Genomic DNA, 72,089 nt, shown 5'->3' on the forward strand with positions numbered 1-72,089 from the left:
GTCTCCGGACTCGCTTCAAGGTGCTAGTTATTACTTATAAAGCCCTGCATGGCATCGGACCTGAGTACCTGAGAGACTGCCTCCTGCCAATTACCTCCCAAAGACCGATTCAATCATATAGGCTCAGCCTTCTCCAGGTTCCATCTGCCAGCCAATGTCGGCTGGCGACCCCCCATGGAGAGCCTTCTCTGTTGCTGCCTCGGCCCTCTAGAACGAGCTCCCCGTGGAGATCGGACCCTTGCTATCCTCACGGCCTTCCGTAAAGCTACTAAGTCCTGGCTGTTCCGGCAGGCTGGGAGTTGTTGAAGTATCCAGCCCCGCTTCAATTGTGACTGTTGGGTATTTTAATATTGTTTGTACTGTCTTATTTATCCCCTCCCCTGTTTTATTGTGAGCTGCCCGGAGTCCTTCGGGAGTGGGCGGCATACAAAACCAATAAACGAAACTAAACGAAATGATCCTTGTTTACACAGAAGTTGATCTTGGGCCATTCAGACGCTATCAGCTCTATTCATCTCACAATGTTCTTGTTGGGGTGAGGGATAAAAGGAGGAAAGGAATATTAGATGTATTCATTGCTTTGAACTACTTATAAAACTAACAAAGATGGGATAAATAAATTTTAAAAAGCCTCTGGACTTTAAATGTATTTGTGGCATATTAGTTCACATAACTGTTTGAACTACTAGGCAATTGATGTGCATCTTCCATCCTATTTCTTGCTTCTGGTCAGCTCCTATCCCCAAACTATAAAAGTTAATTTGCATCCAACACACTCACAATTAATCTCTATATTCTGACCAGAACAAGCACATATGCTATTAAATTCAGTTATCATCAACAACAAAAAACTTCATGTTTCAGGGCATGTTTAAAAAGTGGACTATTTCATTTCATTTATTAAATTTATAGGCCGCCCAATCCCGGAGGACTCCGGGCGGCTTACAATGAAAGAAGAAAAAAAGAAAAGCAAAATAAGTTAAAAAAAAGTTTAAAATTCACAACACACATACATTCTAATCGGGGCTGGACCTTAACACTAAGGTCAACAGCCCCAGGCCTGCTGGAACAGCCAGGTTTTAACGGCTTTCCTGAAGGTCCGGACCTCTGGGGGTAGCTGATTCCACAGGGTCGGAGCAGCCACAGAGAAGGCTCTCCTCCGGGGGCCCACCAGCCGACACTGTCCGGCTGACGGTATCCGAAGGAGGCTCACCCTGTGGGATCTTATCAGCCATTGGGAAGTGTATGGCAGTAGGCGGTCTTTCAGGTAGGCTGGTCCTAAGCCATGTAGGGCTTTAAGAGGAGCCAAGGTGGCGCAGTGGTTAAATGCAGCACTGCAGGCTACTGCTAGATCAGCAGGTCAGCGGTTCAAATCTCACCGGCTCAGGGTTGACTCAGCCTTCCATCCTTCCGAGGTGGGTAAAATGAGGACCCAGATTGTTGGGGGCAATATGCTGACTCTCTGTAAACCGCTTAGAGAGGCCTGAAAGGCCTATGAAGCGGTATATAAGTCTAGTGCTATTGCTATATTGCTAAGTCTAGTGCTATTTAAAGGTAATAACCAACACCTTGAATTGCGTCTGGAAACCAATTGGCAGCCAGTGCAGCTTGCGGAGGACAGGTGTAATATGGGTGTATCTCGGTACACCCAATATCGCTCGCGCGGCTGCATTCTGGACTAGCTGTAGTCTCCGAACGCTTTTCAAGGGTAGCCCCATGTAGAGCGCATTGCAATAATCGAACCTTAAGGTGACAAGAGCCTGAGTGACTGTCTGGAGTGCCCCCCTGTCCAAGTAGGGCCGCAATTGGTGTACCAGGCGAACCTGGGCAAAGGCCCCCTTGGTCACAGCCGACAGATGGTGTTCAAGTGTCAGCTGCAGATCCAGGAGGACCCCCAAATTGTGAGCCCTCTCTGAGGGTTGTAAATTTTCACCCCCCAGGATCAAGTTGCCCTCGGGGGCAACATCCAAAGCCACTCGGTCTTGTTGGGATTGAGTACTAATTTGTTCATCCCCATCCAGATCCTGACAGCTTCCAGGCATCGGCACATCATGTCCGCTGCTACACTGAGCTGGCACGGGGCAGATAGATACAATTGAGTATCATCTGCATATTGATGGTACTTTATCCCGTGCCGTCATATGATCTCACCCAGTGGCTTCATGTAGATGTTGAATAGGAGGGAGGACAGGACCGAACCCTGCGGCACCCCATATTTGAGGGGCCTGGAGGTCGACCTCTGTCCCCCAACCAACACTGACTGCAACCTACCAGAGAGGTAAGAGGAGAACCACCATAGAACAGTGCCTCCCACTCCCACCTCCTCCAGACATCGCAGAAGGATACCATGGTCGATGATATCGAAAGCCGCTGAGAGGTCAAGAAGCACCTGGATAGTGGAATGCCCTCTATCTCTGGCCTGCCAGAGATCATCGATCAGTGCGACCAAAGCAATTTCAGTGCTGTACCCAGGCCTGAAACCAGACTGAAAGGAATCCAGATAATCCGCTTCATTCAAGGTCCGTCGGAGTTGAAGCGCTACCACCTTCTCAACAACCTTCCCCAGAAAAGGAAGGTGGAGACAGGACGATAGTTTTTCAGGAAGGTTGGATCCAGGGAAGGCTTCTTGAGGAGGGGTCTCACCCCCGCTTCCTTTAGTGGTTGCGGGAAATACCCCTCCTGCAAAGATGCATTGGTAATCACCTGGAGCCAGCCTCGTGTCACCTCCCTGCTGGTTGAGACCAGCCAGGAGGGGCAGGGGTCCAGTAAGCAGATGGAGGCACTCATCGCTCCCATGGCCTTGTCCATTTCCTCAGGGGTGATAAATTCGAACTCATCCCAGGAAGTCCGACTTAGACCTACCCTCGGCATCTCGGCTGGTATTGCCCAAGCAGAGTCAAGGTCTGTCCGAAACTGAGTGATTTTATCCGACAGAAACTGAACAAATTCCTCAGCTCTTCCCTGCAGGGGTTCCCCCACCCCCTCACCTTTCAGGAGGGAGCTGGTCACCCTGAACAGGGTGGCTGAGCATGATTCTGCGGATGCAATAAGAGCAGAAAAATGTGTGCAATTTGCCGCCCGTATCGCCACTAGGTAAGCCCTAATAAAGGCTCTTAGTAGTGTTCAATCAGATTCAGAGTTACTAGTCCTCCAACGTCGCTCTAGGCATCTCTTTTGATGCTTCATCTCCTGGAGTTTCTCGGTAAACCAAGGTGCCCTCCTGGATTCACTGCCGCGGAGAGGCCTCAAAGGCGCAATCCGGTCCAGTGCCTCAGTCGCCGCAACATTCCAGGCAGCGACTAAGGATTCAGTCGGATTGCGGGCAAGCCAGTCAGGTATCTGTCCAAACTCCCTCTGAAATCCCCTCGGGTCCATCAGGCGCCTGGAGCAGAACTACTTAATCGGCAAACATATGTACTTGCAATTGTAAATTTACTTACCCTGTGTTTTCATTTCTGTCTTCTTAGGATGTAATAAGCCATAAAAACGCATTATCTATGTGTGCTACTGAATGATATATCTCTGAATGTGAGGAGTTACAAAGCAGGAAGTATATAAGAGATAAATTACATATGCTGTACCATTCCCAACATGTATTTTGAAAATAATGTCATGTAAAATGAAAAATAAAATTAAGCTTTGTTTGTGTTGGCCAAGAGAAAACTGGAAAGGGAATCACTGGGACAATAAATAGGATTCAGCTGTTGCAGTAGAAAGAACAAGAATATTTTGATGGTTTTTTTTCCCATTATTTCTAGCTTTGGCATTGTTATCTAGAAGAATCATACAGAATAGCAACCATAATTGAATGAAAGATAAGGTTCTTAGTATTAACCACCATGCTAATAAAAATATTATATTTGAAGCTGATACAGCACATTTGGCTTTCAATCTGCCACATTGAGTTTGCAATGCCTGGGGAGAATGTATGTCCTGAGATCAGTGACACTAATTTAAGATGTCTCATCATGACTCTACATGCCAACATTTTCAGGAGTCACACAGAACAATGATGCACAAAATGCATCATTTTAACTAAAGCTTATTTTTTCCCTCTACTGAGGAAATATTGGTAAGGTATTTAGCATTTGGAATTATTGATAAAATAACTCAAGAAATTTATTAAGACTCCAGTTATTTAGAACATCTGAGCCTTGCAGGTTATTGTTGCTTTTATTAGAAATCTAAGATTCCTCAACCAGAATTGAGTGCAAGATTTAAAGTATTGCTTCAAAACCTAGGAAATTGTTTTGAGTATAGGAATTGAATTGGGCTTAAAGTTTATTACAGATGAAGGCAAATATACACTTTCCAGGATAATGTTGCAGGATCCAATTCTAGAACAGTTATTCAGAAGGTTTAGTCTTCCAACCTTTCAGACTCATTCTGGAGCCTCTCTCTAATGGAATATGTGCTTTGAGCTATTCTACGCCTAATATTTATGTGGTGCCTGGTTGGGTATGGTTTCTATTGATTGATTGGGTTTTTGATAGACAGCTATTAAGTTGTTGGCTGTTGGTTCCTTGTGCTGCCAAGTCTTCCACTGATAAGCTGGCGGTAAATCAACACTCCTGTTGACTCACAAAGGCCTCATTTTCCAGGTTCAAACACTTCACTGGCTATCTTTGTACCTTCTCAGCCAATAATCTTAGTAACTCCAAAATTGAATACCTATGTCTTTGTTCATTGCAATGTAAGCCTACCAATGAGATCAGTCTCCCTGTCTGACAGCTTGCTTGTGTTCTTGCAATCTGGTGGCTATCTTTCTCTCTCTCTTGTGTTAAAAGTATCCCCCACCTCCAAGCAATTTTTACAATTCATGATTTGTCCTTGTATGATAGTCTCTTGGGTGTGTGCGATGGCCACTTGCAGACTTCAGAAATTGCATTCTACTGCTTCTGAAATGTTTTTGCTGTATGTAAGAATGTGCTGCTCTTATACCTTCTTTCTTCCTTTCCTTGCATGTTGCATAGTCATCTTGTAATAAATGCTTGTGGGTATCCATTCTGCCTGAATTGTTCACTTAGGCACCTTCTCTATAGCTGTTTAGCTTGCCAAGTGCTATGGTGGAGTCTTACCTTGCCATATAGTGTTCATGACAATGGCTGCTTACTGTTGAGACTAAGAAAGTGTGGACTTTGTGATAAACCATGGTTTCTAGGCTACCATCTTTCTGTCTCTTGACAAGGACATCTAAAAATGGTTTAGTTTGTTTCACATCAGATTTCTGCTCCTCTCCACTCAAAATAGTATATTTCAGATAGCATATGAAACAATTGGCAGTTTGGGATACAAAGTCTTACATTTCAACAATGTAGCAATTTTCTATTAGATTTGATGTACATTATTCAGCTCATCCGTAACTATACATGCATCACCTTATGTCAGCAATTTACTGACTTCTGTTGTGTGCATGCACATATTTTTGGTTTTCATTTAATGTTAAATAAGCAATTCATTAAAGGTAAATGTAAAGGTTCCCTTCACACATATGTGCTAATTGTTCCTGACTCTAGGGGGCAGTGCTCATCTCCATTTCAAAGTCTAAGAGCCAATGTTATCAGAAGACTTCTCCATGGTCATGTGGCTGGCATGACTAAACACCAAAGGCGCACGGAACACTGTTACCTTCCCATTAAAGGTGGTTACTAATTTTCTACTTTCATTTTTACATGCTTTCGAAATGCTAGGTGGCAGAAACTGGGAAAAGTAATGGGAGCTCACTCCGTTACGCAGTGCTAGGGATTCGAACCGCCAAACTGCTGACCTTTCTGATTGACAAGCTCAGCCTCTTAGACACTGAGCCACCATGTCCCAATTAAATTCCTTGTATTCATTGTATGCCCCCAAATCCTACAGTACAAAACCATCTGTTCCTCTTTGTCTTATAAATACAACCTTATTGATACTCAAGGAGAGCCTGCTATAATTTCAGTACAGGACATTTAGTAACTGCTACGTCATCAAGGACTTATTCACCTACTTGTAAGAAACTAAGTGGAAGAAAATGAAGTGCGGACTTCTAATATGCTCCCATTTCTGTAAAAAAAAAATCAATTTTAACAAGCCCAGTCTATAAGTGAAAAATGAATGCCTGACCTTGAAGAACACTTTTTGCAAACTCCTAATAGAATTTTAGAAAACAGAGTACTTTATGCAAACAGAAACATCATCTCTAATGCAGGAACTTATTGAACAAAAACATGATGTTCTTCTGGATGATTTACTGAAAACTGAAATTTCCACTGATAATTTGCTATCTGAAAAAATAGATGCAGAAGACCAAGTAAAACTCTACAGAAAGGTTATTTTAAAAGCTTGTTTATATTTTTCTTCTGCTTTCTATGAAAGTGAATGATATTGTACAGAACTATAACTCACTTCCTGAGGTTTGGTTTAATTCACTGATGAAATAATAGTAGATAAACAAATGCAAAAGCTATTAACTTGTCTCTGAATACTTGGCGCTCTCACTAGAAACACACAGATCATAATACAGTTTTCTCAAATGTCACTTCCAGCTCCACAATATATAATTATTTAACAAGTTCTATAGCCACCATCCATTGATAAATTCCAGGGAATATTCTGCAAAATAGTCTTTTTGCATATCACTATGTGAAGTAAGAGTATTTCCTAGAGTTTTATAGCAGAACCTGGATGCAATTGTATAAAGCGAGAGGATCAGAGATGGTATTCAGCAGGTTCTGACCAGTTCTGGAGAACAGGTAGTGGAAATTTTGATTAGTTCAGAGAACCAGTAAATACCACCTCTGACTGGCCCCGCCCCCATCTATTCTCTGCTTCCCGAGTCCCAGCTGATCGGGAGGAAATGGGAATTTTGCAGTATCCTTCCCCTGGAATGGGGAGGAAATGGAAATTTTACAGTATCCTTCCCCTGCTACACCCACCAAGCATGCCCACTAAGCCATGCCATGTCTACCAAGCCATGGCCACAGAATCGGTAGTAAAACAATTTGAATTCCACCACTGGAGAGGATGAAATCAGAGGCGCCTTGAGAAATCCACTAATTGCAGAATTTTAATAGGGGGCTAACTCGAAAGCAATGTTTGTGACTTCGTAGCAGTGACATGCAGTCAGGTGAGGTAAGTGAGGCACAGCCTCACCTCTCATCATGAAAAGAAAAAAATGTGAAAGGAAAAAATAAATTAAATGCTTGTATTTATTTACTGATCTGTACTATAAAGTTATTTTCCATTTAACTTCACCAGTTTTACATTATTTGGTATTAAAATTGCAGAATTTTCACATTTACCATTCAACTAGTCAGGCGAGAGCTGAGGTGAGGCTGAGCTAGTTGCTGCCTCACCATGGATGACTCTGCTTAACTGTTTTACATGATCTGTAATGAGACTGTATTGCTGTCTCTCTGTATGTCGCTTTTAATAGTTTAGCTAAATATATAATATAAAATATATAAAATATATGTGTTTTTTTGTCACCAACTATGTGTGGAACGTGTTTCTTGTGCTGAGCGATCATCAAACATCTAAAAAGTCAGACTATGTGAGGCATGCAGTTCTCCTGCCTCATAGTAGAGGGCACTCGTTCTTCCTGTGACTCAGCGGCAGAAGAGTAAGTGACAGCCACAGAGCATGACAATATCAAGGATGACTTTCTTCCCTGGCATCAAGACAGAGAGACTTTTAAAGCTAAAAGAAGACAATGAAAAATTCTACCAACAAGTTATAGATACTTTTGTTCAGAAGGAACGGCGGATGGACTTCATTTATAAGTAAAGATAAGACACTTAATAACTTCAATTTTTTTTCAATTAAATGTGCTTTTTTGTGTGCTACAGTATGTGTAAAGAATGCTGATATGAGACTTTAAACATAACTCATTAACTGCTGCCAATCAAATATTGGATAAGATAATTTGTAGGATTTTAATGTTTGTAAATCTGATTGTGATGACAGCATGCCTCACCAGCCATAAACCTCACCGCACATCACTGATTCATATATATGCATGTATACATTTATTGGTGATAGTATACAAAATAAAGCTAAATTTTATTCATGAAAAAATGTTGAAGATGCCACTGAATAGCGATAATCCTAGAAGTGACTGCATGTCTTGCTCTTCTCAGTATTTACTCTTCTAATTATTTTTCGGGAGGGTGAATTCACATTTATTGAGTTCAGAAGAACTTTGAAGAAACAGGATAAAAATAGTATTTATGCTTTGAATTTTGGTGTTGGAGATGACTTTTGAGATTGCCATGATCACCTAAGAAAACAAACAAATATATCATTAATAGTTTTCACTTGAGGCCCAAATGACCAGGCTCAAATTATTTTATTTTGAATACATGATGTGAAGATCCAGCTCTCTGGAAGAAGCTCAAACATTGGGAAAGGTGGAAGGAATGAAAAGAAAGAGGATGATGGGCATGAAGGTGGCTGAGCTAGTGGTAGTGAAAATCAATGTACTGTTGGAAAACCTGAAAGACAAAGTTAGAGAAAGATCATCATGGAGAAAATTTATCTACATGTTTGTTAAGATTTGAAAATAACTTGATGGCACATAATCAATATTTTAGCTCAGGATTGTGCATATCTTTCAAGAGCAAGGATTAGATGCAACAGATTGTGGTCCTTTAACCACTTGCTAAAATACTTTCTTTTCATGCTAAATCACTATTCTGGTTTTATCCACTAGTTCTTTCTTGGAATATAGTAATTGAAAAATTCTCATTCTCTGATACATATGGTTTAGTTTGGTGGAAAAAACAAATATAGTAAACAAAATAGAGGGTCTATCTACCCTTTTTCTCTCTTTTGAACATGATCAAATCAAAATCTTATCTTTGCCTAATCCTCAAATTGACCTTCCCTGTCCCAGACAAAGCCTCCTACATTATCAAGGCCACCTAAATTGAAGAATCACCAGATCATAGTCAACACTACCAAGAGAATTGAGCAGCACAACATTCCACTTGCAACCAGAGACAAATTATTACTAAATTTTCCACCTCCTTAACAAGGAACCTCTCAACATTCCTGCATTCTAATAAACCAGTTACATGAACAAGGAGATGCCTAGTTTTCCCTAAAGATGTCAGCCAATCATATCCTTAGGGCAAGGCTGTCAAACTCCCAGCTCATGGGCCAAATGTGTCACACACTGGCCACCCCATGCCCAGTTTAGCAAAGGGGGGAAACTTCCTGTTACGTCACATGACACCACCATGAAGATGTGAGTTTGACACCCCTGCTCTAGGGTATCCTGCCTTATAGCCCTTAACTTTAAAAAAATGCCTTTGTTTTCCCATTGTTCAGATTAATATTTCCTTCTAAAACAGATACCCAATGTTGTAAATAAATATGGTTCCTCTCCACTGTATTATTTTTGAATCTTCTATGAAGAAGATTCTATTTCTTGCCTTTTCAGAAAAAAAAAAAGAAGACAGCAGGGTACTATAAATACCATATAAAACCCTCAAAATAGTAAACATTGTAAGCTTGGCGTTCTCTCATCTGTCAGTTATTTTCAGAATAATTTACATAAACTATCACTTAAATCAGTAAATATTAAAATGATTTTTCAAACATATTTTTGTATGTATAAAAATAAGTAGGATGGAATTGACATGGCAAACTTATTGAAAAAAAGTTCAGCTTTGCAACTTTTTGAAACATCAGCATCATTTTGGCTTGGTGCAGCAAATGTTATATTTAGAGCTTTTTGGCTCCTTTTGCAACTTACTGTTTTTCTGGCTGATCTAAATTACTATTCATATCAGCCTTGCTTGATGTCATATATTTTATAATCATATATTTCAAATAATCAGATGGGTTGGTAGATGTTTTGGCAGAAGGCATGGGCTATCAATTTATTTATTAACGCATGCTCTGGGTCTCAAACTTCAGTATTAGGTTTTTTTAAGAGCTATCTATAATCTTTTAGAAGACAGTTGAAAAATGTGAAAGTGTGAAAGATACCTAGATGTACAAGAACTGTGAAATTCACACTCTTGTGTAATAGTGTTCCTGCTGGTTTCCAATGGCTGAAGAGATATGGCACTGCACCTTAAAAGGAACTTTGCTACACTAAAAGACATTCTCTGACCTTATGCCCTGGAGATAATTTTTCACGTCTATTATGTGAGACATTTTAGGAAGGTGTTAGATTAAGAAATTTGCAGTTTCAATTCCCAAAGCACCCCAAAAAGATTTTTTTTAAAGCTAAACCAAGTCTGGAGTTGGCATATTGCATGGATTTCAGCAAGCAAAACTTGATGTTTTCTTCTAAAAAATTGAATGCAGTACTGGTGCTCCTTCAGTGATTGCCACCAAATTGTAGGTGTTAATGTAAAAGAAGGAAAAATAATATATATTGGGATTATCGTCTTATTATCCATGTTTAACTTAATGTAATTGTAGTTAAAAGTAAAATGTTCTTTGTCACTCGCTTCAATCTATCCAGCCAACCTTTTGAATGCAGTATGCATTCCCAAAAGATCTTTGTTATGTCAATATGACATTTGTGTTCCTGCAGCTGTGACTAGGAAGAAATTTAAAGAAAAGAAAAAGCTGTTTCTGCTACATAAACTAAAAGAGCTTAAGCAACTATAAATGTTAGCTTCTTTGTCAGAAAACCCCATAGTTAGGCGTGCTAATTCTAAAATGCATTGAAATCTGCAGACTGATTCTCAGTAACTATCTATTCCTCTAGCATTTTCACAATTTGTTTTAAGAGATGCTATCATTGTGGTCTACTTTGCCAAGAAATGGTGAATTATTATTCTGAAGTATAGCTTTTTCAAGGCTTCTTCCCAAAAGAAATACTCCTGTCATGTATTTCTTTTAAACTTTTTAATTTATTTTGTGCCTTTTGTACAAGGGAATGTGCTGGAAGATGTAGGAACATAACTCCCATTCTAAAAAGCCTGTGAATGTTTGAGAATTCAACTCATGGATCATAAGTATGGTTACCAACAGAACAGAAATCCTGCTTTCAGAGCAAGAGCAACTGAAGATGTTAGCTTTCCCTTAGTAGTGGTGTCATGTAATCAAAGCAAACTGGTTATGTGTTATCTTCGCCCAGCGTAACTTTTTTGGATTGGTCCTACTCATGAAAAACTCTCTTCAGATTTTTAAAAAGTCACTACATCTTGGGGAAGGAAGTCATATTGAGTGTTTATTTTTTTTTTTGAGTGTTTATTATAATTTATAGGCCGCCCTTTTCCCTGAGGGGACTCAGGGCGGCTTACAAAACACGGGGAGGGGGGTACAAAGACAAAAGACATAAGACAATACATAATATTAAAAATAAAGCACAACATTCATTCATCATTCGGGAGGGGACAAACTAAGATTTTTATCCCCAGGCCTGACGGGATAGCCAGATCTTAAGGGCCGTGTGGAAGGCCTGGGCGGTGGTGAGGGTGCGGATCTCCACGGGGAGATTGTTCCATAGCGTCGGAGCTGCGACTGAGAAGGCTCTCCTCCGCGTAGTCACCAGTCAGCACTGACTGGCGGATGGAATTCGGAGGAGGCCTACCCTGTGCGATCTGATGGGACGCAGGGAGGTAATTGGCAGAAGGCGGTCTCTCAAATAGCCAGATCCACTACCATGGAGCGCTTTGTGAGTGGTAAGTAGGACCTTGAAGTGCACCCGGAGATCAACAGGTAGCCAGCGCAGCTCACGGAGGATCGGTGTTATGTGGGCGAACCGTGGTGCGCCCACGATCACTCGCGCGGCCGCATTCTGGACTGGCTGAAGTCGCCGGATGCTCTTCAAGGGCAGCCCCATGTAGAACACATTGCAGTATTCCAGCCTAGAGATCACAAGGGCTCGAGTGACTGTTGTGAGGGCCTCCCGGTTCAGGTAGGGCCGCAACTGGCACATCAGGCGAACCTGAGCAAATGCCCCCCTGGTCACAGCTGACAAATGATGGTCAAAACTCAGCTGTGGGTCCAGGAGGACTCCCAAGTTGCGGACCCTGTCTGAGGGGTATAAATTTTGTCCCCCCAGCCTGATTGATGGAACATTAGCCAAATTATTGGGAGGAAAACACAACAGCCACTCGGTCTTTTCCGGGTTGAGCACCAGTTTGTTAGCTCTCATCCAGTCTTATACTCCTGGATTGGAAAAAGCTGCAATACTACTGTACAAAAATTTAACTAGTTTGCTGATTATACAAATAAATTATACAAATAATTTAAACACGATTGAAGTAATATAAATTTCCATTAAAGCTAGGCCTTGTCTATGCACTGGATTATGGATGTAGTTCATAATTCAAACATTTTGAACTTTTCTTTCAAGGACTAGAAAAATTTCTCTTCTGTTGTGAGATCCAACTATAGTTGGAATAACCAGTGAGGAAACTTACACCAAATACCAAGTGATTCCTAGGAAGCTCCCAATTGTGTGCCATTTGGATAGAATCTGGAACAATATCAGGACTCTTGAATTGTATATGGAACGAAGTCACATGATACAGATGCCCTTGGTTTTAAAGAAAAAATAGAAGAAAAAGTGACAGAAGAAATGCCTAGTGCATCACTGATGGAAAATTAGAAATAAACTCAACTGGACAAGGTCATAGTTTTTCTTAGAGCTTTTCTTTCTACCATTCTGGTAATAAGTGTGGTTTAAAAAACCCTACTTCTCCATATTTATTATGTCTCTCCCAGTGCTGGCCAGCATCCCATTAAGAGAAATCCAGTTCTTCTACATAAGGACGGACTAATGAAGCATTTACAGAATTTCTGTAAAGCTAGTCTTAATATTTGGTGGATAAAATCACTCAGATTTTTTATTATTTTAATTCCATTTGGGCAGGTCTTGTGCAGATTACAGAAGCCCACTCTTGTGATTTTATCTGAATTTGAGCCCATTAATCCCAAGAAAGTGGACAGGGCCCTTGGAAACTGCAAGTAAGGGCACTTAGATCTTTGATTCAAAAAGGGTTGCAGTGGCTGAATGGTTAAGATACTAAGCTTGTCGATCAAAAAGGTAGGCAGTTTGGTGGTTTGAATCCCTAGTGCCGCTTAATGGAGTGACTCCCGTTACTTGTCCCAGCTTCTGCCAACCTAGCAGTTTGAAAGCACATAAAAATGCAAGTAGAAAAATAGGTACCCACTTTGGTGGGAAGGTAAGTGTTACATGCACCTTTGGCATTTAGTCATATAGGCCACATGACCGCAGAAATGTCTTCGGACTCTTGGGCTTTGAAATGGAGATGAGCACTGCCCCCTAGAGTCGGGAACAACTAGCACACGTAGTGCAAGGGGAACATTTACTTTTATGCTTGATTCATGCCCCTCTTGGTTGGTTAAGGTATCCAGAGGGAAGGTATGTAAGTGGATCCATGTGGTGGTAAATATCTTTAATTTTTCCACTTCTGAAAGCTCATCCTTGTATCCAATCTCCTTTTTGTGGGGTGTCTTGGGGCTCTACCTACTCTCTCCTTTTTATTATTTATATAAAGCCATTGGGTGACATAACCTGTGGTTATGAGGAGAATATTATCAATATGCTGTTGATTCCAAATGATACATCTTTGCCTTTGGCCATACAAATGAAACTATTGAATTTCTGTCCCAGTATCTGGACACCCTGAAGGTCTTGATTGAGAAGAACAAGTTGCATTGCTATTTCACCAAAACTGAGTGGCTATGAATTCTAGGTCCTCAGATTTAAATTGTTACCACCTGGTTCTGGGCAGGGTGATGCTGTCCTGTTAGACCTGGTGTGTAATTTCAATAATATCTGCCTGATTCACATATCCCCATAGGGAAAGCATGCTCTAGGTTTTCTCCATACACTGCCATCTAAGGGAATGTGGGAAACTTGTCTTTTCAGTGGCTGCCCCTGTTCTCTAGAATTATTTTACCCTCATCCACCACCAGATATTAAAAAATGCCCCAACTCTGCTTCTGGAAGCTTCAATCGGTGCAGAATATGGCAGCATGGATAGTAAATGACACTGGTTAGTTCACGCATGTAACACCACTATCTTGTGAAATGCATTTCTTGCCAGTGAACTTCTAGGGTGCAATTCAAGGTGTACCCTAGCTTTTATAATCTCTCTTCTCTTTTTTACCATTCCAATCCTGTCTAGCAGGATGAAGCTCTGAGGTTAGTCAGTTAAGGAACCCCGGTTGGCAGGACCCAAAAGATAAGCTCTTATTGCTCTAGTGTGCCTATCATATGGAACATTTGCTGCCTAGAATCATTTGTTGAAGTGGCTGGTCATACCAATAAAATTATCATTTTAATCTGGGCTGTTTATTAATGTTCAGCTGTTTTTATGTTTTCTCTAATTTGTATGGTGTTCAGAGTCCAGTGGATTTAGATGGCTAATAAATGTAAATAAATTATATTCATAATAAATAATAAATAAATTGTTCCTCCATTGATCAAGTTGGTCCTGACCTTGCTTACCTTTTGTCTTGACTCATTGCCCAGGCTTAGGGCCAAAGTGTATGAAGAAACCATCCAATGTATTAATGATTAGTATATTTTTTTTTGCAGCAGCTATATTTTAATTTTTGTATTTGTTATTGTAATTTTAATATTATTTGATGCAGAGAGTTACATGTTAATTAAAACTGATTAAATAAAATGTCATGTTTGAGTTGAACAGCCTCATAAATCCATTTAATAGATAAATGTTATATATATGTTATCATTAATTATATTAATAAACCAAGAGATCTTTGAAAGTACATGAAAGAAAGGATGTATTGTACATATGCCATACAAAGATAGCTGCCACTTATTTTTCTGCTCCCCTCCTATTCTTCTTTGAAGATCTACTTTCAGGGGAGAAAGCTCCTATCTTTAATAACTTTTTAAAAATTAAAATCAAAATATAAAGATCTAACCAAACCCATTCTCATTACAATTTAATAGCTGGTAATAAAACTGAGAACATTAGCTTCAACAAAGAACAGCAAGAGAGACTTAGTTCATTAGTTCTGAAATGGTTCCAAGCATTGTTGTGAGTCATTGTCTCAAATGTGTTTGGGACACATGAATACAAGTGGACACATGCAGGGTTTAACTTATGCAATGTGAGTTGTTTTCTATTCAATAAAGTCAAAAGCTCCAAATGAATAAGTAAAAGTTATTGGGATAATCTCAAAGATATACAGGCATTCCTTTTGAAGTGTCTGCATTCTTCAAATTAGAGTATTTGCTATTTACTCAAAATATAGACTCCAGGAAACAAAAAGTGAAACTCCAATACACATCTCAATATACATCTCAATTTAACATAAATTGTTATAAATTGAGTAAACCTACCTATTACATTAATGTAATCATATATGCGTGCTCCAAAATACATTAGGTGCATTTAATTCCTGATATTATTTACAGATTCTAAGCCCTATAACCAACTTGGTTACAAAGACTGAAACAAAATTGATGCCTTAACCATCATAGCTTTAGTTTAAATAGGGATGGTTTAAAAAACTAAATAGGAAAACAATTAGTGAAATAAGTTCCTTTATATTTCTCCACGTAATTACTACCATTCACTATATCCTTTTTTAAAGTGAAAACCATCAGGAAATAACTTCACATTTTGAATGCTCAACCAGATACTGATGGTTATTTCCACTTCTTCATCCAAGTCAAAGAGATGCCTACTAAAGTATTCCTTCAATTTTTAGGAAAAGATTAAAATAGTTTAGTGCCAACATTGAATGGCAAATGGATAAACAATTACATCCAACTTACAATTGCCTTTAGGGTGGCTTGTTACTTGTGAGATGTAAAGCCTAGCATTGTTCTGTTGCATTAAAATTCCTTTCTTGTGCTTCCAAATTCTCTTTCATCATTATTTTAAAGTTTTCAATATAGTGATGAATTGATATCAATACCAGGGGACAAGAAAATTCACATGAATAATACCACCTGTACCATCCCAACCTATAGCAATCAGATTTTTTTTGTGGAAGCCTGGATTTTGATTTTTTCCTGCATATAAAATGTTTGTAATAATATTCCATTAATAAATTCTTCATTTCTGGATGAAGTTAGTTATCACAATGATAACTAAAGTTTTGTCATCAATCACACTGCTGTGGAGAAATTCTTAATCTTTATCTTTATTTCCCAATAAATTTGTGGCCAAATTTCAACTGTTGAAACTTCATTTCTGCTAATAGCATGCAAGGAACCCATCTTTCACAAATTTTTCACTATTGAAGAACATCACTAATGTGATTACACATTCCTGTAAAATGCCAAGCTTTCCCCTTTGTTCTAATTGTTGATTGTTCTTAATTGTCCATTTTTGTGTAAAATTTAAATAGAATAGCGCTGGAATAGAGCTTGGAAGTCTTCTAATCCAACCTTCTGTTCAAGCAGAAAACCCTATACAGAGAAGTCATTGTCCAGTGTCTTCTTAAAAACCTCCAGTGGTGAGGCACCTACAACTTCTGAGGGCCAGCTCTTTCACTGGTTAATTGTTCTCACTGTTAGGAAACGTCTCCGTTTCTGGTTGCTTCTTAGTTGCTTCTCTCCTTGATTAGTTCACATCCATTTTATCTTGTGCTGCCTACAAGTGCTTCGTAAATAAGTCGACCCCCTCCTCTTTGTGGCAACCTCTCAAATACTGGAATACTGCTACCTTGTTACCCCTTGACCTTTTTTCTCTAGACTTGAGAAGCCGAAATTCTGCAACCATTCTTCATATGTTTTAGTCTTCAGGTCTAAGATAAATATATTAGTTGCTTTTTTTGTACATTTTTCAGTATCTTTTTTGTAATGTGGTGACCCAAACTGGATGCAGTATTCCAGACGTGGCCTTACTAAAGCTTTATAAAGTGATACTAATACTTCACACGATTTTTTTTATTCTGTGCCTCTGTTATACAAGCAAGGATTGTATTAGCTTTTTGGGTTGCTGCCACACTGCTGCTAGCTTATATTTAAATGCTTGTCTACTAGGACTCCAGGTCTCCAACCTCTCATATTGTTCAAGTCTGTCAATACTTTTTTGGATCCTGAGCTTGACTTCAGGGATGTTGGCTATTCTTACCAGCTTAGTGTCATCTGCAAATTTGATGAGTTCCCCTTCTATTTCATCATATGAAGATGTTGGAAGAGTACTGGGCCCAAGATGGAACTCTGTGGTACCCCACTGCTTAATTCTCTTCATGTAGATCTAATACCATTAAGAACAACTCTTTCGGTATGGCTTGTCAGCCAATTACAAATCCATCTGGGGATGATGCTGTCTATCCCCATTTATTGTTACATCTCACAGATTGTTTACTTGAATTTGTAAGCCTACCACAGATTGTCTACTTCTTTGTTGATGAAACAAACGAACCCAATTTGTCAAGTTCACATTTTTTGTGCAGTGATACACAATATTCAAATCAACAAAGTCATTATCATAAACAACAGGAATTTGGTGGTGAATCTCAGTTGCAGGGACTCCTCTGGTAGTCAAAAATTCAATCACAGCATGTTACTTAAAGTTTACTGATGAGTATTCATTGCAAGCTTCCATTTTAAAACAATAGTACCACAACCTGTTCTCACAGTAATTTTATGTCAACATGAAACATGTCATGTCAGAACAAAAAAAAAACCAAATATTAAACACCAGACCTTCAATATATCAGTACTGCCATCTGTTGGTAATATAACATTGAAGCATCACTTTTCATTCAATCCTTATATAAGGCAGTCTCCTCCTGTATAATTTTCTCCAGAAGTTAAGGTGATGAGGAAACCATTATGGAGATATTCTTCTACTTGAAACTATCTTAACTTTCATGGTCTTTGGATGAACTTTGGAAGAGAGCATTCCTCTCTTCTTTTATTTCATTTTAGCTTTAAAGAATAAGCCAAGGAACTTAAAACCTTTTCGCTTCAGATTCAGATTAAATGCTCATAATTTGTATCAGACAAACACAATATTAGTAATGCGGTCAATTGAATTTAATAGATTAAATATAACTTTGTCAGTCAATTAAATTTTGGATGACAATTTATTTTAAAATGCATAAAAAGACTAACTGCTAATACTAGTATGGCAAATGATGACTGTTCTGCCAAGATCATATGACACACTGAATCATAACATTGCCAACCACATTTTAGCAGTAAGTATTTTGAGAGTCCATTTAATTTATGGTTCACTTTACTGTGCAAGCAAAGAAAATTATGTAATCACAGTGCAATTAAGTACCATGAGTTAGCATGTTGTGTAAACACAGTATTTATGAAAAGAACAATAGACTCCCATTTTGAATGAGTTGCCAGGTCATCAGTTTGGGCTTTGTGATATCTAAAGAGCCCACACAATTTTCCAGGAATACATTATATAAGCTGTTGCTCTAGCTAGTGAAACCAATTTAAGAAGTAAATAAATGAATAGCCAAGACAAATTGACCAGGGATTATTACTGTTTTTCATACTAACCATACATACTTTTCAGACCTAGCTTTTCTATTATGCCATCTGTGGGTAGCAGTGTGAAGTAGATACCAAATTCTGTGGACCACCACATATTTTACATTGATACAAAGGTTTGTTGAAAACAGGAGAAATTGGGTCAAATGACCCTGATAAGCTGTAATAGAAAATAAAAATGATGGCTGACTGTAGTAGTGTTTTATGTGCTCCAAATATAACCATAAGCAGGGTGTTGGGGAAGCTTTTATAAGAGCAGGAGGGCTCATGTAGGTGCCAAGTATTGTTTTCTACTTAACTAGTTTGGAGTTTGGAGTTTATTCAATTTGTAGGCTGCCCTATTCCCCAAAGGGACTCAGGGCGGCTGAACAAAGCCAAGGGAGGGGAAATTACAAAAAGTAAGACAAAGACTATCAGACAATACGAACAATTTAAAAGCACAACAGACACAACAAATTTGAGTAGGGGGGGGGGGACTCAACCCCAGGCTTGCTGCGACAGCCAGATCTTCACGGCCGCCGGAAGGCCTGAAGGGTGGAGAGGGTCCGAATCTCCACGGGGAGCTTGTTCCAAAGGGCCGGGGCAGCCACAGAGAAGGCCCTCCTCCGAGTAGTCACCAGCCGTCATTAACTGGTGGCGTCATTAACGGTAGTCGCCAATCATCATTAACTATGATCCCCATGGCAGCCTTTCAACCAGCTTCTTTTATAAAAGTGCCTGAAACTGAAAAATAGAGTTGGCAATCTTCATTGACTAGATTTAACCAGAGGGGATTCCATCACTTGATTAAATTTCATCGTACATTTCAAAAATGAATTAATTAACCTTTTAAATCTATTATTTCAAAGATAATCCATAGAATCCATTCATTATAACTGTCCTGTGCTATGGAATTTAATGGATTTGATGGACTGTTAGGAAACTTCTGACATTTTGGGGAAAATATCAATAGTCACCTTAAACTGAATAATTGAACTATGTAATAATTCTGAAAGTGCCTTATTTATATAAATACTTTTGTCAACGCTCAATCATTTGTGTTATTGACAATTTCAATAGAAGATTACGGGAGAAAAACCTTTTTCTCTAGAGGGATCAGTGTTTCTTCAAGCTTCCCTTAGCCTTATACTTAATGGCTACATGTGATACTTCTCCACTTTGACTTGAGTGTTGGTTCAAAACCATGTTTAACAATCTATTTAGCTATTTTTTCAATCTATAGTTCACTTATTTTTTCCTGCTCTAACTTTGGCTATACCTTTTCAAAACTGACGACATTAAACCTACTGATACTTTTATTTTCTACATTAATAGTCATACTTTGTCTAAAAGGGATCCATATTGGGATAACAAATTGGAGATTTGTTATCTGAACAACTGTTGTGGGCTGCATCTTGAAATTTCCTTGTGCATTTCCTAGGCTTTGGTTTCTAGGACTGTTAAGAAACAGGTGGATGGATTACTTAGATCAGTGTGTCTCAAACTTGGAAACTTTAAGATGAGTGGGTTTCAACTCCCAAAATTCCCTAGCCAATTTATAGCAGATGTTCTAAACCTAATATTGACTTGAGAGTACTAGGATGGGAACAGAATAAAATTGGAACAAATGTACATAAATTGGTAAATAGATATGTTAAGAAAGGCTAAAGAATAAATACAAAAATAAAAGGAGCATAGAAAGAATATTTTCAAGCCTCCAAATTCTTGCTGAACCTATTGCATACTACAGAAAATCCTATTTCCTACTAATAAAATGAAACAACCATTATTCACTGAAATATTCTGGATTCTGCCCATTAGCAGAAAACATTGAATCATGTAACATCTTGCCACCCCACCCTACCCATATTTCAAAATAGGAAGCCACTGTTCATGTACACCTCATTTATTCCTGGATTGCTCAATAAATCTTGAATGGGTGGCGAGTTGCTATCTTCTTTAATATCGCTTGCTCAAGGAAATAACATAAAAACTCTACATTCATCTCTTGTGACAATAAGGTGTTAACTAATACTGAAACTCCTCTCATTATTAAATAGGAATACCTTAACATAAAGTGTAATGAGTTTCATGAATCTGCATGGGCAGACTTTTGAAATGTGTGTGCATACATATATGATTGGTGAAAAACTTTTGTGATTTGAATTCACAATCCTTCTTCATCCCGAATGAAGAGCTTGTATTCAACTACTGACTTATTAGAAGCCAACCATCTAACTATGCCAAAATTAAGTTAATAAAACCAAGTCATACTCATGATAAAATGAGTATCTTTTTGGTTCTGTAATTAAATCTGGGTTATGACAAAGCTTTCAGCTCCTAACCAGCTGAATAATTTCTTTCATATATACTAAATAAAATTACAAGTGCAACCCCAAAGGTTTTGAAATCAGAAGTATTCTACTTTTTCTGTAGATATCATTTTTTAAAGCATGACACAAAAGATTTTTATGTCATTGATATCATTCATGTAACACTATTTAGAGTAGTTCAGGTTTTCTTACTATTTTTCTAAAGTTCTCAGGTAGCGTATTTTCTGATAGATAATATTTTTGGAATTGGTTTCTGCCAGTATCTGTCCTAAATTTAATTCTTGTTTAATTTGAAACCATTAATTTTGATGCAAGAAATCAGGTATATTATGCTGAATTATTTTTGAATATGTTATAAATCAGGAAGTTTGGACAAAAAAGTAGCGCAACATCCATTTTGTATTAGCTGAAAAGTTAGCAGTGAAATCCATGTTCCTTGGGAAAGATATAGATATGTCATTATCCTGTCATGTTCTGTCAACCAAAAAACAATATAAATTTAAATGGTGAGCTATAATTTTTTTTCATCACCATCTTTCTATATGAAAACTATTTTATTTCATTTTCCTTTTCCTTTTTATACAATCACTTATATACTGTGCAATTAAAAAAGCAATAAACACAACTCATCTTCTATTCCACCATGGAAAACCAACATAACACTTCAATCCTCCATACACCCTTTCTTCTCCCCCTCCAACTTTCATTTCTCCCCTCCAGCATTCCCCTCTTCTACTTCCCCTCCCCCTCAAACATTCCTTTCTCCCCTTCCCTCCATCTCGCCCTCCTTACATTCCCCTCTCACTCCCTCTTGACTCCTCCCTCTTCTTTCCCTCTACTCCTCACTTCGGTGTATTTCTACTATTCATTAATCTATTCAATTTGTATTTTACACTAAAATTATAAGAAAAGAAAAAAAAGGGAAAAGAAAAGAAAAAGAAAAAAAAAGAAAAAAGAGCAACAGTATACAAGTGCATCCTTATTGTTTTGAAAATTGAAACTATATCTCCACCCTCCCCCCCTCCCCCCATAAACCCCCCTCCCTAGCCCCCTTCCGACTTCCCAGATCCCATTCCCGGCATAACTCCTTTATCAAGCACAGTCTGGAGTATATTAAAACCGAATAGATTAAGAATTAAAAGATAAAAAATAAAGAAACAAGGAAAGAAATAATAATTTTAAAAAAAGAGACTTGGATAACTTTGAATTTTTATATAAATTGTTTATGATTTATTCTCTAGGGTGAGGAGGGCGGAGATTGTGATGTTTCTGGATTGTGGCTTAGGTTGAATGGAGTTGGGAAGTGTGGTGCAGACGGGAGGGTAGTGAAGGTTCAATTAGAGCTTATTTTGAGCCAGAAAGTAAGTTGATTTTTATAGAAATTGCCATTGCTATTTGAATATAATGTTTGGAAGGAAATATTCAGGGAGTTCGAAGGAAGGCGGAGCAAACATGAGAGGAGTACTGATGATAATAAAATATATATATGGACACGGGTAGAGGCAGGATGAGAGGAGTTAGAAAGGAAACCGTGAGAAATATTTGAGGTGTTTAAATTGCTTTATAGAAAAGGAGGTAAAAGAGAAAGGTTTGGAAATGGACACATATTTAGATAAAGAGATAAGGCCCCTAGCTACAGTAGAGGTTTATTTGATTAACTCACTTGGTTTCAACATAGTTTGAAATCCTGCAAGTAATAAATTAACTGAGATTAGGAATGATGCACATTGCTTAAGTTTTAATAATGATGGGAAGCTGAGCTTAATGTAGTTTATTGATTTTTCCCTTTTTTTCTTTTTTTTTCATCACCATCTTTCAAAGCCTTTAGATGTTAGACTGTTCAAGGCACCTACTCCTGCAGATTAACAGAGTTGGAAGGAATCTTGTAGGTCATCTAGTCCAACCCCCACCCAGTAGGAGACCCTACACTATTTCTGACAGATCGCAATCCAGTCTTTATTTGAAAACCTCCAGTGATGAAGGTCCCATAAGTTCTGAAGGCAAGCTGTTTCATTGGTTGATTGTTATGTCAGAAAATTCCTTATTTCTAGGTTGAATTCCTCCTTTATCAGTTTCCATCCATTATTCCTTGTGTGGCCTTCATGTGTTTTGGAAAATGTATTGACATGTTCCTACAACAGTCCCTCAAATATTGAAATACTGTTACCTTGTCACTCCCGGCCCTTCTCTTCTCTAGACTAAGTGTGCCCAGTTCCTGTAACAGTTGTTTTAGCCATTAGTCCCCTAATAATCTTTGTTCCTTTTCTATTAGACACCCTCCCCAAAAATAATATTGATTTGCTGTATTTACACCTTTGCTAAAATGTAATAATTTTGATTTATAATTAGAAGACAATAGAACATAAAAGTTGGAATCATATAATCAAAAGCATTTTATAGCTGTTAGAATGTTAGAAATATACAGTAGCTTTCTTTCCAACTACTTTCCTCCAAGCTAGTTGGAAAGGAATTTCATTTCTGACATTCTGTGATGCAAATATAGCATTCCTGTCATCTTCCATCAATTGCCTCCCGCATCTCTATCCTCTCTCAAGGCTTGTTATTAGTTAAATAATCCATGACAATAAAGTTCATGCCGTCTTTGCTTATTTTAAGGATAAGGGTATTGTTCCTGCAAGAAGTTCCATCCTTTCTCCCTCAGATAAACTGGTTATCTACCTTAAAGTATATTCGGGTGTTTAATAGTAGTCATTCCAGGATAGCTCAGCAAAACTGTCTCGATTAAAATGAAAACTTCACGTTAACATGAAATACGTCTACAATCTCCCTTCTGCCATCATATATTTCCTTCCTGAGCCGATATTCCTGTCCCACAGTAATAGTTTATGTCATATTAAAAGCACTTCATCGTTCATCCAGATAACTTTCGCCTTCAATGGGAATTAATGGTAGCACTGAAGCTATCCACTCATTCCAGGGCAATTCAGTGGATACAGAGCTACTGCATTGTAATAGTCTTAACTCAGGAAGAACTGGGTTGAAATGTCTATTTGACCACTTAGTACATTGAGTAACTCTGGGCAAGTCACTTTCAGCCCAATTTCAAAGAATTGCCACAGATGGAAGAAAATCAGGAGGGATTTGTGTACACTGCTTTGAGTAGAAGCTGGATATAAATAATAAAGTCTATAAGCACTGTGTTCTCATTGACTTCATAGTTATGTAGGATTGTAGCCCAACACAGATTTCAATGACTTATTCCAATTGATATTCCTGGTGTGAAAGTATTTACTTATGGGAAACTTATATTAACTACATTGTATGTAAATTATTTTTGATTATAAGTTTCCTTGCTTCATATAGATTCATAAAAGTGATGCAAAAATGGACAGCAAAATCCTTGATTTTGTAATAGTGGCATTAAGATTTTCAAATACACAGGTTAATACATTTTATGTGTTTATTTATTTTGTTACATTTAGTGCCTACAACAATAAAAAGGAAGAAAGTGAAAGGAGTGTAAACAGAAGTAAAACCTTAAAATAAACATTGAAAAAGGAACACAATTAGAATACATCAATATGATAACCAAAAAGACAGGTGGGTGGACAGAAAAGAACAAGGATGGAAGATGGAGTCAGCCATCTATCTTGCATCTACCTCTGGTGTGAATTCCATTTGGTTGTCAGGAAATTGGCAGACACAGGTTTTCAGACTCTTGTAGAAGTATAGGAGGGTAGGGGCAGACCTTACTTTCAAGGTAAAGTTTTCCAAAGGGCAGGCACAGCAACAGAGAAGGCTCTTCTTCTAGAACTTGGTAGTTGGCGTTCTTTGACTGATGGGTCCTTTCTGTTGGCATGAGTAGAGTGGGCTTGTCCTGGCAAGACGAGGTGGTTCATTAGGTAGCCTGGACCTATTCCTTTAAGGGCTTTAAAGGTCATAACCAACACCTTGAGCTACACTCAGAAGTAGACCCTAAAGTTTGTGAAACAGAAATATATTATGGGCCATCCTAGGGATTCCAAAGATTGCTTTCACTGCTGCACTTTGCACAAGCTGAAGCTTCTGAATGAACTTCGAGGGTAGCGCCTTGTGGAGTGCATTGCAACAATCCAGGTGAGAGATAAATAGGGCTTGAGTGCAGGGAGCCATGATCCAGGAATGGTTGAGACTTGTGCACAAACCAGAACTGTGTATAAGGTCTACTGATCATGACTGCTATTTGCACTTTGAGCAACATATGTGAGTTCAGGAAAACCACTAAGTTGCAAATTGGATCTTCATGGGATACTGCAACCCTGTCTAACTAGAGATGACAAACACTCAAATCCTGAGGCTCGATGCGCCCAGTCTTGCTAGGATTCAGTCTAAGTCTGTAGTCCCTTGTTCAGATCCCTACAGTCTGCGGGCATCACAAGAGGGCAGATACGGCATCACTCGGATTGCCATAGGTAGAGCTGATAATATTTCAACCCATGGTAATGAGTTACTTCAATATTTCAGTTGTTAATCCCCAACTCTATCATGCATTATCAGTTGCTGTTAATTAAATCTAGATAGACAACTCTCAAAGACAGAGGGTTTTTTTTTTGCTTTCCATTTTTATATTATACAAGAGGAAGAGGCAAAACATATTTTCCTAGTTCATATGTTATTTTTTTCTACTGAAGTTTGCTAGTTGAGCCCAATATCTTTTAAACATAATCTTTGTGCTTAGAATGGTGTAATCTCTTGAACTGGAACTTCTAGATATTTACTTGTTCTTCCTGCCCAGTGTGAACAATTTGCCTGCTATGCTATGCACACATTTCATAAAAATAGCAAACCTGTTCTATATTAATAAATCTTCAAAAACAGTGTATCATTATCAGTCCAACCAGATGCATATTTACAATGAAGAAAACCCCTTGCATTCAATGCAGGCACTGGTATGCAGGCTACAGTTATATTTCAACACAAGAGAAATTGAAGAAAAATACACAACAAAGGATGCTATTTATAGTATCAATATACTAAAAATCAGTATGGATCAAATCTATACAATCAAAATGCATACCCTTTTAAAAAAACAATTAACTAAGAACAATATTAACATACATTCCAAACACTGTATTTTTGTTTAATCAGATATTCCTGCAGAAAGGATTGTTCACTTTTCTTTCCCCAGCTTAAGGTGCACTTCAATGCAACTTTCATCTCATCCAGAATTTGAAATATTATAGTTGGAATTTCTCTTAGAAGCAATTAACACAATCATGTGCTGCTCATATTAGCAGTTCTATTACATTAACAAATGAAAGAATATTTTTAATTAATCTAGGTAAGTATAATGCTTTATCTATTTCCAATAAATTTTCATCACTAAATTAGATCTTTCCCAATAAATCTTTAACTATCATTCAATACTTTTATATGTAATATATATACTACAATGAAACTATTTGAAATATATAAAATGCTAAGCAAATTTTGATTATCCCCTTTCTACAGATATTAATTTTACAATGAGTGTTATTGCTATTCTTCGTGCACGTATTAACATAACAATATATAGTAATGCTTAGGTTACCCATATGCTTGCACAACAAGATTAGAAATAATTCCATGTTGTTTTAAGAATTTTAGCCTCTGACTTAAAAGTAGGTTCTGTAAATATATTACAAAGTCATACAAATTAGTTTTAAAAAATATAGAGAGATACAAAATAAACTTCATTTAAAATAGCCATTCCATTTAGAATTATAGCTTGATATTCCTGACAGATTCAAACCAAGTTAAGTCTCAAAGTGCTTTGTAACTTGAGACTATAGTAAACAATTATGGTATGCCTGGAAATCCTGAAAGGCAGATAGCAAGGAAAAAATCCTATTGTTCCATTTTATTCCACCATTTTTCAAATTTTTCCTTCAATTTTTCAATGATTGGATTAATACAACATGCTTACCTTAATCCCAAATCAATTCTTTTTCTGGATATTCATAATACACTGCATTTTTAAATAAACAGCTGAGTTTGTGCAATAAAAAAATAGCTAAGGTTAAAAGCCAAAATAAGCAAGGGCAAACTACTTCCAACATTTTGCCTAGAAAACTGTAGAGACTGGTCCAAGGTATCACTAGGAGTCAACCCTGATTTAAAGGAACCAACCACCCCAAGCTGTAACCAAGTTTAATTATGTTAATACAACAAAGATTTTAACTTACCTATTATTAACTATGTTATGTCAATCGCATCAACAAAAAGATAAACAAAGAGTTCAATCTTGTGCTGCTATAAATTAGCATATAGATTCAGCAGATGGCAAAATCTGGTTGACCTTATCAAGTTAGGAAACTAAATAATAAGTAGAAAATCATTTCCACAGTGTTGAATCCACTCATGGATATGTCCAATAATTCATCAAGCTGAATTCAAGCCCCCCCCTTTTGAAATATTAAAAATGACTAGAAGTACTATTAGCACATTAATGGCAGTGTTCTTTTTAATAAAATGTTAAGTGAGGTAAGATTATCATTTATACATTGAAATTTCAGATTAGTTTTCCATTTATTGTAGAATATTTTCCATTAAAAAAAGCTAATAGAGGCAAATAAAGAAGGCCCCTATGAATTAAAAAAAACTTTTTCTGAAGAAGCATTTGGCCTTAACATTGTCAATACAAGCCACAGTTTGACAAACAACAATATTAGTTGAAATGGCAGGCAAATTCAGTCTCTAGCTACTATGTTACTGTGTAATTTTTAAAAATGAAAAAAGTAATCAATGTAACAATCATTGATAAGTTAATGGGCATTCATCTTTTTGATATCACTTGAATTTAATACTGAAAGCAAAACAGAGTAAATCATAACATAAAAAGTGTTTATGAAACAATAGCTAGTTTGGAAACATAGGAATTAATTAAAACTGTTTTGTCACAATATATTTTCATTAATTAATTAAATCTATGAAAAAATGGTATAAATGAATTTTGGAATTCCTATGTTTCAAATTAAAAAAAACAGCATTTATGTCATGATTTCTCTGCCAATAAGCATCTTGCCCATGAACAAGAAAAGGAAAACAACTACTTAGAAATATGACCAATATTACACAACACTGATAATGTTGTATAGCTAAAAAGCAGATGGGACAACCACACAGATATGATATATTTCTAATTTGCTAGGAATGAACTGCCACTCCCAAAAAAGCCCATATACAGGTTGAAAGGAAAAACAAGTATAATTAAATACTCTAAATCAAGACAAACCTGTACACAATTACAGAAGGAGTTGGCTGTTCTGCAATCAGCTAAGAAGTAGTTGAATCAGAAAGGCTTCCTTGGATTTATATAGTCTTTACAGTAGCTAATGCTTAGCTCCCATTAAGAAAATCATGAGTCAGTTTAGAAAGATACATGGCTCAGTGCCTAGTTTCTATTGGAAATCAATAGCCAAGTTCATACTATATCCAAGGAAATATATTCAATTGATACATACAATGAAGTAGTGTGATTATCATAAAGCAGCTTTCCCAAATTTGTGTCCAAGCTCACTGGTTCTATATCTGAATTTCTTAAACTTGACCATTTTTAAGATATGTAGACTTGAACTCTCAGAATTTCCCAGCTGGCATGGCTGAAAGTTCAAATCCATACAACTTAAATTTGCCAAGCTGAGAAACACTTTTCTATGTGTTTGATTATGGGGAGTGGAAATCCTGGGAACTGCAGTCTTAACTATATTTATATAGAACTATTAACATATCTGGATCATAGAGCAACCTATATAGATGACTATATGCATTATTGATAGAATTGACAATAGAGCTCTATGACTCAATTTCTAGGAAAAAATGTTTTTTCCTCTAGCAATATAACTTACTTCTTACTTAACATCAGTATTGCATTTCCTCCCCTGAATACATTATTCTGAACTCTTTCAGAATTTGTTCAGATCATGCAGCAATTGTGTTCTTTTGATAAATGTTTACTAACTAAATAGCTTTAAATAAAAATGAGGTAAAATTGGTGATGCTTGAAAATTAATGACTCAATTTTTTTCAAGTTAAAGGAATACATTTAGGAATTAATTTTCACAAAGATTCCAAATTTTCCTTGGTGAAAATGTTCCTGCTTAATATTCCTGTTTGATATTGCAAGGAGACTAGTTATAGAATATCTTCCTAAATTTGAAAATGAATGTTATTCTTCATCCAACATGGAGAAAGCACTAGCCCGAAGAACCTCCATGCAATTGACCAGGATTAGAGCTCCAGTTATTTCTCGCCATTGTTTGGTCACAGGGTTTTTCATTTTGTCCAAAGCTAAATGCAGATCTTGCAACATATCTCTGTAACTGTCTCCATGGTGAGCACTCCAGGTATAGAGAAAATCATAAGCTGGTTTCCACATCATCTGAAATATAACAAAATCGTGTTTAGATCGAAAAACAGTTCAATAATTTTTCACGGGTGTAGGTATGCTGGTCTTTTTGTATTCGGATCTTTTCCCATGTAAGATTGAAATTGTCTTGGCAATGTTTCGGCGAGGTCTCACTCGCCATCTTCAGGTTGGGTTTGGGGCTTAAAGCGTAGTCGGAGCTGCCGTCTTTCTATAAATCTTGGTGGGAGGGTGTGGAGTGCTGGTTTTGTTTCAGTAAGTGGAATGATTGGTCGTGTGGTTGTATAATGATTGGTAGATTGGTGCTGATTGGTGCTGGCTTTGTGTCTGTTGTTATTTCGTGTTGTAATGGCCTGTGTGGTGGGTGGGGCTCATTTGTTAACTAGGGCTGGTTTCCAGATTTCTGGTAGGCAGGAGGTATCATCACGTTTATTCGTGTTGTGGAAGTGTTTCTCCATTTTTATAGGTTCCATAATTATTCTCTTGTTGAAGTGTTCAGTTTTGGAGATTAACTATGGTATTTTGGGGTGTAGGCTGTTGAGATGTGTGAGGAAGTTGCCCAGTTTTTCTTTCCCATGTGGCCAAATGACAAAAGTGTCATCAACATATCTAAGCCAGAGTTTGGGTTTGTGTTCATATTTAACTAAGGCGTTAGTTCCAAAATGTTCCATGTATGTTTGCGATGATGGGTGAGAGGGGTGATCTCATGGGTGCTCCTTCTATCTGTTTCTTTTTCCATTATGGATGAAGTATGTGTTGGTTAGGCAGTGGTAGGTCAGGTCCACAACCCCCTTAAACACATCCAACCATTGCCTAAACAACAAATACTTCATCTATAATGGACAAAGATACAAATAGATAGAAGGAGCACCCATGGGATCACCCCTCTCACCCACCATCACAAACTTTTACATGGAACATTTTGAAACTAACACCTTAGATAAATCTGAACCCAAACCCAAACTCTGGCTTAGATATGTTGATGACACTTTCGTGATTTGGCCACATGGGAAAGAAAAACTGGGCAACTTCCTAACACATCTCAACAGCCTACACCTCAAAATACAATTCACCATGGAAATAGAAGCAAATAACCAACTTCCCTTTCTGGACATCCTAATCTACAAAAAAACCCAATGGCTCCCTGGGACACACCATATACAGGAAAAAACACACACACCAACCGCTACTTAAACACACAATCCCATCCCACCCTGCACAGATCAACTCTGTAGCCAAGACCGTCATCTTTAGAACCAAACGCCTAGCTGACAAAGACCACCTGAAAACTGAATTACACACTCTCACAAACATATTAATCTCCAACGGATTACAAAAGAAAAACAATTACCAACCTAATCCAAAGGGAGAGTCCCCGCAAAAACTGAGACACAGAACAGGACAACAGCATCACCCTCCTCCCTTACATCAAAGACACCACAGATAAAATCAGCAAAATTCTCCACAAACACAATATCAAGACAGCCTTCAACACTGACCAAAAAATAGCCAACATCTTAAGAAACCCCAAAGACAAAATCCAGCTAGAAAACCAAGAAGTCTACGAAATACCATGCAAAATCTGCCCTGCAACATACATAGGACAAACGAACAGGAGAATAAATACATGCATTGCAGAACACAAGAATGCAGTAAGAAAAAAAGAAAAAACTTCCTCTCTTTTCTAGCACCTTAAAGCTACAGGACATGATATTAATTTTGAAGGAATCAGGTTAATCTGCAAAACTGAACACTTCAACAAGAGAATAATTATGGAAGCTTTCGAAATAGAGGAACACCCACACAACATGAATAAACATGACAATACCTCCTACTTACCAGACATCTGGAAACCAGCTCTAGTCAACAAATGAGCCCCACCCACCACCCAGGCCGTTACAACATGAAACAACAATGGACACACAGCCAGCACCAATCAGCACCAATCTACCAATCATGATACAACCACATGACCAATCATTCCACTTACTGAAACAAAGCCAGCTCTTCACACACACAGCACCAATATTTATAAAAAAACAGCAGTTCTGACCACACTTTAAGCCCAAAACCCAGCCTCAATATGGCGAGTGAGACCTCGCTAAAACATTGCCAAGACAATCTCAATCTTACATGGGAAAAGACTCAAATACAACAAGAGCACCATACATACATACATATATACATACATACATATATACATACATACATACATGTGTGTGTGTATGCGCGCATGAGCGTGTATGGATATAGATATGGATATTAAAGCATTTTAGTTCCAAATATGGACACCGATCAATGCATGTTAAAATTTCCTACACAATTCAGTTAGAGAAGTTCTCCAAAATGAGTTCAGGATCTGTTTTCAGTTCCCTAGAGACAGAAACATAGCAACAATTTCATCTTGATACCTAAATTTTTATTCTCCCGAGCCATTTAATGTGCTATTAACTTGGTTATACTTAAAGAGAGCTTTTAAATTAATTGTATAGTGCAAATTCTGACATTTCTAAGAAATAATTTTCTTTTTTTAAAAACTTATACGAGACTTTAAAAATATTTGCAAATTACCCTAAGAAAACAGTTCTTTGTAGTATGTATAGAATTTTTTATACATGTATCTGTAATTAAAATATCTTCCTTAAAAAAGTGTGGACATTCTCTGCTATATATCAATATAACATTAAATAGGATATAATTCTGGTTTATGCAAACTTACATATTATGAGAAGCAAAAAGAACTACCAAAGAAAGCTGTGACTATATTTTTGAACAAGAGTAATCCAAAATCTATGAGTGAATGGAACAAAAGATACTAGTTTTTTTATCTGTCATCCATTCATCGCGCTTTTAGGAATCTCTAGTTTAGCCTCCTATTTTCTTCCCATCTATTAACATATAGGACCAGTAAGGTGAAGAGATTTTTCCGCAGATTGGAAGGCCTGATTTTGCATGCCGCCTGCATCCCGCTTCACTTCGGCCTGATTTTTGGCATGCTATGGACCAGTCCATGAATCAGGGGTGGGGGACCCCGATCCAGTACAAATGAAAACCAAGATTTCTTTTCAGGAGTACAGAGTGTATAAGAAAAGACAAATATGGAAAAGGGGAGAAACAAGCAAAACTATTTTCTTTATTACCAATTTAAACACATGAACCCATTCCCAATTCAAGGATACATAGTTATAGGAGTATTTCAACATCAATAAGCATTTGAGAAAGTTAATTAACTATGGATTTTTGTTTCTACATATTATGTTGGCCAAAAATAGCATAGTCAAATAGAAAAATATTTTCTAAATGCAGTCCAATTGTAGTGATTTAACAACCTTAATATTCCTGTTGGAAAATTCTAAAATATAGGCGAGAACATAGCTTAAATATGCTATGTGCTATGCTTAGCGCAATAAGCTAAATAAGTGAGATAATATATTCAGACATAGCCGTCCTTCAAATACCATGGCCATGGCCCCACCCTAAAAAGGGTTTTAAAGTACTTAAAAGTAAAAGTTTTAATGTTAAGAATTATCTTAAATTTATACTAAAGCTGAAGAATTTTAAGAATTTCTACAAATATAGAAAAATGTAAAGAGAAGAAAAAACACATATTCTAAAAATTAAATGAGAAGAGAGAGATTTTACATGAGGAAAAAAGAAAAATAACTTGGGCTATCAAAATTAAAAATAGTCCTATTGTTGAAATTTAACCAATTTTACTTAAAGCATCCATTTTGTCAGCCACATAGGACTTGTATAGGTCAATCCTTTCCATCAGAGTAATGCGTAACAGCGTTCCAAATCATGTTATCCAAAAAGCATTAAAAAATCTTTTGTCTGTTTGTAACCTTCAATTAGCCCAGGCAGTACATCATAGTGCAACATTTTTTGAGTTAAGATACCTCAAATTCATTAAGTTAAAGAATGTGTACAACATCCAGAAGAACTGAAGTTTCAAGGATCTTCCTCAAGTCTTTTAATCATAAAATTGTGGCCACTGCAGTTTTACCACGTAATCATTATTTCCGTACTCCTTGCCAGCTTCTCACAAATAGGGTCAGTGGGGAAGCAAGCAGGAAATCTGAAGTCACTCTGTCTCCCACTGCTTTTCTGCCCGCTTATGGTCTTTGTATTTTTCTCTTTAGAAAAGAAAATATGTTTGAAAGGATGACCAAACAGGTCATGGATTACCTAGTAATTTCTAAAGTTAAAATTCAGGAGTATTTGATAGCTGTTTAAGATTAAAGAAAAGCAATCTGAAGGAAATGTTATGCTCATTATATACACAATGTACTCTCTTACATCTATCTAAAGTGCTGGATAGTTTTTGTCTCTTTTCAACACTTGTTTTTATTTAAACACAGATACTGTTAATAGTGTGACCAAAAATTTACTGTGTTGTAGATACTGTAATAAAGGGATCAAAGAAACCTGTGAATTTACCATGGAATGTTATCTCCTTCTCTCAAGTTTTTCTTATACTGACAATGTTCAGAGATGGATTGTACCTTTTGTAGCAAATGAGCACAAGAGAAATATTGTAAGACTTACCTCTGGAGCAACTTCTCCATTTTTGTTATGATGAGGAGTTTCATAAGCATCAATTTGTTGTTTTGTAAGTCGTGCTAATTTTTCTGCCAACTCTCTCCAGTTCTTCCCAAGTTTTACCGCCGCAGTAAAAATAACTGTATCCTGGGTAATACGGGCTACTAATCCTTGGCAGTCTAGCTTTAAAAGTGCCTGGAAGCACAAGTGTGATGGTTATGTTTTTAAATATTTTTAATAACAAATAATTACAGTGCGATTATAATGTAACAGCTTGGATGCATAACTAAGGAAGAATCGTATCTTTTTACTGTATAGAAGTAATTTTCCCCATATTATTTATTAATCTTGGGTTTTTTAAAATAGAAAACTGGCCTAGAGTTTGAAAACAATTATTGTAAGATTTCAGACAGTAGAAATGTAAGGGTTTATCTCTCCCTCTCTCTGGACATATTGGAAAGTCCCAAACCATGTGATTTCCAAAATTACTACTCCATTAACACAGAAAATAGCATTGTTAGTTATATAGACCTAACTCACGGCTTATGATTCATTAAAATACATTTGTGTGTTAGATTTAGATTATCCACACATGTGCAGGGAGATTTGTGTACCCTATGTACCTTTTCTCCCCTTCAATATAACCCTACAAGGTGGATAAAGGAGAAAAGAAGACCAAAGAAGTTCTAAGTAATAAAGTGATGCTGGAAACTCAACATTAAGAAAACTAAGATCATGGCATCTGGGCCTCTCAACTCCTGGCAAATAGATGGGGAAAAAATGGAGGTAGTGACAGATTTTATTTTCCTGGGCCCCAAAATCATTGCAGATGGAGACTGCAGCCAAAAAATTAAAAGATGCTTGCTCCTGGGGATGAAAGCTATGGCAAATCTAGACAGCATACTAAAAAGCAGAAATGTCATCCTGCCAACAAAAGTGTGTATAGTCAGACTATGATTTTCCCAGTTGCAATGTATCACTGTGAAAGGTGGACCATAAGAAAGGCTGGGCACCAAAGAATTGTGGTCTTTGAACTATGGTGCAGAAGACTCATGTGAGTCCCTTCAATGCAAGACGATCAAACTGGTCAGTCTTAGAGGAGATCAACCCTGATTGCTCTTTAGAAGGCCAGAACCTGAAGTTGAAACTCAAATACTTTGGCCACCTAATGAGAATGAAGAACTCACTGGAGAAGAGCCTACTGCTGGGAAAGATTAAGGGTGAAAGAAGAAAAGGATGACAGAGAATTACATGGCTGGATGGAATCATAGAAGCAGTAGGTGTGAGCTTAAATTAACTCCAGAAGATAGAAGAGAACATGAACGTCTGGAGGAATGTTGTCCATGGTGTCGTTATGGGTTGAACATGACTTTGCAATTAACAACAATGTGGCTAGCGGCTAAGTTCAATCTGAATCTTCCCTCTTGCAGTCCAACGTCTTGACCAAATTGCCTCAGTTATTATTGGTTCCTATTGACCTCAGGATTGGGTAAACAGATTGGGGAAGGTATTTTGATAGTTTATTATACTGTTTGCATTTAAATTGCCAGGCCCGTCATCCAAACAGAGGTGGATACCATAGTTTATACTCCATGTCACATCTTGTTTGACAGACGTCATGGATCATGGCTTGTATGCCATGACTAAATATGTTCTACTTATCCATTCCCATGAGTTGAGAGAAAAAGTAGGAGCAATTGAATCTTGCCAGTTATGATATGAAAACATTCCCAGTAATGTTTATTACAAATTTACTCATATTATAAATACTGCCATTTTTAAAACAAATATGATTTGGCTTCATTGTTCATCTATCTAATTTAAAAGGATGACATATTCTTAAAGAATAAAAGTTATGAAAGAAGAGATAGAATGTTTTTTCCTGTAAGCTATTGCTTATAACTCTAGAGAATTAATGAGACTTCCTTACGTATCCCTTGACAATGAGAAAAGTCATGCTTGTTACTTTAAAGCTATATAGCTTTTGTAACTTTGCTAACAAGCACTGTGACACAGAAACAAGAAAAAAGGTTTTTTATTTCTATTGTAAAACCTGGCACTCTTCATTTCTTCTTCCTGGCTTCCTGATTTTTTTCCTTCTGTCTATCTTATAGTTATAAAATATTTATTAGGAATATTACAAAACCCAATTTTTTCTAAAGATGCATTTAATTCTAATATCTTTATTAATATGATTATATTAAAATCTCGGAATGGCATAAGAGATTTTCCTATTATAATTAAAATGGATTTAAATAAAGGAGAAAACAGAAAAGTGCACAATCTTTTTGAAAGGAAGTATCTAGTGAGTCTTTATTATGATGATGATGGTGACAATAATAATAATTATAGTATTGATAAATACTTTAATCCATATTTTTCCCACATAATTCAAAGCAAAACTATCCTATAACATGTTCAGGTGAGACTTTATAAACAGACAAAATCACCCCTTTTATGTTCCAATGTTTTTTTTTAACTATCAGATTCCATAAAATTCAACAAGAACAGAAAATCTATTGGGGCAAAATGAAGTTATAGTTTGAAACATCTGTGCAACTCCAGATTGCCAATGTTCCAACTACTTCTGCACATCATCTTAATTTTGTGAAGAAAGGTGCAAAATCAAATCTTATTTGACTTTATGTCAGTTCTCAAAGTATGTTCCAGGAATATTTTTTATACAACTGATACTTCTTATTCGTCTAACGAGAAAGCCAGTTTGGTATAGTGGCTTAAGGCACCAGCCTAGAAACCAGGAGACCACGAATCCTAGTCCTGAACTTCAGGAATGAAGCTAGCTGGTACCTCTAGGCCAGTCTCTCTCAGTCCTAGGAAGCAGGCAACAATGGCACCCACTTCTGAAAATATTGCCTAGAATTATGCCAGGAGTAAGAATTCCTAAATTCAAAGGATGTACAGGTAGTCCTCAAGTTACAAGAGTATTTACTGACTGTTCAAAGTTACAATGGCACTGAAAAGTGACTTATGACCATTTTTTACAGTTGCGACCATTCCAACAACTCCATGGTCACATGGTCAAAATTCAGATGGTTGGCATATTGTTCATATTTATGACGGTTGCTATGTCCCAAGATCAAGTGATCATCTTTTTGCCTGACCTTCTGACAAGTGACATCAATGGGGAAGCCAGATTCACTTAACAACCAGGTTACTAATTTATGAACTGCAGTGATTCACTTCATAACTGAGGCAAGAAACGTTGTCAAATGGGGCAAAATTCACTTAATAAATGTCTCAGCACAAATTGGGCTAAATTGCTATCGTTAAGTCAAGGACTACCTGTATATAAATTAAAGATATCTAATAAGATTTTTTTTTACTGCTTTCTTTTACAGAGCATTCAAAGTATTAAGGCTTATATGAAAAACCTTGATTAGATTCAAATTTGTAATTTGGAAAAGAGGCTAAATCAAAACACAATGTGGCAGGGACGCAGTGTGTACACCCCACTGACATTGTGAATCATGCACTATTCCTGGCACTTGTTACAGCATAGATAACTACGGTTAAGTTATCTTGTATTTTTGCTGATTCTTTATATTTACGGTCCTTTGATGCATTACACAGATTCAGCCTGCATGGTACTTAGCGAAAGACCGGCCCAAGGTGCCTCTGCCAGCAAAACAGGAGGTCAAGAGAGCCCTCCCAGTACTCCTTATACACGGCCCTCCCAGGCTGTTTTTGGCTGTGATGGCCTCCTGCAGCCTTTTGCCAGCGAAAATGGAGTCTCGACAGCCTACATTTTCACTGGCATAGGGCTGCATGAGGCCATCATGGCCAAAACCGGAAACTTGATGAGTGACATCAAGCTGGCTACCCCCACCCAGCCACCTCACCCACAACTGTGGTCAAACACAACCCTTTTGCAGCCCTCAATGAAATAGATTTTGGAACCCCTGTACTAGTAGGTTAAGATTTTTTTTAAAAATGTCTTACACTGCAGAGGGAAATTTATTGGTTGTATATGAAATGTGATAGGAGAAGAACAAACAATGTATAATGAACTAAAGGAATAGAGAAAAGGGTAACAAGAAGTTTCTTTCATTTTCTGGCTCCTTCCTATAAGTGATGGAAGAGAATCCTTAATTAACTCATTCAGAGCTTCAAAGATATACAAAATAGGAAATGACTGTACTTGAATTCAGATAACAATTCTCATTCACCCATTCAAAAAGGAAAGTGATAGCAGCCCTATCCTTCAAGCAAATGCAAAGAAGACATGGTCCAACACATTAGGTCAAGGGCAGGGGTGGGTTGCTCCGGCATTACTGCCGATTCAGTGCATACAAAAATTTCTGTGCACGTGCACATTTGCTCATAAATAGGTCTGTGCATGCGCAAAATGTTTTTTAAAAAAGTCTGCAATGAAAGTTCTTCTGTGCATGCGCATAACCGAAATCAAGATGGTGGCACTGTAGGAAAACCTGTTCGCAAGTGTGGCAGGCCTGGGTCACTGCTGGTTCCAGTGACCCAGGCCACGAAACCACTACCTTAACCACTGGTTAAGGAGATGCCTTATGTACTGAAATGTAACCGAATAGTTAAATGGCTAATATTGGAATTTGACAGGCAAATCCCCATCCAGTATCAAAAAGAAAAGAGAGAGAGAAAAGACTGTAGCTGCAGTAGGTAACATGTAAAAGTTCAAAGAAAGAAGAATCCAAAACTAACTACAGGGGGGATTTTAGTAAATATGCTTTTGTTAGCCATTGATACATTTAATGTTCTGGTTGGGTAACAGATGCAATGAAATGGGTAGTTGATTTATTTATAAGATTTGTGTGGCCACCACCTTAAGAAATGCAATTCTGGATGGTTGATAACAAATACCTAAAACCAAACACTATGGACACTATAAAAGCAAAAAAATAAAGGCAAAAGAAAATTTATTTGATCTTGCCAACACTACATCTTCCAGTTCCAACCTCACCCTAGTTCATTGTTTGAGGAAAGAAATAGCTCTTTATGGCCCACTAAAAAGGACTACTGTATTACAGAAAAAGCACACTAGATGGGAACAGTTCAATGAGGGGACCTTAAATAGGCCTATGCCAACTGATCTTGGTAATGAGCAAATAGCCTGAGGCAGTGGAGGCCACAGATAACGTGGTCCCATGCCCTGCTGGGTTTTAAAGGTAATAACCAGTTGCTTAAATTGCACCTGGAAAAAAACTAGGAGAACCAGTGCAGCTCACAACATAGAGCTGGGCAAATCAGCTGGTCAGATGTTACAACTGGTCCACCTCATTCTGGACCAGTTGTAACTTCTGGGTGATCTTTAAGGCTGTAGCAGTGTGTTGCAGAGTATGTTGCAATCGTCCAGTGATGCCTAACCTTTTTGTCCTCACGTGCTGAAAGCATGCATGTGTGTGACAGCACTCACTCACATGTCCACACCCATAATGCAATGCACACGCAACACCCCCCACATGCCAAGCTCCCCACGTTGGACACCCCCGTGCTCCCCTATACCCCATTTTGGGCCCAGCAGGCCTCCCCGGAGTCTCCTAGGACCAAAAATGGGTTGTGGGGGCACACGGTCCCCACGGTCCCTTTGCATGTGTGCGCAATCCCTCTGACCTCCCCACACACATGCACATCTCCTGCATGCACAGCAGAGACATGAAAATCACCTGGCCAGCAGGAGGCATGGACATATGCGTGGTGGACCTGAGCTGGATGACAGCTTGCATACCTGCAGAGCAGGCTCCATGTGCCACACATTCATAAGTTCGCCATCACGGCAATAGTCCAACTAGGCAGTGACCATGAGTCCAAAATATATTGAAGTGCAAACTCAGTACCTGCCTGTAACTCCTTAAAGTACCTATTTCTTTTCCTGGGATTGTATAATGCAGCTGCTTTAAGCGACTGCAAGAAAGTGCTAAATTCATCATCTGATGCTATATACCCATTATCATCACCTGTTTAGCAGGAAGTCCAATTTGATTTAATGCTGGGTGTGAATGTATGCGTTGGAAGAGTGGCGGGAAAATACTAGTATTTTCATATTCAGCTTTCTTTAAACAACTTCATTATAATCCAAACAAACCTATAAACACAGATGGTGAAAATGAAGTACCAAGCCAGAAGACTCTCATTGCATTCCAGCTGCTACTCATCCAAGATAATCTTTCAAATTTAAAACCATCATTGCTATCAACTCTCAGGCTCTGGGGTACAATAGGAAGGCAATATCATAACAAATCTCATTATGTCTTATTTGCTTCTACTCATCTGACAGCCCATCCCAGCAGTACTTACCACAGAGAGTTCATATAGGAATCGTCTTGTGCTTCTCTGAGCATGGCAAATTTCTTTAAGCTTCTTCATAATGTACGCTACTTTTTCAGACTCTTTTTCAACTTCTAATGCATTTAAATCATACCGGGACAAATCTGAAAATTGAAGAGCATCAGACAAAGCTTTCCAATCATTTAGGTTTTCTGACACTGTGGATAAGATTGTTGAATAGATATAAGTCAATTTTTTAAAAGGCAATGCAATCTGTTCAAGGAGGCTGCTGGTCATGATTTCACTATCCTCAACATCAATAGTTTGGTTTTCAGTTATCACTTTAATATTTTTGCAGTGAACAAGTCCAACTTTTCTTCTAAGAACTCCTACATACCATTCTTTAATTTTCGTATGTCCAATGGCTTTGACCTTATCTTCTCCAAGTATTCCTATCGTGTCGCCTTTAAAATATTCTAGTAAGTAATCAATTTTGCTTTGGCGTAACACTGTTTTGAGTGCTGTACCATAGCGGGTAATATTTAAAACCTTGTCTTGAAAAGTAGGGTATTTTATGGTGGGCAATAATAATAATGGTGCAGATTTTACTTCCTTGCGTTTTTCAATTCGGTTTGGCTTGTTAGTTACACCCATTAATAACTTAGGAGGTGGTTCAGGTGTTGTAATGTAAAACTGGCATGCCAAGTTATTTTCTGGGGCTTTGATTTGAACACGGAAGACAAAAATGTGTATTTTCCTATTGCAGATTATAGAAAATGGAAAATGACGGTGAATTACTCCACCACCTCCTTTCAATTTTTCTTCTTTAATTTCTTTCCTTTGTTCTTCTTTCTTCACTTCAAAATCTGAATCACAGGAGACAACAGAAATGCTGAGGTCTTGCGGTTTCTCCAATACAAATGTGTGTTTCCCCCATAGCTGGAAAATAACTGGGGGCAAGCTCTTTCCTCCCTTTTTAATGTCACATACTGTTAGTTTATCAGGAACATAGTTGTGATCAAATAAAGCAAAAACAACAGTGAAAGACGGATGGATATGTTTTGGTCCATAAATCCCAACTGAAAGTTTTCTGTGGATATATTCCCAAACACTTACAAGAGAATTAACTGTGTTTGTTTGAGCTACAACAATGATATACATTAAGTGACTAAGGTCTGTTAGTTTCACTTGTACAGTATCTTTATAAATGTAACAATTGTGTATTTTTTCAAATGGCCCTTCCTTATTGCAACTACACAGACAAACAATTTCAGTCATTACCTGACTAAAAGGATCCTTTTTTATTTCAGCTGCAATTTTCATCTCTAATAAAATAGCCTCAGTCGTGTTAAGGTTGCTCAAGGTAAGTTTAATCAAAGGGGTCAAGGTGGTTGAAAACTCATCATTGAGTGATGGTGGAGAATCAAGGATTGCCTGCAGGCCAACTTCTTGGAATTCTCCAAGTGCCACATGACCTTCAGGGAAATGAACAGCAATATCTGAGTCGGGAAGCTGTACTGAACCACCTTCATAATTCACTTTGCAGACTATATGGGTTTCTATAGATTGGGTCTGTGCCCATCCAGGACCTTGATTTATCACATTCAAATCCAGGCAAGATCGGGCCAGTTGTCGTTGATTCAACCAAGCTGTCTTGTAGGCCTCACGTTGATTCTGAAATGCTTCAGTTTCTGGTGGTAGGATATAATTGGATGGTTCTGTATTGGAAAATTCGCACCGTACATCCATAATATCCAAAAGATCTGAAACACTTCTAGATTTTGGAGATCTTTTAGAAGGTTTGCGACAAAAGAGATATTCAATATTTAATTCATCTCCTGATGAAGCAGCAGAATCTGTCCCATTTGAATCTCTAAAAAATAAATCTGGATCTTCTTTCAAGATAGATACCCGTCTATTGTTTTTTTCTTTGTTGCATGATTCAGCTATGTCATCTAAAAATGGATTAGATGCTGACAGTTCCTTCCAAAATGGATTTGTCTTAAATCCACCAGGGGCAACTTGCTTAAATTCTCCAGTCCAGTGTGATTTAAGATGCAATTTATTTTCCTTATTGTCTGTTTTTTTGGGGGATGAGAAAGAAAAAGAGAAATGTAAATTCTCATTGAATTTATTTAAATATACCTAGAATAAATGGAAGAAAACAAGTTTACATTTATCCACCCAATTCATTTTTAACTAAGAATTTAGGTGTCCATCTGGAAAATTAAGATTTTCTTAAGGTTCTATTTAAAATTTAAATACAAAAATATTAAATGTAGCGTGGCCATTGTTCAGTAGTTATTTTGAAAAAACTTACTACTCCCAGACTGATTGTGAAATAACAATTGAGCAAGTATAGAATATAGTTCTACCTTTTCCTAGGAGTGAAATCCCCTAGAATACAATTGGACTAAATCAGAATAAATGGTTAATATTTTTACGATAAAATTGTTATCTTCTTCAAATTGGAGTAGGCTTCAAGCTTCTTCAATGGTCAATGAGACGGTCTATGAATACTGATGGGTGTTATCTACTCTTGACGCTTAACAGTTTATTGGATCAGGTTCCACTAAGCAAAGCTCTAGGTTACTATAAAAATGGACTGTTGTAGCCCTTGGGATATATATTACTGATGGTGAGATAGCACTAACAATATGCTAAAGGTTCCCCTCACACATATGTGCTAGTAATTGCTGACTCTAGGGGGCAGTGCTCATTTCCACTTCAAAGCCGAAGTGCCAGCACTGTCTGAAGATGTCTCTGTGGTCATGTGGCCAGCATGACTAAATGCCAAAGGCACATGGAACACTTAACTTCCCGCCAAAAGTTATTCTTATTTTTCTACTTGCATTTTTAGGGAGGGAGAGAGAGAAGGAAGGAAGAAAGAAGAATCCACTTGCCCTTTTGGAAAAATCATCTTTGAGACAACCATGACCTGGATGATTGGCAATCTCCATAGACATATGACCTTGTTCTGAAGTTTTGATATCTGCACATATTCCCATGGTCACATCAGGGATGGGTTTCAAAATTTTTTGCTACCAGGTCGGTGGGCATGGCTAGGGGGGCATATGACTGAGTGCGCATAGCCAACTTGATGCTGGGGCTCTTTGCTGTCTCCCGGACGGTACTGAGGGCAAGCCTAGCAGCCTACTCTTGAAATGATGGCAACAGCAGAAGCCAGCACTCAGGAAGGCCAACGTTAGCATGCTCCCAGCCGCGCAATGCAGTGCCTTCGCCAGCTCACATCAGAGGATACAGCTGCAGGTAGTATTGCTGGGCTGCTACTCAGGCAGTGTGGAATGCAGTTTAAAGCTAAACTGGAATGGGTGGCTTGCTGCTGATACTTGTTGCTTCTTCTAGTTGGGGGAGAAACACCTCGGCCGAGTGGGCTCTCTTTCTCTTTCCTTCCTTGGGTGGATTTGGTGGGAGCAGCGGGCTTCCTTGCCAGCTTGAGGAGGAGAGGAGGCAGAACTGTTGCCCAAGGGTGAGAGCAACTCCTGGCCGCCTCAGGGTTAGGGTGGAGAGCTGCCTTGAGCCTCCCGCTCTCAGTCTCCTTGCGCTGGGAACATCCTTCTCTAGAGAGAGGCAAAGAAGAACCTCCACCCTCCTATTCCTTTGGCTCCTGCCCAACACTCTCTCTCCCCTTTGCCTCTCCATACTTGTTCACCCATCCCAGAGAGCTGTGGCTATGCCTCTCTCCGATCCAGCTGCCTTCCTCGCCAGTGTCGCTCCTGAGCGAACTCTTCCGTCCTTGGCTGTTGCGAAGAAGCGGCAGCTCTGGGTGCCTGCTTCATTCTCTTTGAGAGCCACTTTGCACCTCGTTTGCAAAGCAGCTCTCAAAGAGAACGAAGCAGGAGTGGTGCACCCAGAACTGCTGTTTCTTTGCAACAGCCAAAGACCTCTTGCACTTGGAGTTTCAAGTTGGAGGGGGACTGCTGCAAAGCCAGCAGCTTTGGGGAGCTCCTTCCCTCAGTGGTTAGTTTTCTTACCTCTAGGCAGCTATGCCAACTTTGTCCTTAAAGGCTGCTCCGTGCCTTTTGATCTTTCTCGGGCATGGAGAAAAGCAACTCAGTGAAGGGACTGAGCCTGCTGCTGAACTTGAAAGCCAAGAGGCTTCTTTTCCACCCAGTCACTGCACACTGCATGCAGGGCATCGAAAAGATTTCTGGTAATTTCTTCTTAGTGGAGGACTTTTTGTGGCCTGCGGCCAGTGGCTGGGTGGAAAAGAAGCTTTCAATCCTCCGGCACTCAAAGAGGCAGCTGAATGGCTTCTTTGCCATCCAGCTGCTTCCCAGCTTCGGTCAGCTTGTCATCCGATGGATGCAGTGACCGGGGGACCGGTTCGGGGGCATAGCCAGCCTGCTGATCCTACCAGTTCAGAGAGCCAGGCCTGATTTTTTCTACCAGTTCAGCCGAACTTGTCCAAACCCACCTCTGGCTCACATGACCACAGTTTGGATGCTTGGTTCACTTTTATAGCTGGTTGCAGCATTCTGCTGTCACATGAACATAATTTATGACTTTTTTTGCTAGTTTCTGGTAAAAAATCACCCATAGGAATACATGGCCATGATAGTCATTTAAATACTATGGTGTTTGCTTAACAACTGTTGTAAAAAGGTCACAAAATTATGTCTGGTCAAATGAGTGCTTCAATTCATGGACTCCATTACAATCATAAATTGAGGATTACCTATACTACCAGTACTAATATGAATAAGAGACTACTAGGAAGTGTAAGGGCTTACAGGAAGACTGGGAAATTTTAAAAAAATCCAGAAGAAAGTGGCAACTTCTGCCAAGAAATCTACATAGATGAATCCATGAAATCACCAAAAAGCGAGATTAATGTATAGGAAGCTTTTAAAATCATTTTTTAAAAGACTAAATAATTATTATTTTATTTTTATAATTTTTAATACTAAAAGCTCCCAACTATTACAATTGCTCTTCATAGTAAAATTACCAGTATTGATTCTGATCATCCTTCTCTGTACATTTTTTCTCTAAATATTATTGACAAATTTTATATGTTTGTATTTTAAAAGAAAAAAAACATGAATTATATTTGCCTCTCTTCATTATAGTCAAAGGCCTGATGCTGAAAGGGCAGCCCTTTTTATATTCTTTCAAAATTCTCACCCGTACTGAAAACATCTACCTAAACATCAACTTTACCATCATTACTACCATACTTTTCAGAGACACGCCAGAATATAAGAATATAAGATGCACCAAGATTTTGAAGAGGCAAATAAAAAAAAAGTTTTTGAACTCTGCAGATCTCCCCAAAACGGCCTCGTTTTTCATCAAAAAAAGCATAGCCTTTAGGAGGCTTGTAGACTGCTCTGGGTAGGGCAAAAACAAGCAAAAACCGGCCCATTTTTCATGAAAATGGGCCAATTTTTTGTCAAGAAAAGGACATGCATAGCATTTAGGAGGCTTATAGTGCTCCTGGGGGCTGGGGGGGGGCAAAAACGAACAAAAAACAGCCTGTTTTCCGTTCATTTTTGCCCTTCCAAGCCCCCAGGAAAGGGGATGGGGTTTGTAGATGCCAAAAATGCTGTATTCATTGTATAAAATTTTCACCCTCTTTTCTGAGGGAAAAAGGTGCATCTTATACTCTGAAAAATATGGTACTTATATAGAACATCTCCAGAAAATCAAACCTTTTTATGATAAATACTTTCTCCTAGAATCAGAATGGTGAACCTATGGCACACGTGCCACAGGAGGCACATGGAACCATTTGTCAGAGCACGTGAGGCCTTGCCCTTTCAGCTGCCAGCATGCATGCATGCACTGGCCAGCTGAGTTCAGCCTTTTTTAAAGCCATTTTTCGCCATCCCCAGAGGCTCCAGAGACTTTGTAAGAGCCTGGAAAGGGTGAAAAGAGCCTCCCCCACCCCAGATGCCCTCTGGAGGCTTTGGGAGCTTCCGTGAAGCCTCTGGAGTGCAAAAAACTGCCCCTATGGGCAAACCAGAGGTTTGGGAACTGACACTCGGTTTGCTCGTAGAGTCATTTTTAGTCCTCCGGAAGCTTCAGGGAAGCCTCCTGAAGGTCCCCGAAGCCTCCGGAGGCTTAAACCAACCTCACGAGAAAACCTGAAGTGACTTCCAGTTTGCTCCTAGGGTCATTCTTTGCCCTCTAGAGGCTTCAGGGAAGCCTCCTGAAGGTCCTGAAGCCTCCGGAGGGCCTCCAGGGCGGGGGGGGGCTCTTTTCGCACTCCCCAAGCTCCTATAATGCCTCTGGAGCCTGGGGAAGGCGAAAAAAGCATGCAAAAATGGGGAGAGTGTCTCTCATGTGCGCATGCACACTGGGGGGGGGGTCGTGCGTTGCATTATGGATGAGGCACGCCCGCGCACCCCCCCTGCGCTCCCCCCTTATGTCACATGAGCCAAAAAAGGTTCGCCATTGCTGTCCTAGAACTTTTTTTTTTTAAAAAAGCAATGGCTGAAGTGGAGCAAAATCACATATAAAGAGTTCCATTCATTTCCACTTTTTTCATAGCAGAATATTTATCTTCTTCCTAAAATTTAACAGCAAATTATATTTTCTGTGCAAGTAGTAGAGCTGTCAGTTACATACCTATCCAATCATTTCTTGTAAGGTTTCCATCATCCAAGTCAACCAAAGATCCTTCTGATTTGCTCCATGAAAATTCCTTTAAATGACAGGAAACAGACATTTTTCTTCCTAGATGATTTAAGATAAATTTGTAAATAAATGGAGAACTATTTAAAGCTGCAAATATAATTTCAAATGTAATGTTGGAATCAGTATCTAAAGCATTTTTCCAGCATGAATGTGCCCACATAGGTCTTCAAACAAACCACCTCATTACTTTATTAAGGCAATATTTTCTGTGCATAGAACAAAGAAGCCAATTAACATAAGATTAATTTCTTTTGTATATAAATTCTATCTACATGTAGTATTAAAGTATTGCATATGGTCTATTCTAATAGGCTGCATGCTCTCTGGCTTAAATGTCCAAAATTTTGTTTATGTGACAAAGCAAAGCTATACAATTATGGTAAATAACACTGACCAAAAAATAAAACATAATCAAAAAATAACTTTTTACAGTAAACAAAACAGCAATAGATAACTTATCCCTTCAGATAGATTATAGGCAATCTGGCTTTAACCATACTTTTTTTGACAAAGAGAAGTTGAAATTCAAAGTATCTGATTGCTATTAATTTGCCTATTATGTGTAACCATTATATAAAAATCCATATATACCAATAGTAGTGAGAATTATTATAGTGAAATACAGTGTTATATAATGGAATTTAATATGATTTCTTTTGATGGATATGCACAGGATTGTTCAAAGCTAAGAACAGATTAGTTGGAATTCCATATTGAGTTATGTTAGCATAATTGACAAAAATAAAAGACTTGGATTCAAATCTGCCCTTAAGCATGGAAATTACTGGAGAGATTTCTCCTATCTCTAAAACCAAGTGCGTTCGATATCTAGATGATGTTTGTGTATCTAAAAATTCCTTGACAAACTCTCTGGTTGCTTGGTGCCTCAAAGTACCATAATGAGCCTAAAAGATTCACAAAAAATAATATAATCAGTGCATTTAAAAAAATTAGTAAGGTTTAAAATTGATAATGTGCTATTAACTATGAAATTTAGTGAGGTGATTTTTGTTTCTGATTTTCAACAATAGCTTCAACACTATAAAACTACCTTTAATTAATTTAGTGGTCATGAACAAAATATAATTTTGTGACTATAGCATTAGCTTATCTTATTAAAAAAAAAATGCTAGTAACAATTAAGTCTTCTTCTAATGACTTTTTTTTGAGCCAGTGATTCTGAAGAACCTGAAGATGAATCTCAAATACTTTGGCCACCTAATGAGAAGTAAGAACTCACTGGAGAAGAGCCTAATGCTGAGAAAGATTGAGGCAAAAGTGGACGACAGAGAACAAGGTGGCTGGATGGAGATACTGAAGCAGTCGGAATGACCTTAAATGGACTCCAGCGGATGGGAGAGGACAGGAAGGCCTGGAGGAACATTGTTCATGGGATCATGATGGGTCAGACATGACTTCGCAACTAACAACAACAGGGATACTTGGTTGATTTTATACCTTTATCATCAAATGTGTTTGATATAGCCATAGTATGAAGTATTCACCTTGTCTAATTAAAAAAAACACTCTTCCTTCAATAAAGAATTGGGTCTATATTTTTTGCTAAAGCACTATTAATCTATTTTTTTAAAAAAAATCTGCCTTCCATTAATAAGAGAAGAGGTGCCAATACTTCAATTAATATTTGTGCTTTCACTTTACCCCAGCAGGTGGCAGCATCTGCCGACAGTATCTGAAACTAAACAGGCCTGATGATGGACGAGCTTCCAGAAGGTGGCAATGGAAAACCACTGCTTTATTTGTCAACTCCTTTAAGTTGATTTAGGAAGCGAGATTCACATGGATTTTAACTAGTTTTAAGGTCAAGAATTAGGAATTAAAAGACTAGAATCTTGACAATAGATAACCCTCCTTTATTAATGATGTTATTAAGGTGTGGGCACCCTTTGAAACTTTTCAATTAAACTTTTCATTTTTCCACTTTGGTTTCATGAAAAGCTAAGAATCATTTAAAAATAAAAGTCTGTACACGTAGTCCTAAGCTTCATTCAGTGACCTTCCGAAGTGACAATGGCACTGAAAAAAGTGAATTGTGAAACTTTTTCATGCTTTTCTGGTCTTTGACACATCCTGATAGTCACTTGATCAAAATTCAGATGCTTGTCAACTGACTCATATTTATGATAGTTGCAGTGTCCCACAATCCTTTTTGCAACCTTCTAATAAAGCCTTCTGATGAGTAAGTCAGATTCACTTAATAACTGTGTTACTAACTTAACAACCGGAGTGATTCACTTAACACATCTGGCAAGAATGGTCATAAAAGATAAAGGTTTCCCTCGCACATGTGTGCTAGTCGTTCTAGGGGGTGGGCCTCATCTCCGTTTCAAAGCCAAAGCCAAAGCCAAAGAGCCAGAACTGTTCAAATGACTAAACGCCGAAGGAGCACAGAATGCTGTTACCTTCCCACCAAAGGTAGTTCCTATTTTTCTACTTGCATTTTTACATGCTTTCAAACTGCTAGGTTTGCAGAAGCCTGGACAAGTAACAGAAGCTCACTCCATTATGCGGTGCTAGGGATTCAAACCACCAACCTGCAGATCTTTCTGATCGAGAAATGTCTTATCCACTGAGCCACCGCGTCCCTTAAGAAAGGTCATAAAATGGGGCAAAATTCAATAACTGCCATGCTTAGCAACAGAAATTTGTGGCTCAACTGTAGTAGTAAATCAAGGACCACCTATAAAAACTTCTTCCATCTGCTGATGTAATCCTTCTCAGTTTTTAACCCCCTCAGTCCTGTCATTGAAAGCCCAGCTCTTCTCAAAGAAGACTTTCCCTTGCAATTTGATTTTCATTCTCTGCACCTTTGTATCTGCTTCAGATTGGAGATCAGGAGAAATGAAAGCTAATAATTTTTAAAAAATGGTTTTCTAAAACTCAATGTGATGAACTATTGGTGGATAGCAAAACTGAATCAGAAGAATAACATTTCAGTGTGTTCTTGCTAAACTGAAAATATACTGACTAAAAAAGTCTCTGCTGTTTATTTTTAAATCACAATTAAAGAGCAGTATAATAATTGCTACAAAAAGACTACTTATCATACATTCCACTAATGGAGAATAGTGGGTTCTCTATATGGAGAAAACAAAAGGACAGTTGAGCAATATTCAGTCCGATTGCCATGATTTAAAATAAGGGCAAAAAAAGAGCAAAGACAGCACCCAGCTGTTAAATGATGCAAATTCTGCACACATTTTGAAAACTCTCTGAGAGTTTTCTAAGATAAAAGACAGCATTTATAGAGTAGGGATGTAACAACAAGGCAGAAAATACATGTTGTTTGTATACAATATGCAGTGACACAAATGTAGTAATAAAATGCCTCTAAAATATTTCTTGGAAGTTTGATCATATATTTATCTGAATATAAATAATTTCAATGTAAGATTAAATGAATAAATACAGACTTTAAAAAAAGCACTCATAAAAAGCTTTGCTGATATGCTAAATAATGGATGTCCAAACGTTTGGTTTGCCTTGGCCTTACTGAGGAAGAGAAATTGCCTTGGGCCGCTTATAAAATGTACATACAATATAGTTAATATATATATAAATCACATAATAATAGAGTTAAATATTAAAGTTTACAATCTTGTGTGCTGCAACACTAGCTGTTCAGGGATGCACATGAACCCAAGTTGGAGATACCTGTTCTAAACATTAAGAGAGCGGTTAGTCACTTAGCTAAAAAATAAACAATCAAAACCCCCTTCTATTGTTGACTTCGTACTCCAAGAGAGTCATTTTCACATCAGACAAGTTGTATTAAAAAAAAAAAACGATTTAAAGTCCAAAATGATGCATAACATGCTTGATAAAATACCTTTTTCAACTGATATACTGTATTACGCAGAAGAATAAAGTATTTTGAACTAAACTTACAAATGAAATTGCTGTGTATATATCAATACTACAAAACTGATGTGAATCCTGAAATCTTTTATTTATTAGTCTTTAATTCACTTAATTTTGGATAACAAAATGATCTTCTTCCATTGGATAGAATGGGGGAGAATTATATTGATTTAACTTTATTCTCTTGGAATATCTCTGGAAACAAATTTTTTCAAAAGTTTTGCTTCCTGAAAAACCTTTGGAGATTATATTTGTGTTCAATTTAAGGGAATCTAATTTCAGAATGACCATGTCACATAGGAATTTTAAGAAATATGACATTCACTTTTAGTGACCATGATGTATTTATTCACATTATGCTTCTATCAAGCTGCATGAGTTCAACAGAGCTAGCAGTGATTTTCTGCCTGTTTTCATTTGTATTCAGTGTCCAATACATATCGCTACAGTGTCCAAGCAATAGTCAGTCAGCATTGATGGATTCCTGTGGCCCTGATATTTTTGCCAATATCCTGGTGAAACTCATTGCACCTAAACCTTCGGGAAAGATGTCGAAGTGCACATGCGGAAACTGAATCTTCACTTACATGTTGCATTTCGTGGTCTTGTATGCTGTAAGCTTGTCAACCAGCTGAATGGAATTGGTGCTCTATGGATGGATGCCAAGAAAACTCTCAATAAAACCCATTACTTTCCAAGCAATTTTCTCTGGCCCCACTAACAGATCCTTGAATCGCTTGTCATTGATGATCCATCTGATCTGTGGATCAACAGAGATGCCTTCCTTGATCTTAAACATCCGTTATTCTTGGAAACATTTATCTCAAGTAACAAAAACTTCACCTTTCTTGTTCATTGCTGTCACAAAATTTGTCATTATTACAAGTTTTATGTGAAGCGAAGTTAAAAATATCTATTAGCTCAACAAGTGGTTCATGTTTTTCTACCCTGGAATCAAATTCTTTCAGAGTAGCCAATTTTTTTTTTTGTCTGTTCCATTCACTTATGTAAAACAGTAGTTAATAAACTGCATTCCAAGCAAAAAATAAGTATTTTTGGATCCCCACAGATATTTCTGTTGTATTTGATGAACTGGATATGCATTAGCAACAGTTCCATGTTTCTTTCATGTGTGCAGCACAGTCAATAGATAATATTATTAACTTAGATTTCTATAAAAAGGTGTGTGATAGGTTAAATTACAGGCTACTTTTGTGATAAGTAACCAAAAATCAGTAAGATGTAGCCTAAAATGTTCAGAAAGCAAAATCTTTGTTGTACTATTTCATACTGATGAAATACCAAAAGCAAATGATTTAGCTAATTCATATATTTGCAAGGAATTGAGCAATAGGCTTTAGAAATACATACTGTATTTAAATTACGATTGTCACATAGTTTTTGCAACTATTTCAAGTACTGAATTTTCTAGCTCCTAAGAGCAATGACAGGATATTGGCCAATCTAACATTTAAAAAGTTTTCATCAGGAAATTTACAAGTACTTATTTTCAGGTCACCTGGTGCTATTAAATATTAAATGTCTACTTAAAATGCTTAGTGTAGTAACATTTTTTTCTTTTTAAAAAACTGAACTCTAATTATATTTCACACAATTTTTTTTTAAAGAACAGAATGGTGCCATATCTAAGCATCATGGCCTGAAGCAATGCCAAGAATATGCTGAATCAACTGACATAATGCTAACAGGGAAATTTTCCCTGTGCTGGTGGTTATAGGAAGCTTTCGATTTTGATGTAAAAGATTGGGATGACAAACTTTCTATTAAAATCAGGTGAGAAAAAAGAAAACCAATCTAAATAGTGCAGAGCATGGCAACTGGGGAATTTTCTGAAACATTTTCAAAACAATTCAGTTTGTTCCTGTCACAGGCTTTATCACAGTGCTGCAAAATTCCATGAGGCCCAACCAAAGAAATTAAGTACCACCAATATACTGGAAGATAAAACTGAAAGAAACTACCTGTAAAAAAATGGAATAAGCCTAAAAAGCAAATGATGAAATGAATTGAACAGCTAAGAACATAAAAAGCAGACCAAATAATTTTGGGATTGAAAAAAAAATGTATTAAAAAATTCTGTTCATTTGGAACACATTTTATTGCTGTACAAGGATGACGGAAGAAATGAATACAGTTGATTTAGAAGAAGATATCTGCCAAGAAAGTACATGACCATAGCAGAATATATATAATAAAATGACTTAAAAAGCATTCTAATAACTGAAAAAGAAAACAGCAATTTAAAATTTGTCATGTAATCTATTAGATCTGCCCAGAATTGAATATAACAGGACAATACAATGATATTTTTTCCAGTACAAACTTCTATTTTTTTCCAATAGAATGCTGATAAAGACTTTGCTTAAACAGGCATGTACTAGACTTAAATGATATATTAAATGAAGATTTAAAATATAAGAGTCTCTTGCTAATCTATATTTTCAAAAGAGCTGATGGCTACTACTGTAAACCTTTTAATAGATCAGTCTCCCTTATCTTTTTAATCCTTTATTGGACAGTTGCAATTTTGAAGCATATTATTTCACAAAAAGTCTACGAAGAAGTCACTTACTAATTTGCCAAAGATTTGCATGAATTGACCACAGCATTCTCTGTCACTTCTCGTAGCCTTTCTTTCTACTATTACTGCTTGCTTCTAACTGTTTTCCACATAACTGAGCAAACTTCCCAACAAAACCAATAGTTGCAATTGTGTATCCCTGTGATGGCAAACCTATGGCATGCGTGCGACAGGTGGCACATGGAGCCATTTCTTGGGCACGTGAGGCGTTGCCCTGTCAGCTCCAGGGTAGCTGATTTCGGCTTTCATTTTTTGGCAAAAAACAACACAATACACAAGAGACTCCTTAGTGCTCTGGTCATCTTCGTGTTGCCTCAGGAAGGAAAGGAATGGGGAGCAGCAGCAGTCGCTGGATGCAGGGACTCTTACAGAAGTTACTGCTACATGTTCCTCAGACAAGGACTATATGAACTAAACTGTATTTTATCCCCATCTCTTGTTTCAACATCATTTATGTTAAAGCTATTCAAAATGTAATAGAAAATATTAAAGAAGTAACAATGGTAACCCTAATGCACTATTTTATTACTGCTCTGAACTAGCTGCTAGACGATATTGAATTAACTTGAGCAAAATACCTAGGTTTATCAAATTTTGGACAATTTACCAAAAGAAACTAAGTTTAACCATTATAGCCCCAAATCTTTATCAAATATATACCATCCCCGATTTACCAGTTTTCCATAAAGAACCAAGTTCTAGATATTTAACTGGTATAGAAAACCCGCTAAAACTTGAGTTGATACAGCTGTCATACAGATCCAAACAAAATGGCTACCACTTGGATTACTTTGCTTATCTTATTGTTACCATATAACAATATCAAGGATGATTTTACCTTTGGCACTTTAGATGGTGCCAAACTTCAACAGCATGTCCACTGGTAAAGAATGGTGGGAGTTATAATTCAATAATACATTAATGACCACAAATTTTAAACCCAGGCTTTTCATCAATATGCTGATCTTGTCAACTGTGTAAGACTCTTTGACATATAAGATGGAAAAATGAAAAGGAATAACTTTTAGAATTTTGCATTGCATTCTACAATTGTTACATACATTGTTGTATGAGAATAATTTATTCAAATAAGATCAGAATCCAAGTGATTTTAGCTAACCATGAAAGAGCTAAGTAGTGTTGGATCTGATTAGAACCTAGAAGGGTCCCTTCTAAAATTTCTGGAACTTTACATCAATCACAAATCACTTCATGATGCAGCCAAGAAAATTATTTGGGCATGTCCAAATTCATATATTTCTAAATATGAAGAAACTAACTATCCTCTCTTTAGTCATAATGGCACTTGTGAGTACCTATTTTCCCCGTCACTAATAACACTCAGATTTTCCAGCTCACAAAAGTAGTTTGTCAGGAAATGACAATGATTTTCAAAGGGGAAAAATTAAGAAGGGTTGATTTACAAGTGTGATTTATTTTGCAGTTATAAACATTCAGTTCAAATTATTTCGTTTTATTTTATTTGAACATATTAGATCAGAAATAGCTGGCAGAGCAGGGCTGTCAAACTCACAGCCTGCGGGCTGGATGCTTTAGACACTGGCCATGCCCATTCCCGGTTTAGCGAAGGGGAAAAAGTCATGCTTCATCATGTGATAATGCCGTGACAATGCAAGTTTGGCACCCCTGTGGTAGGACATATTGTCACATACAGCAGATTCAGTGGTGGGTTTCAAAAAAATTTGGAACCTCTTCTGTGGGTGTGGCCTGCTTTCCGGGTCTACTGGTGGAACCTCTTCTAACCTGTTCAATAGATTTGAACGGTTCTACCGAATAGGTGCGAACTGGTAGGAACCCACTTCTGAGCAGATTCCAAGAAAAGGTTTAATCCTGTATGTCCTAAGTGGTATTATATTTCCCCAATATTGTACCTAGCAAAAATAAAATTTCATATATTAATCACCTAAAGCATTTTTCATTGCCTTGTGTTAAAACTGAATGCACACATGAATTTTTTAAGTATTTACTATTCCACAATCTAATGTCTTCCAGATTATTAGGACTACATATCATAACAACTCATTCAGCATATCATGTGGATTATGGGAGTTGCAGTTCAATTTATTATAAAGCATTGGATTGGTAGGCTTTGAAGTCTTATTGTAACCAATTTAAAACAAACTTTTTTTACAATGGGTTTTCTTTAGGTATTTATAAATAACTTTTTAATGCATTAAACTCGAAATGAATCTTTCTTAGGCAAATATTGAAGGAGCTGGGCATAAATGGCATTCTAAAAATGTATCAATTTGTGGAGAAAGAATTGGGTGATCGATTTTTCTGAATTTCTCTACAGGACAAGGAATTCTCCAACAATTTCCAATTGCAGGACTCCCAGGGGTTAATGCAGTCTTCTATCTTCTATCAATTTTCCTTGAGATTTAATTAAATCATGGGAAGTTAGAGAAGTCAAGGAAGAAATGATTGTACCGTGAAAGACAAGAACCTACAAGCACTACCCCATCATTAAGTTTGAATAATGCTCTATAAAGATTCACCAAGGCTATCTTCTTCCTTGGAAAGTTTTCTATTTTTCCACAATTAAATTGAATATGCATTGATAAGAAACATATTACAGGAATATTGTTACTATTGATTAATTTAATATGGATATGCAGGCCAAAAAATTCTGGGTAGTTTATAATATTACGTTATGCAATTTAAAACTATGAGAGTTCTTTGAAAATTCCAAAACGTTTGCAAAGGCTGTGTGTGTGTGTGCACGCGCGTATGTAGAATCTTACAGGAAAATGTACCTTGTTTTTTTTTATGAAGTACAGCCACCTCATTATTTAATAAATGCATTCATCTTTAAGAAACCAATATGCTAGCTGTTTCTGCTAGAAAGCTATTTCTCTGGCCATCATCTAAAGCTTCCTGCACTGAGGGACACACAAACACACACACACACACACACACACAGCAATAAAGTTTTATTTACTTGATTAATGTTTTCCAACCAATCAATTCAATTTAATTCATTTGAAAGACCTAGCTTACATAGTATTGTTTAGATTAAAATGTTTATTTTACCTATTTCCTGCACAGAATATTATAGGCCATAATGAATTATTATGACATATAGCTTTATTTGCATAGCTGAAAGATATAGTTGAATATTACTTTTCTTTCAAGTGGGAACTACCTGACTACTCATTTAACATCTGTTATTTGCCCTGGGCTGCCTAGCAAGCTCATAATCAGTATGTTATAGTATGGTATTTGGCTTTCAAAAACTTAATAAGCCATAAGCCATGGATAAGCAAATGCTACCAGTCAATAACCACTCAAAATCTGATTTACACAAAACAAACATACAAGAAACTAAAACTGTAACAAGAAGCCCACCAGCTGAAAATGCCCTTTTCATATTTGTAACTCACTTTTGTTTCCCAAAAACTCTGAATGGTGGATGTTGCTCTTGCTCACCCCACCCCACCCTGCCCTGGCCCTTGTGATCCTCACATAAACAGAGAGTTTGGGCGAGAGTTACTAACTAGTTTAGCCCCCCCCCCAGGGAAATTCGTGGCAAAGTAGCACCTAGGATTCATACGACTGCAAAGAAATCAGTTCGTTTCTACCCTCCAAGCTAAAACATTATTATTTATCATTTCAAGCAGAAGAAAAATTGTGCTCTTTATGCTATAGATCGGCATCCACTGCACGATCCATAAAAATATATCTTGGAACGAGAAAATAAACTACTAAATGTGTCGTGCATTATGCCATTCTGGATAATAATTTTTAAAATGAGCTCTACAAAACAAAGGAAAAAGGACTCCCACGCTCGCCTGGATGAGAATTTCAAATTTGTGAGCACCACCAACTCTACCGTAGTATTTTCCTGCTAAATGTTTATAACTTCACAAACTCTTCAAGAAAAACCCGAGAGCAAGGCTTGATTAACACATACATCTTTACAGTAGAAACTACGGTGGGATAATATGATTACACACATGCTCGAGAAAAGACCAGAGCTGAGACCTAAGTTTCCCAAAAGCCAAACTCAGACTTGGGCACCCATCCCGTGACAGACCTACGCCACACTCTTCTTCGTCTACTACTATCTTAGCTATTTCTCATTTAACATTTGAAACGTGCAATTTAAACAAAACAATACCTTTCTCGTCCCCCAAATCTGCAGAGGTCAATTATCCTGAAGCATCACTTTAGAAACTTGCAAGTGATTCAGGATTCTTGATAATCCCGCACAAGCTTCTTAAGTATATACTCGATTACCTTCCCAGTTAGAAGCAACACCTCGTCTTGTGGCGGCAGCGCCTTCTGGAAAACTGAGTCCTACAACCGTTTCCGAGCGCCCAATGAGCCAGGGGTTTCGGAGAGCTTGAACTACACTACCCATAAACCCATTCTCTTCACCTGAGCTTCCACATGAAACCAGGAGAACTGGTTTGATTACTAGAGTTTCACCTTGGGCCGGAAAGAGAGACGAGGAGAGAATAGTTCAGTTTACATTTTGTTTTGTGTGGAGTTTGTTTAGTTTAGCCAGGCTTTATCTCAATGAGTATTTAACTATGTATGTATTCTTGCTCTAGTCTATCGCCTGTCATTTTTCTCAACATTAACAATTTGTAGGTTATAAAAAAGCCACGGAAGGTGTAAATTAACATCTGGCATTACAGAAACTAGGTTTCAAAAATGTATGAAATATAAGATCTTATTTTTCAAATTACCTGAGAAACTTTGAACTGCCAGCAAGCAGGCAAATTGGGATAGACCAACAGTCATAGAAGATAACATTAGAAGAGGAGAAAAGACCTTGTCAATCTCACTGATTTATTGGAGTTGGTGGGAAGTAATGCAGGCACCAGGAATATTGTTGTGTTTGCATCATCCCCTTATTATTTTTAATTAAATTGTAGTTTATCAGGATTTTCCCCAGGTAGTTGTAGTCTAAATCCACATATTTCTAGGCAGAGCAACATTACAGTTCTTGAAAGACTGTATGCACATGTATCTTTGTAGGCCCCCTGTTGTATAATAATTCAGATATACATTGTTATAAGGTTATTCCTTGGACCAATGTATCATTGCAATCAGATACATAATAAGGAATATCATCTTATATTTTATATCCTGCCTTTTACTTTCAATAACTCAAAATAGCATACATGGTATTTTGTTTTGCTATATATCAGATATATAAAACCTAATGTTCTCTATGAAGGCTCATACAAGTGGAAGATCTGGTTATTAGTGGGATTACTAAGAAAAGTATGACACCACGGGAGTTGACACATATATAAATGCAATTAGAATCATAATCTTCCATGACAAAAAAAAATAAGCTTCCATTCTTCGGAAGTATAGAGAATGGGTATCTACCTTCTGAAGCTTTATTTAATGGACCATGCTTACAATTATTTTGAAAATAACTTTTCCACAGCCACTGTTCTGGTTTGTTGCTAAGGTGTTTGTCCAGAATTAGGGCATGCAAGTGTGTTGAGCTTTACTCCATTGTCTCCCATTTTTTTAACCTTAAAAATTGGTGGGGAAACACACCAGTTTTCCAATCACAACGCTGTTGAAAATTTACAAATAGTTTTGGCTCATAGGTAAGGTGACCAGATTTTCAGATTGGTAAAGAGGGACACCTTTGACCATGAGGGGGAAGGGGTGCTTGATTAAAAATTTTATACGGAACAACAAAAATTTTCATACAATGCAAAAATAGTATTGTAATATTTTTTTATTTCAACATAACTACAATTTACAAATATAAATTGTAACTGTTGCCAAACATCAAAATTTTGATCACATGACCATGAGGATGCTGAACGGTCGCTAAGTGTGAAAATGGTCACTAAGTGTGAAAAATGGTAATCAGTCACTTTTTTCAATGCCATTGTAACTTTGGTCACTATACCACCTTTCTTGCCACAGTTCTTAAGTGAATAACTGCAGCTGATAAGTTAGTAACATAAGTGAATCTGGTTTCCCCCTTTGACTTTGTCAAGAGGTCACAAAAAGCAATTACATGACCCCAGGACACTGAAACCATCATAAATACGAATCTGTTGCCAAACATCAAAATTTTGATCGCATGACCATGAGGATGCTGCAATGGTCACTAAGTGTGAAAATGGTCACTAAGTGTGAAAAATGGTCATCAGTCACTTTTTTCAATGCCATTGTAACTTTGGTCACTATACCACCTTTCTTGCCACAGTTCTTAAGTGAATAACTGCAGCTGGTAATTTGTATTTTGGATAGAATCTTTTTTTTAATTGTTTAAGACAATTTTTAAAAAGTATCCACACAGAATAAATTGAAGTAAAACATTTCAAACTATTCCACACAGAATAAATTGAAGTAAAACTGTTTTTAAAAATTCTATGTACAATATATTTCAAAGTATTGTGCACAGAATTTTTTAAATGGTTTATTTCAATTTATTTTGGATAAAATCTTTTTTAAAATAGTCTAAGACAATTTAAAAAAAGAATCCACACAGAATAAAACTATTTTAAAAAATCCTATGCACAATAAATAAAATATTATTTTAAAATACATTAAAAAAATAAAAGAAAAAACCCAGCTCACTTACCAGCAGGCAGGAACTCCAAGTCAATCCAGAATGATGTAGGTGTTAATACAAAGAACTGAGCAAATTAAAATGGTGAAATTAATCAGGGAAATATTTTTCAAAGAAACTTTGCCACCATTTTTTCCACACGAGCCAACCTTCAACCTCCGTGCCCCCCCCTCCGGAAAATCCAGGAAGGAACACTCGTGACTTCTCTAGCCTAGTATTTCCTGCAGCTCTATGGTACTAAGTCATCTTTTCTTATAAAATGAGGTAAAAGGGCAGGGGGGTCCATTTTGTTGCTTTAACGTTTTAATATCTTCAATGAAAGTACTGAGACAGAGGGATTAGACAGGGTGTCTTTTGTCTTGCCCCGGTTAGGATTTCTTAAGCAAATCCACTGGGCTTTCAACATGAAGCCAAAAAATCGGGACTTTTTTAAAACGCCCCGGGACATGGGACAAATTGTTATAAATCGTGACTGTCCCGCTGAAATCGGTACGTCTGGTCACCTTACTCATATGTAGTCACATGGATGGGAAATTATCAAATCTGCTTATGGATGAGATTACGGTCATGATTTTATATGGCATGATTTGTTTTTCTGAAATTATTCATGCAGAGGTATCCAATTCAAGATATCAAGGCCCTTTTGACATCACACAAATGATATAATTATGCAATTTCTTCAGTAATAAAATGATATATAGTATGGTCTGACATTTGTGCTTTGATGTCATATGCCTATCACTTGCACTCATTGCTTTACCATCTCTCAAATCTACATGTTCCTTATATGCTAGCATAATAGCTACAACAAAAATAGTCTTTCTTTTGAAGTGCTGAATTGGTAATAATAGGAAGCCTTGGAAGCTGAATATGGGGTTAATTATTCAATTAATTTTTAAATAATTTCTGACTTTTAAGTATTACACTGACTCCTTAATGGAAGTTTAGATTAAAACTCTAATTACATTAAATTACATTAAAGTAGTAGATTTGTTTCCTAGCATTTTTCTGCAAGTTCTGATCTATTGGTTGTGACTATAATTATAATTATATTATTAATGCTGAAAGATGATTATACAAAATAACTTTTGATTTCTAGTTTCTGACACAGTTTCTCTATGACTAAAATCAGTAGGGCAACATAGTATTATAGTAGACATCACATTTAGAGCGTGACATTAATATCTGGAATGCTAATTGCTAATATTGACTAATAAACTATTGTGTGCTTCAGTGGATTAATTAGTGGATTAATTAGAATATTTGTAGAAGAACTTTTTCAGGCAACCAGTAATAATACAGTAGTAACTATCTGCTGATTTATTAATACATTCTTCATTTCTTTTTCTTTCTCTTTTTGGCTGTAAAGCCAATTGTGGTTATTATGTTGCTTTAATAGTTAAATAGTATGAGGTTAGGATAATTACAAAAGAACAGTGAAGCATGAATAAAAAGGTGAGGTCTGAGTTCCAAAACAAAATGTATTTATCTAAAAACAGACACATAATATCCATTGTATTCAGCTTTTTAGCTTCCAGTTATCATTCAAGAAATCTAGGGATACCAGATTGTAGATTACTACATACACACACACACACTCTACACACAAACACTCACACTCACACATACACACAGAGTTACATTTTATATTGTACAATGTTCAATATTGCTCAGTATCACCAATTCTCTGGCAAAAACTCAATGCAACATGCAGCATTTTTTCAGCTTTTTCTTTTGAATTCCTTTGGGATGGAAGTGTTAGGGGCTAAGTACGGTATGGCAAGTTATGTGCTCAATTGCTATAACATTCTTCAAATGTATGCCAATCTATTTTACTTCTGTGTCAAAGTTTGCTGTCTTTTCTTGGCAAAGATAAATTGTAAAAAGGAAAAAGGTGCTGTATTTATGAACATTAGCGATATATTAACTGTATCATATATTTTAAGTGTTTCTGGGATTTAGTTACAGCAGTTACCTTACATTGTTTCTTTAAATCAAAGGGTTTATGTTTCTATATGTTTACCTAAACAAGGGATTCATTAAATTATTTATAACAACAGTAGGCAAAAAGTAATAATTAAAAGGGGGAGTGATGACACCTATTACTATTAGGCCCTAGAGTGGAATCTGGTTGCTCATATCATGAACAAGAGTTACTGAAAGAGAGTGTGAAAGAGAGTGTGATTAATCAGCATAAGAGCTGTCTAATCATAAACTTCCTCTGAATCATAATACTGCATGAATAACCATATCTGTGACCTTCAAATTCTGTTTTCACAATCTCTTAGCATTATTTAAGCTCATTGAGTATATTAGGAAACAAGCTTCTGGATGGTAACCAGTCTGCCATGCCTAATAAGAATGGTTCTGTAAACCTTGTGGAAAGTTATCACCCAGCCCTATCCCAGAAAAAAATGAAATAACCTAGGAAATATTGAAATGGCAGAATATTATATTTCCCTGGATGTGAAAAGGAAGAAACATGTTTTAAAAAGACAGAGTAGCTCCCTGCAGCTTCCTGCCCCACCCCCTTTGTCAATGAGCCATGAAAGCCTGAACTAGTCCACTTTACATAATAAAGGTAGTATCAGCTTTTCACAGAAACTCACCACATGGCATCTGAGAATTCAACCAAACTTGGATTCAAAACACAGCCTGTGCTTGGCCCCATGGGAGTTTGACAACCAATCAGAATACAAGTTCAAGATCAAAGGCCAGAGAGGGCATAAAACCAGGAACTTTCAGCATCTCAGCCCTTCCTTCTCTTCTTCTCCACCAACATTGAAGAATATGATAACCTTTTCTGTTCAGCCATGTGGTCTAGTCCACCATTAAACCATCGTTCCAAGCGGCTTCCATGTCTCCAGTGTTTTTTTCCCCACTTGGAACCGAACCCAAAAGGACGTTTCTTTCAACAACCTGATGAGATATTATTACACTAAACTTTTAAAATCTTCTGATGTAGGAGGGCAGGGATTTATCTGAATTCTTAAGCTTCTAGACAGTTAACTTTAAAAGTACAGAAGTCACAGTAATTTATTAATAAGTGCCTCACCAAATACTTCCGAACAAGCTTTTCAACCATGGGATATGAGGAGTTCTTATGAATCAGTAACTGCATAAAGAGCAGGAAGAACATAGCAATAAATGAAAAGTCCTCTCAAGAATGGCATGCAGGAAGTGTAGTCTCCAAGGATTAGTGCAGAAACCGATGAGTCAAATTTTGTTGTTAAATGACCTGGAACAGTGAGGTAACTGTGTTTTCAATGCAGTGAAGTTAAAAATGGATAGCAAAGGGATCTCTTCAGCAAAACGATAAACATTTTTAAATGTGGAGTGCCTGGTGCTGTCTCTGAGCTTCACTGTTTGCTTGCAGACATTTCATTGCCCAATTTTACCAATTGGATGATAAAACATCTACTGTGTATGAAACAACTAAACTCAGAGAATACGAAGGACTCCCCACTTCAACCTAGAGCTCTTAATTTTTCATTACACCTAAGTATACTGTTTAAGAAGGAAAAAATATGTACATTGGGCAAATACTTCACATTTTACATAAATGTATGAGGCCTAACAAGGGAATGACTACTTTAGGTTGTTGTGGATATGTGAATCAAAATAATCTAGGGTGCCCTGCAACTGTCGAGCTAATGATTAAGATCCTGCTTATCATCTTGGTTCAGAAGAGATCAGTCAAGTGCTGCCATCTGCTGATACAATATGAACTTCTCATTGTGATAACCATATGGAATTGCTCTGACCTGGATTATATTTGAAATATTATTTCTAAAATAAGGCTACAAGTAGGAGCTGTTGTTGCAAGGAAATTCTCCTTTTTTAATTATTGTATTTGAAACAATGACCTTTGAGACGTGTCCCTGATGCAAATTGCTATTGAAATATATATGACATACTTCAAAGTAAAAATCTACAGGAGTATGTCACTTCCCTAATTTAAAAATCAATTTGTAATAAGATTTTGTGGGAAAGGAGTATCATTATCTGATACACAAAAATCAGTAGTTGTCTGAACCTTATAGGCTAAAATAATGTTTTATTAAGAAGCATAAGATTGTTATTGTAAAAGATGTTCCTAGATTCTTTCTAATTTTTGTAACATGATCCTATCTCAAATATTATTTATGAGTGACAATAAAATTAATATTTTCAGCAGGACATTTTATTAATATAAAAACATCCATCCTTCTGTAAATACCAGGACAGCATGCAATAAATATAATAAACAGCAGAAAGACAGAAAAAAAAAAGTTTCAGCACTGAAAGTTAGTAAGCTTTAGCCAACCATATTCTCCTCAAAGAATTCGTCATTCTCAACATGACCTTTGTCTGGTATGCAGAATGAACACTAAATGTACTTATCAGTGCCCTTGGAATCTTTTCCAAACTTGATAACAAGGCAATAGAGTTAGTAAACTGCATATTTTAAAGACTCTGACTGATGCTTACCACATATGAACATATAAAGTGGTGAAGTAGGGAATCTAATAGCACCTACTTTAAGCCTTATTTGAAGTCATCTGATATATTATTAAATATATTTAATTAAATAATAATGGTCATTATTTGGGAAATTGCAATGCTGAAGAGCAAAGCACCAAATTGTAGCAGCTTCTTTATTTACAGCAGTGCTTTGAGAGCCACAGGGATACCATCAGTATTTTTAGAACAGAACAAATCATGGTTGTGGCTTAATGTTTTGTTTGGGAGTATACACTCTTGGCTTGAAAAAAAAACAAAAACAAAGATAAGGTCCTAAGCTAGTGCATAATTCATTGGCCTTGAAGTGATAAATAAAGCTTCCTTATCTGTTTGTCTACTGTTAAATTTTGATTGTTTGTCACTGATTTGTCACTGATAATTAACTTGTTTGGCTCTGCAACCGACTTCAACGGATAATTAGAACAACAGAAAAAACAATTGCTACCAATCTGCCTTACATTGGGGAACTATATACTGCAAAAATTTTTTAAAAAGGGCTGTGAAAATATCTACAGACCCCTCACATCCTGGACAGAAATTGTTTCAATTTCTACAATCAAAACGACGCTATAGTTGTTCTGCACACCAGAACAACTAGACACATTTTCCCAAATGCCATCAGTCGACTAATTCCCACAACACTGTCAAATTATTTACTAAGACTGTATTATTATTATGTGGTTAATCTTTGGTGAGATTCACAGCCTTTTGGGCTGGTTGGTAGCTCAATAGCTTGAGTCCTAACCAAGGACCTAAGAACTGTTAAGGTAACGTCGGAGGATATAAACTGTTCCAAGTAGGGTGGTTTTTTTGTAGAATCAGAATGTTCAAGTTTGATAAATTTAAAATTTCCAAATAGCGAGGTAGCCCTTTAGGTATTGCTCGAAGGGCTCCAATTACAATTGGGACAACACACAATTTCTTTTTCCACAGTAGCTCAACTTCAATTTGCAAGTCCTGGTACTTTGTGATTTTTTCTTGGTGTTTGTCTTCAATTCGTGCATTTCCAGGTATTGCAATGTCAGTGAACCATACTTTTTTTCTTTTCAACTATTGTTATGCCAGATGTGTTGTGGGCTAAGTGCCTGTCAGTGTGAATTCTGAAGTCCCACAAGATCTTGACTTTCTCATTCTCTAGACATTTTCTGAACCTGATGTTCCCACCGGTTTTTGCTGTACTCATATCCAAACTTTTGGCACAATTTCCAGTGAATGATCTTAGCAACGCAGTCATGGCGTTGTAGGTAATCAGTTTGTGAAATTTTGCTGCACCCATTGATCAAGTGGTCGACCGTCTCATCTTTCTCATTACTGAGGCAACATTTGCTGTTGGTGGTAACATGTTGAATTTTTGCCTTCATGCAGGTTGTGGCTAAGGCTTTTTTTTGAGCTACCAAAATAAAGCCTTCTTTTTTCAGTGCTCTTGATTTTAACCAGTTCCAAGTTAGCTTTTGGTCAGCTTTGCCTTCAATACTTTTCGAGTATTGGCTATCCATAGCTTTGTTTTTCCAATTTTCAGCTTGCTTCTCAATTACTTTCTTATATTCAGCTTTTGACTTAGTTGTCTTTAAAAGGCCTCCTTTATTTACTTCCTTAATCATTGGTTCTTCACTTTTCTGGATATAATTATTCAAGCTGTGTTTTTCTTCTTCCACAATCTGTTTTACTTGTAGGAGTCCTCGACCACCTTCTGCTCTTGGTAGATATAATTGGTCAACATCACTTTTAGGGTGAAAAGCATGATTCATTGTCATAAGGTTCCTTGTTTTTCTGGGTCCAGTCCATCTGGGTTCAGTCAATTATTCCTGCAGAGTATCGAATCACAGGTATAGCCCAGGTATTTATGGCTTTTATGATGTTTCCTCCACTCAATTTGGACTTTATAGCTTGCGAATTCATCGAATGTATTTGGCTGAAGTTCATTCTTTGACTTTATTATGCATTAAGTCAGAGGCCTCTAAAATCCCCAAGTACTTGTAGCCTTCTTCTGGTTTTACTGTCTTTATTATTTCTTCATTCTCAAGTTCTATTCTATCATCTTCTATGACCTTGCCTGCTTTGGTTGCCATTGTTGCACATTTGTCAATTGCAAACTGCATACCAATGTCTTGGCTAAATTCTTTTGTGCTTTCAATTAATAAATTCAGTTCAGCTTTTGTTTTACCAAACAGCTTCAAATCATCCATGTACACCAAGTGCGAAATTTTCAGTCCTTTCTCTGCAAGTTCGTATCCATAGTTCATCTTGTTCAAAATGTTTGTCAGTGGTAGCATTGAGAGTATAAAAAATAGGGGTGAAAGGGAATCACCCTGGAAAATGCCTCTTTTAATTTCAACTTCTTCATTAATTTCAACCCATTACTTCTTCATTAGCTATAAGCTTCGTTTTCCAGCGGTTCATTGAAGTTTCCATGAATTTTTGTATGTTGCTGCTGATGCCAAAGATTTTCAAGCATTTCTTGATCCAGCTATGGGGAATTGAATCAAATGCTTTCTTATAGTCTATCCAAGCCATGAACAGGTTGATTCGTCTTTTCTTTGAATTCTTTAGGATTAGTTTGTCAATCAGCAGTTGGTCCTTTGTTCCTCTAAGTCTACTGCTATTGCTCTTGAGTTTTTGCATTATTATTATTATTATTATTATCATCATCATCATCATCATCATCATCATCATCATCCTTCCTAGTATCTATCTCTTCCCACTTATCACTATAACCATGTTGTTTGTATCTCTTCAATTTATATTGTAAAATTATATGCACAAAAGACAAATTCCTTGTTTGTCCAATCACACTTGGCCAATAAAGAATTCTCTTCTCTTCTCTTCTCTTCTCTTCTCTTCTCTTCTCTTCTCTTCTCTTCTCTTCACTTCTCTTCTCTTCTCTTCTCTTCTCTTCTCTTCTCTTTGGTAGCTGAAATTTGCATGAAAAGTGAAAATTCCAGACCAAAATGAATGCGTGTATGTGTGTTTTCAAAATTCTAACTATCAGTTCCAGAGTATTGCCTATCCTTAACTTCTGACTCTATGTAAAATATGCTCTAGAATGAAAAATGAGGAGTTGCCTTTTAGTTAAATTTTAACTAACAATAAAACAAAAAATGTAAACATGAGGAAAATTGCATGGTTAAAAATTAAACAAATGTTAAGTGGAACATTTCATTTCAATGTCAGCTATTTTACTTATTTATTATTTTTTCTTCTTCTGTTTGATGATGTCTGATTCTGTGTTTGTCTGGACAAGTCCCTATAGTTTTCTTGCCAAGGTTTTTTAGATGTGGTTTGCCATCACCTCTTTCTAGGGCAGAGAGAAAATGACATGCCTAAAGGCCAGCTGATTTTGTACCTTTAAGAACTAAACCTCATAGTCTCCTGATTTATATAGCCTGATGTTTTAACCACTACATCAAACTTTCTCTTCACTGACAAATTGATTCTAGTAGTATTGAGTTTTTATACTGTACGTTAAGAATGCATTTAAATAAACTATAGCTGTACTTTATTTAAAGGAGGGCATTCATTTTTGAAATGGCTTAGTAATTATATAAGGTATACTATTTAGTCTAATACAATGATATATTAATTATTCATATAATATTAATTTAAGCTAAATTTAAATATAACAAACAGTGACAATATTGCTTCATTGAAATGTGATGACGAAATACATGTATGATTGAATGTCATCCGTCCGGAGAATAGTATGGCTCAAATATTCTACAGATAATACTTGACTTTAAACAAGAAGTTGTTAAATGAGTTCTGCTGCATTTTATGGCCTTTCTTGACACAGTTGTTAAGTGAATCTCTACACCTGTTTACTTAACATGGTTGCACAGTGAATCTGGCTTCCCATTGCCTTTGCTTGTCAAAAGGTCACAACAGATATCACATGACCCCAGGATGCTGCAGCTGTCATAAATACAATGCATGCCAGTTCTAAGAATACAAATTTTGATCATGAGACCATGGGAATGCTGTGATGATCATAAATGTGAAAAATGGTCATAAGTAACCTTTCTGTTGTACCTTCAAATGGTCACTAAACTAATGATTGTAAGCTGAGTACTACCTGTACTTGAAAGGCAAGAGAACAATATGTAATATGTGGTTTTTTTAATGTTGTATGCTGTCCTGAGTCCTTTGGGAGTAGGATGGTATATAAATCCAATAAACAACAACAACAACAACAACAAAAGAACATCCTATGCTCTTTAAATATTGGACTTCTATCAGAGGCAACCAGAATTGCTAAGGTAGTTGGCAATATTGTTCAACATCATCTGAAAAGTGATCAACAGAAGCTCCTACTCTGGAATTTATAAGTACATTTTCCCAAAAATAATACCCACCCCAAAAATAAACAATAGCTTTATTTTTATGTTTGCACTTAATATAAGCCCTATTCCAAAAATAAGTCTTAGTTAAGATCCTGGCCATTCCATCCCACTGTCTGGTTGAATGAGGGTGGGCGAAGGGCATGCATAAAAATCAAGCTGGGGTGGGGAGGTGCACTACGTTCCCTGTATAGACTTACATAGGACTGCTGCAGCCAGACCTCCCATCCCCCGACATCTGTTGCACTGCTGCCCAACATCTGTGGTCACACATCACACGGCACATTGCACCAATGCCGCCATTTGTAGCAGGATGTCAGGTTGTGCCAATGCCACTGCTCACATCAGGATGCCATGTGCCACTATTTGCATACACAGCAGCACACCCAGCCTGCCATGAATGGTAGCATCAACGTAACATTCCACACGGTGTCCTGCTGTGAGTGGCAGAAACAACGGACAAGCCATGTGGTGTCCTGCCACAATGGCAGCACTGACACAATGCACCATGTGGCATCTGGTCACGAACGGCTGCAAGCGGCTACAGAAATCAAGCAGTGGGGCGAAAGATGCAATGAGCCTATGGTAAGCAGATAAGACATCCACCAAAAATAAAATGTGGTACCTCTATTGGAGACAAAAAAAAAAGACTGGGTCTTATTTTGGGGAAAACATGGTAAAAAGATGTTATTAAGAGATGTGATTAGTTTCATTATCCTATTTTTGAAGATAAATATTACCATGAATGCTACCAAAGTAGAACATTGCATTCAATGATACATAATGTAAACTATTTAGAAATATATAAACATAATATTGAAAATAAATAAAACCATTTGGATGGCTTTGTGGGCCTGCAGAGAGGGCAGAGGAAACGGTTCTTTGCAAGTGGTGGGCAAACACACAGCACACACAGCACACACAGCTCCATTTGTACAAGTGGCAGGCATGCACATCTGCCGTTTGCATAAGTGGAGCTGCATATGTGCTTGCCCGTCACTTCTGTGCCCCAGTTCTGAACAGGCCACAATCCAGGAGTGGATCACAGCCTGGGGGCTGGGAACCTCAGGTTTAAAGTATACATATATGTTAGTGTTAGATTGAATGAACAGATGAGACAAGATTCAGGCTTCAGTGACAAACAACAGCTTTTTATTAGACAACTATTTATAAATCCAGCACCGACCTGTCTGACATCAGGCTCTTTTATAGGGAGCTTTGAGTATTCTCCACCAGAATGTAGGACCTTGGTGGAGGCTACTACATGGCTGTCAGTATGTAACACCCCTTCCCTTTTAATTGAGTAATCCAACTAGTGATGTAGTCACACAAATAGGTGGAATGCTTAGAAACCCTCCCAGACCTGCACAGTTCAATTGGCGCTGGTACTTTGGTTAGGTCAGATGGACCTGTTGATTCTCTGGCTTTGACTGATGGAAGCTCCTGGAAACTTCCCTGTGGCGTGGCTGGAGTTCTCAGAGCCAGTTTGCCAGGAACTCACTGCAGGCCTCCAACTTCTCCAAATAAGTACCCCGGCTCTTTCAGGATTGAGAAGTCTGTGGAAGGAAGGATTCTTCCTTTTGGGTAGGCCTTTGGCTAACTCGTGCAGGAGTTACCTCTGGTTGCTTAAGAATGGAATGGGTGAGTCGGTTTAGAGTTGGTCAATGTGCTGCCTCCAATTTCTACCATCCTCGAGCTCTAAGCGGTAAGCATGAAGACCGGTAATTTTTACAATTGTGGCAGGAACCCAGAGAGCGCTCCCAGTGTAATTTTGGGCATACACTTGATCCCCTATTCTAAATGACCGCAGTTGACTGATTGAATCAGTGGGTAGTTCAGCAGCATAGTTTGGTTGCAGCCAGTCTAAGAGAGACCTCAGCTGGCGACCCATTAGTAATTCAGAGGGGCTTCTGCCAGTCTTGGCACTTGGCGTGATGTGCTGTACAAGGAGGAATTGATCAATACAGGTTGCCAATCACCAGGCCTCATCCTGGATAGGGCTTCTTTTGCAGATTGTACCATCCTCTTTGCCTAGCCATTGCTAGCCGGATGGAATGAGATGGCCAGAGCATGTCTGATTCCTTGCTCTGATAAATAGGTCTTGAATTGTATGGGCATAAATTGGGCCCATTATCCAAGACCAGAACATCGGGCAGGCTGTGCATGGAGAAAAGTCTCAGAAGCACCTTGATGACTGTCTCTGCCATGGTTGTGGCCATTTCGAGTAGGCATCTACAACTACAAGGAAAGTTTACCAGTGTATGGGGTCAGCAAAGTCAATGTGCACCCTAGACCAGGGTGCCTTGGGCTTTTCCCATTTATGTGTGGGTGCCTCTGGGGGAGCTGGTTGGGATTTCTAGCACAGTGTGCAGGTTGCTACCCACTCTGCAATCTCCCTACCCATGTTAGGCCACCACACATAACTCCTTGCCAAAGATTTCATCTGGACAATCTCCAGATGCCCTACATGCAAGGCCTCTAATACTGCAAGTCACAGTTTGGGTGGAGCAATAACCTGGTCCCCCCACAATAGACATCCTCTCAATACAGACAGTTCATTTTGTTTTGCAATAGATGGTTTAAACTCAGCCCCAACCAGCCCCTTGGGCCACCCCTCCATACCCAGTTCAGAACCTGAGAGATGGTTTTGTCTCTTGCTAAGTGGCAGGTGACCTCATTTGATGACACTGGGCCAGCCTCAAGGCAATCTATGAGCAATACCAGTGCCTCAGGGGTAGGATCGTCCAAAGGTTCAGGCAATGGCACTTGCTGAAGGCCCAAAATCTTACTGGCCAATGAATGAGGCAATAGCTGAGGAATGAGGAAAACAGTCCAGTGGGTCATACGCGGCAAGAGGGATGCAGGAGTGGATCGTTCCCCAGCCAAGAGCAGAAGTTTATAATCCGTGACAAGTTCAAAGTCCCGGCCATACACGTAGTCATGAAACCGCTAGATCCCTGCCACCACAGCCAGTGCTTCCCTATCCAACTGGCTATAGTTGTCCTCAGCGGCAGACAGGATCCTACAGTAATACATGATGAGAGCTTCAGTTCCATTGGGCATGTGATGGCTGAGGACTGCCCCAACACTGAAAGGTGCCACATCACAGGTTAACACCAATGGGAGGTTCTGGTTGTATTGCACCAGGAAAGGGTCAGCTGACAGCAGCCATTTGACAATGGCAACCGTGGCAGTTTCAGTTCTGCCCCAGGTCCACTTGGCCTTCTTTCTGAGGAGCCGGTGCAACGGTTTGGCTACGGTTATTGCAAGAAAATGCTATAAAAGTTGAGAAATCTGAGGAACGCCTGCAGCTTGGTCTGGTTGCCAGGTGTGAAAGTTTTCTGAATAGCTTTAATATTTGCATTTCTTGGGTGAATTCCAGAGCCATCTACCAAATAGCCCAGGAATTCAACCCTTGGTACCGCAATTTGACATTTCTCTTTTTTCAAATGGAGGTCCTTCTCTCTAATTCTAGCCAAAACCACTCGCAAACATTTGAAAAGGTGCTCTTTATTTGCAGTGGATATCAAGATGTCATCGAAATAAGGGATGACTCCTGGTATCTCCTGCAAAAGCTGTTCCATGATGCTTTGGAACACTCCAGGGGCAATGCTAATGCCGAATTGTAATCTAGTGCATTTGAATGCACCCCTATGG

The 72,089-nt window shown here is 37.6% G+C and overlaps 1 protein-coding gene across 2 annotated transcripts; it reads right to left on the reverse strand.

Moving 5' to 3' along the window:
* Positions 1-24,134: 24,134 nt before the first annotated feature.
* MACC1 (MET transcriptional regulator MACC1) lies at positions 24,135-57,478 on the reverse strand. 2 transcript variants are annotated; one of them, XM_032235490.1, is made up of 5 exons: positions 57,279-57,478; positions 46,466-46,573; positions 39,902-41,949; positions 33,620-33,808; positions 24,135-29,086 (listed from the first exon to the last, which is right to left on the reverse strand). In XM_032235490.1, exons 1-5 carry the CDS (start codon positions 57,400-57,402, stop codon positions 28,874-28,876), a joined length of 2,682 nt encoding a protein of 893 aa, XP_032091381.1. In that variant the 5' UTR covers positions 57,403-57,478; the 3' UTR covers positions 24,135-28,873. The 2 variants fall into 2 exon arrangements, with proteins under 2 accessions (XP_032091381.1, XP_032091382.1); XM_032235491.1 differs by having other exon boundaries at positions 57,160-57,347.
* Positions 57,479-72,089: the final 14,611 nt, after the last annotated feature.

This window comes from Thamnophis elegans, chromosome Z (assembly GCF_009769535.1).
Source record: "Thamnophis elegans isolate rThaEle1 chromosome Z, rThaEle1.pri, whole genome shotgun sequence".
In the NCBI taxonomy this organism is placed as follows: Eukaryota; Metazoa; Chordata; class Lepidosauria; order Squamata; family Colubridae; genus Thamnophis; species Thamnophis elegans.

Coding starts and splice junctions, on each gene's coding strand:
- MACC1 (XM_032235490.1), bottom strand. CDS start 57,402: ATGGGTAGTGTAGTTCAAGCTCTCCGAAACCCCTGGCTCATTGGGCGC. Junction 46,574..57,278: donor TGTTGCTTCTAACTGGGAAG/GTAATCGAGTAT, acceptor TAAATCATCTAG/GAAGAAAAATGTCTGTTTCC. Junction 41,950..46,465: donor TACAAGAAATGATTGGATAG/GTATGTAACTGA, acceptor CCAAAAAAACAG/ACAATAAGGAAAATAAATTG.